The following is a 61,928-nucleotide window of genomic DNA, read 5'->3' on the forward strand; positions in this document are numbered from 1 at the left end:
TCCAGGCTGCTCCACTTTGTTTTTTTTTGTTGTTGCATGACTTTTACTGTTTGGCCTCGCCAGGGGCCAGTTACAGTTTATTTTGTGAATGAGATCGGTTCCGAGGCCCAAGAAGAAAATAGAGGGAAAGAGATAGATAGAAGTAAAAGATTATAGATTTGAGAATAGGAAAGAGAAGTTTACAAAAATTTTTAGCAAAATAATGATGCTATATATACTTAATGAATACTGTTGAGATGAGCTTCTATTTGACAATTTAAAAGAACCCTAGGGCGGAGGGCCCTGTGTGATATTGATCGTTTGGTGTGTCGATTTCTATTGTTTTCCCAGTGCGGACGGGTGCTATAGTATGAATGTGAATGTTTTTTCCGGTTTATGTTAATATGAGTGCTGCTAGAGGCCTGATTTCTAAGTGATTTTTTAATTTCTAGCTCGCGGTTTTGAGCTTATCATCTTTGAGTTATATCATCGTCGGGGTCTGTGTCTTATTAGATCGTTGGTGTGTGTTTCTGCTTTTTCAACATAACGATGACTTAATATTTTGAAATGCTGTGCCACTGTTGCTAGTTGAAAATCTTTATGTAAATCCTTATTAGTGACTTACCAACGTGCCCCTGATATTTTTCTTAAAAATTTATTTTGAAGTACTTGTAGACTATATAATGGTTTTTTGAAGATTGGGTGAACGCTACAGATGCGTAGGAAAAGACTGTGCGTATAGCTATTTTGTAAATGTGCGTTTTATTTGAATTTGACATACAGCTTCTTTTTGTTAGTAGTGAGTGGAGGCGGCTAAGGTAAAAAGTGGCGCGGTTTTTAACAGTTTTTATATGTTTCTGGAAGTTTAGTCTTTTATCTAGAATAATTCCTAAGTATGTCGCCTCATTTTTCCAAGGGATGGCTTGGTCACAGAGGGTAATGTTGGGAGTGGTGGCTAAGGCCGGGGTCGTTTTCACCCGCCGCCCGCGGCCGACAGCGTCCCGCCGCCCGCGGCTTCTGAATGTTATGTTCGGGAATGCTCGGGAGTGGTCGTTTTCGCCCGCCGCGTGCGGCGTCCCCCCGAAACTTCAGGTCCTCGAGGAGGAGCTCTTTACCGGGAGATAAGTAGGCTGATACTATTGTGATTTGCTGGTGGCCGTGAGGGGAGATTTTACAAATTGAGGCTTCTATGTTTTGGAGGGGGGGGGGGGGAGAGGGTCAAGGGACATTTTTTTTTTGGTATGGATGTTCTGAGTTGGGCAACTGGTACCCTTTACTCTTTTTTGGACTTGAGCGTCAAGTGCGCGGGAGGCGCACAGAGCTCTTAAAACTATATATACATTTTTCTTATAACTAAGGTCGATGCCCCCTTTGTATTCCCGAGCCTTAGGGGCTCATAGCAAAGAATTCAAAGGGGTCATCGAGCGGAATTTGAACAATATTTATGATGTAAGTGACGTTTATAGTAGATGATCGTGCCGCCAAGGTTGCGGTCCGTTCTGTCGTTGCGGGACAATACGTACCCTGGAAGCACGAATGATCTAATTGCGGGTTTGAGAAAAGATTCTTGTATTAGGATAAGGTCGACGTCATGTTTAGCGAGGAAGGTTTTAATTTCGTCCTTCTTGCCCTTAATGCCGTTTGCGTTAAAAGTAGTTATGCAGATCGATATGGGCTTTATTTTTAAGTTTGCGCTGTCCATTAAGGACAAGAGGTACGTTGGCCGTTGAAGGTTGCCAAGTGGATCTACTGGATCTACTCACCCTCAGGGCAGTTCCCTTTAGGAAAGCCACGTTAAGGACATCAGGTCGGTGTTGGAGGTTGTGAGGGAAGTGAGTTGGCTCAAGCGGGGCTAGCATGTCTATATTGGGAGTGGATGGTAGGTATTTATGTAGGCTTCTACCATTAGAGTTAGTAGAGTTGCAGTTCCACTGGCTATGTTTGGCGTTGAGGTCACCTGCCAGTATGACAGCTTCATCAACACCAAACACCGCCTCAAGGTCAGATTTTAATATTGTTTTGTCAGGTGGCAGGTAAGCGGAAATTATTGTGATTGGAATGTGGCCATTGAGGGAAATCCGGCAAGCTGTTGCCTCTAGGTTGGTGAAGGATGGGAGATCTATCGAACAGCAATGTGAGACACGTCGATAGTATATGAGGGTGCCTCCTCCTCTAAAGCCTAATCTGTCAATTCTAGTAGATGAGTATGTGGCTATTTTAGGGGTTCTTCGACTAGCTTTGAGGAATGTTTCTTGGATCAGTAGTAGATCCAACTTGTTTTCATTTAATAGGCAAGATATTTCTTCTTTTTTACCTTTAATACCATTGATATTTAAGAAACTTAAGTTTAACGATTTGGGTTTTAGTCTTTGATTGGGTATACTATACATTATGGGGTGATCGGGGAACATAACCTTCTTACTGTTCTTATTATGTTAGCATGTTGTGCCATTATTAGCAATTGTTGGCCAGGAGAGGCCGCGCTTCTTAGTCTTGATGCCAACAGGCAGACTTCATCAATATTTAGAGCATTTGCTAGACCCATAACTAATTGGAAGTCAGCTGTGGGGTCGCCTATAGGGGTTTTTAGGATAAGGCGTAGCATTTGGTGTTGCTATGTGATGGTTGTGGTTCATTCTGAGAGCATCTGAGCGGCTTTGTTTTTTTTTCCGAATCAGGAGTCGAATCTCCTCAGGAAGACGCCAGCGATGGTCATCCAACGCTGGAACCTCCCTCGAGCAGTCGGCCATTATGGAATGAAGTCCACTGGTAAGGGTGGTAATCGCCTCATCAGTATCCTCCCGAGAGGAGAGAGTCTGAGGAAGCTCCGAGAGAAGGGGAAGGTCCTCAGAGTAAGGGACCTTTCCCAGCTTGACCCAGTCGACTACTGACTTGGTCTGCGTTTTGGAAGGGGTGGAGGAACCAAACCAAGGGACATTAACAATGGCCTATGGTCGGAATGGAGCTCATGATGCACCCGTATGCTAGTGAGTTTTAGGCGAACGTTTTTGAGTATGGCTATATCGAGTATGTCAGGTTGAAAGTCAGTATTTGCATGAAAATGTGTGGGTTCAAGCGGAGCTATTATGTCGAGGTTGTTTTTGGTCAAATATGAGCACAGGATGCGCCCATTCTTAGTTGTTACCCTGCAGTTGAACTGGGCGTGTTTGGAATTGAAGTCCCCAGCCAGAATGACTGAGTCATCCAACCCCAGCAACGCATCCAAGTCCGACTGCAGGATATCCTTGGTGGGCGGCTGGTAGATAGAAGCTATTGTGATTGGAGGGTTCCCAGTCATCGCAAGGCGACAGACTGAGGCCTTCATGTTTATGATGTTTGGAGTGTCAAGTGGTGTGCAATGAAGTGCACGCCTGTAATATATTAGGGTGCCCCCTCCCTGAGTGAGGCGATCGTTTCTAACTGTAGTAAAGTTAGCTATCCTTGGGCTACCTGAGGAGGCCTTTAAGGTCTCTTACACCAGGAATAAATCTACGCTATGTTCTTTAAGGAACACAGCCACCTCGTCCTTCTGTGGTCTCAGGCCATTGGCGTTAAAGAACCCAATGACCAGAGACCTGGGTTTGTCTCTGGAGGTGGTGTGAGACATTATGGCTTTGGAGTATTTAGCGAGAAGTTTCGAATGGACCTTAAGAGGTTCGCGTGCTCAAATAGAACACACAGCCTGTCATTTTCTGATTGAGCTAACCTGAACTTTGTGGCCAGTTCACAAACCTTCATCAATGTCGAAGACAGCAGCAAGGTTCATTGCCAGCCGCAAGTCAGCCAGCGCATTTGAATGGTTTTTGGGCAGCGCCTGCTTAGGGCGTCTAGAGGGTTTGGGGGGTAACCTGAGAGGCTGAGAGAGAACTTGGGTGGATTGAGGTGGAGAGGATTGCGAGTGTTGGGATGGCTGAGAGAGCAGCATGGGGTGGGAAGAGTTTTCCAGCTCCAGGGGCTGAGGCTGAGCGTGAGTCGGGGGGGGGGGGGGGGGAGGGGGAAGAGGATAGGGAGGGTGAGCTTTAGAGACTGTCTTTTTTATCATGATCAGCTGGGGGCAGCGAAGGAGCTTCCTCCCAGCGATGGGTCCCTGCACACTTGACACACACAGGGTCAAGTATGCAGTTCCTTGCTGAGTGGCCACAAAGGAGGCAGTTTTTACACTGTACTATGTAATTCGACTTGATGGGCCATTCGAGTTTAGAAACCGACATTCCTAGAATAGTTTTTAACTATATTGAAAATTTTCTGGGCTTTCGGAGTGTTTAAGAGTTTAACATCCTCGATGTCATACGGAGTTTTTGGTTTAGCAAAAGGCTTGAATTTGTACCTCTGTGACAGATGATTTTATGATTTTGTTGTAGTTAGAGGACCTGTAAAATAGGATGCCTACGCTCTTTTCAGGATTAATTTCGACCCGCCAGTCTACACCAGTGACCTAGGGCATCTGATGCTTCCTGCAGCAGTCGAAATATCCTGTCGGGGCGAGGAGAAGTGGCATATATGGCGGTGTCATCCGCAAATAGGGCATAGTTGGTTTTAGGTCGTTTGGGTATGTCATTGATATATATGGAAAAAAGGGTCGGAGAGAGACAGGAGCCCTGAGGGGCGCCTGCTCTTATATGATGAGGGTTTGATTTTGTTTTTCTATTTTAACTTTAAAATTTCTACTTTAAAGAAAGTTTTCGAGTTGATCTTCCAGGCTCCTGGCCAGGCACTCAGCCTTTTCGGTGACGGTGAAGGCTGGTGAGGGTGAATCAGGTCTGACAAGTGGAGGCATTGACACTACCGTGTCTGCTTTAAGAGATCTGGCCAGGCGCCAATAGGCTTGGTGTCCTGGCCTGATCTCCTCCAGCAGATTATTCCACCTGTCCTCCCTGAAAACCTTTAGTTTTTCCTTGATCTGTCTTTGGAACCTGTTTACTTTATTTTTGTTCTCCCGGGAGGGAAAAGGGTCATATTCTTTGAGAGCGATGTTTTTGGTGTTAATGAGGTTCCTTATCTCGTGGGGAAGTTGCCAGCGTTTGTCGTCATCAGCTAGGACCTTCCTAGAGCACTTTTTCATGATCTCCTGAAGGCCTTTTTTTAGTACCATAATTTCTTTATCTATCAAATCTTTCGTTGGTGTGGGTGAGTTAGCTATCTTTAAGAGAGGACAGTCATCCTTCGCCAGCTCCTCCCCCACGTTTACCCAGTTTACCACTTTTTTTGTGGTATCTGGATCCGTCGGAGGTGGGCCGAGTCTAAGGATGACTGGTCTATGGTCGGAGTCCAGTAGATGTGCCACCTCTACCGAGCGCATCCTGAGGGATACGCCCTTCAGAAGTGCCACATCCAGGACATCAGGGTGGTAATCATCTTGTACAGGGTAGTGGGTGGGTTCTAGAGGTGAAATGAAAATGATGTCAATAGGAGGATCAGAGTTTTGTAGGTATTGATGTAGCAGTCTGCCGTTGCCGTTGTTCAGTCTGCAGTTCCATTGGACGTGCTTGGCATTTAAGTCGCCGGCCACTATGACCGACTCATCCATGCCAAACACGGCCTCTAAGTCCTGCAATCTTGGATCCAGGCTGATATGCTGAAACTATTGTAACGGGGGTGTGGCTTGTAAGGTGAGGGCTATTTTACAAGCCGAAACTTCCATAGTTGTTAGAGGGGGAGAAGCGATTGAGGAGCAGTGTAGTTCTTCCTTGTAATAGATCAGGGTGCCGCCCTTCATATTGTCTATTCGGTCGTTCCTGATTATTTTATAATTAGCGATACTAGGGTTCCTGTGGTTTGGCTTAAGAAAGGTCTCCTGTACGAGCGGAATGTCTAATTGGAACGCTCTCATGGCCCTAACCCCTCTTTTTTGCCTTGGATCCCGTTTATATTGTAAAAACCAATATTTAATGATCTGGGTTTAACTCTACTAGTAGGCGTATAGTCCATTATTGTTTGAACACAGGTTTTTGATATTGGACAGAAGGTTGGCGTGTTGGGCCATTGATACTAATTGTTGGGCTGTGGAACATGCATTTCTTATTTTGGAGGCTAGTAGGCAGACTTCATCGATGTCAAGCGTGTTGGCAATGTCCATTACTAGTTGAAGATCTGCCTCAGGATTTCCACGAGGCTCAGGGATGTGTCAGGGGTGTAAATGGTGTGAGGACTGTCGGGTTGATTGACTTCTAGGAATGATGGAGTTCTGATTCAGTCCACTCTGTCGTGATGGAAGGGGCAGAGGTGTTTTAGGTCTTTGGTGTTGAGTAGGTAGGTGGTGATGAGGAGGTTTGAAGGACTGAAAGGGTGGGTGCTCGTAGTTTGGAGTGGATTTAATTTGATGGTGGCTGTAAGTTCCTTCCCCAAGGGGTTCCTTGTTGAGGGTCCTTTTCTGGTGGTTTTTGTTGCTGAGATTGGGTCAGAGGCTGAGCCTGGAAGGGAGGAGGGTTGTGGTGTCTTGGTAGGGCTGGAAAGATGTTTCTTACTCCTTCTGACTCAGGTTGTGTGAGTTCGAAGGCGGGCTGGTTGGTGGATGAGATTGGGTTAGGGCGGGGGGATTGGTTCTGGTATTACCTCTTCTACGGCGAGGATTTAAGTTTTTGAGGGGGGGGGGGGGCAGCTGGGCAAATCGACGCGTTCGCAGAGTGATCGCCACCGCACAAAACACTTGTTATGAACCAACTCTATCTCTTGGGTGTTCTGAGGTTGGGTTTATTGTGAAGTTCGAGAGCGATCTTTCGATTCGGTAGCGGAATTGGCCGTTCGACAGAAAGTCTCCCACGAGATGTAGGAGACTGAGGCCCCCCAACCGAGAAAAGCCGTCCAGGATATGCTCAACAATCCTGTGGACCTGGTGTACGCAGGAGTACTTGGATCGGAACCCAAACTGCTCCTGTATGAGGATATTCTCATGACACCAGGTCTGGATTCGAGCCAGGACGACTTTCTCGAAGAGCTTCCCCAGGGTGCTCAGCAGGCTGATAGGTCTGTAGGAGGATGGTTCGGTCCTAGTTTTCCCCGGTTTGGGGATGCCTATGACCGTTGCGATTTTCCATGGCCCCGGGAAGCGGCTGTTTATAAGGGCTGAGTTGAAAATGTCAGGTATTACTTCGATGTGAGACCCAGGAAGCATTTTTAAGAGTCTATTTGGGATGCTTTGTGCTATCTTGGCTTCTATGTTTTGGAGAGGGGGAGGGTCAAGGGGGATACAATGTAGCTGGCGTTTATAGTAAATCATTGCGCCGCCAAGGTTGCGGTCTGTCCTGTCGTTGCGGGACAGTGCGAACCCTGGGAGCACGAATGATCTTGTTGCTGGCTTGAGGAAGGATTCTTGTATGAGTATGAGATCAACGTTGTGTTTTGAGAGGAATGTTTTGATCTCGTCCTTCTTGCCCTTAATGCCATTTGCGGTGAAGGTAGGCATATCGATTTAGGCTTTATTTTAAGGTTTGTGCTGTCCATTAAGGGCAAGAGGGACGTTGGCCGTTAAAAGTTGCCATTTCTCTCTCATACTCATCAAGAATGAGAAGTGTCTGCCGACCGTCGGTGACTGCGAGTGCGAGCCTGGCCTCGATCTCGAGTAAGCGCGCGCGGAATGCGCGCGCTCTGTCGAGCATCGGGCTGCTGCTGTCACTCCCGACCGGCAATTGTTGGTGGGTTTTTGGGGTCATGGGGCTCGGTGAGGATACCCAGGCTGGTTGGTACCGGGGCGTTGGGCAGGGGCGGGTCGTAGGGGTTGGCAGGAGTGCGGTCCTTGCTGCCGCCTGTGAGTAAGAGCCGGCTTTGGATTGGTATTGAGGGGGGAGGGGAGGAGGGTGAAGTAGGGGGGGTTGGCTTCTTGAGGTGGCAGGATGAGTCTTGGAAGTTTTGTTTTGTGAGGGTCTTTAGGCATTTGGGCAACCTCTAAAGCTGGCAGGGTGGGTACCTACAGTGCCGCAGAGCGAGCACCCCACCGGGTCACCTTCCTGTCTCACACACTCCCAAGACAGGTGGTGCCCGGGGCACTTGACACATCTGGGAGGCGCAGTGCACACCCTCTGGGTGTGGCCTCTGCCTTGGTACCTAAAGCACTGCATCTCCCAGTCGTGGATCCTGGGGTACTCGGCTCTGACGCCCTGCAGGAAGCAGACCTCGTTAATTTTGAAAATATCCTCCTGGTTCTCGTTCTTAACTATTTTAACCAGGACCATATCAAATTGGCCCTTTTTCTTGTTGTGTAGTCGATGGACTTCCGCGGCCTCGATTCCCTTTTCCCGGAGGTCCCTCTTTATGTCATCCGAAGGGAATTGGGTAGGTAAAGTTTTTTGAAGATAGGCAAATTATATTTTTTCCCGATAGTATTCATTATAGCGATCACGGAAATGCAGCTCTTTTATTTTTATATCATTTTATTGATTAAATATAATTTTTTAAATGATCGATATGACGTTTGTGAGGTGAAATGGCAGATTCGAGTAATTAATTCCTTTGCGAGCAGTAAATGGGACGAGATAGAAAAAAATCGATGTCAACTGTCAGTGTCATTCTTGAAAAATAACTTGCAAATAATTGGAAAATAATGGTCGGACGAAACATTTGTGTTTTCTTGTAATTGGATGTCGGTGTGATTTCTAGAATAAGTATTTTTAACGTCCCTAGCACGATCAACACGGATATTTTGATAATGATAACGATTGCTTTCGACTACTTGGCACTGCTTCTTGGAGAACATTTTCATTAACGCCTTCACCACGACTCTTGGACTGCTACACGAGTCATTTTGGATCTCAGTATCAACACAATAGATGGAGACGATCCCGGAAACGTTCGAATGGAAATAGAATATTACAGAGATGAACTCAAAGTGCGTCGTACCGTCTTGTAGGAAGTACAGACGTTACTTTCCAAATTCAGCGTATTTGAGCACACCAAAGTCTTTAACAGCGATTCGGTGCCAAGCTTTGAAGATATATTGGCCAAAATGGTAACTTATACATTTGTGAGGACTATATAAACGTGATTGTTGTATTATACATACATAATGATTAAGATTGTAATAGTCTTATAACTAGGTCGTTATTGGCTATTATATATGGGCTCGGCAAGGTGTTCACAATATCTGAACACGCACGCCCTGATAATAGAGGCGTGTTCAGATATTTATGAGCACCCTAGCTGCACCAATATATCTGATGGCGACTGTACTTTAGAAAACTTATAATATAAATCCAAAATAATATAATATAAATCCAGTAAATTTCGTTTCGTTTTATTTTATAAATCCACAAATTATTATCCTTAAGCATTAACATTACAACAGTATATAGGATCACGCTGTGTGGCGTGCCCTTGAAGAGAGTTGAGAGGTTCAAATATGGTCAATATGGATAAGTATGTCTGTAGGGTAAATGTGCTTCAAGTTGGGGCCTGTTTACATATTGATTAGTGTTGATTGCGGGTTTAATACATTATACAAGTGTATCAACTCGCAAAAATACTACATTTTTGCTTCCATTGAGGTATACCTATTAAGCACTATTCTCAAATTATGTGAGGAAATAAAACAAATTCAATTTAGTAAAGCGTATTTAATAGGGGTAAAGTGTGGCGAATACAATTAAAAAAAACAACGCATATTCTTAGTTTATATTAAATGTAGATGGCTTTTTAGTTTTCACTTGGTCACAGAAATACGCTAAAAACCACTTTCAGAGTACGATAAGTGTTTCTTGCGTTTTGGCTGTCCTTCTTGTGTCCTTCCACAGCATGAGCATGTCGTAAGTTCTGTTGTATTTGTCCCTGGACTTAGCAGGAAGCTAGTTATTCATTATTAAGTTTGCTTCTGCTTTCAAATGAGGCGGTGTGCCGTCTATTCCAGGTCGTTTTCGTCACTTGAACTCATTTTGTTTATTACGAGTATTAAAATAACAAGCGGTAACTTATTGAGTATTGCACAACGAATAAACTTTGCCGCCTTTTATTTGCATATTTTTTTAAATTATATTACCATAGATACTAAGCATACGGTACGCGCATGCGTCAATCCGCGCGCACCGCGCAGCGCCCTTTCGCGGTGCTAAAGCGGTATCCAGACGGGACTGATCAAATCGGTCGATTTGATCAGAAATGAAATTGGCGTCAGTCTCCAATTTTAGATTTATGGTGATGTTAGAGCCATTTAAATTGAAAAAATGCCCCATAACGAAAATACTAGCCTCACAAATTGGTGTTCTTGTGTCCGCACCTCATTTTATCGGTCATTATCGGAGGTTGAATTCGGCGAGCCAAATTGGCGTTTGCGTCCGTACGTCCCGATTCGATCGGGCAATTTAATCAGATTGGCGAAAAATTGACTAATCTGGATACGCCTTAAGCAACATCGAGTTCACGATAATTTGACATATAATAATAATAGATTTTTAGCATAAGTTGCATTTCATAAAACTTAACCCAAATCATTTGTACATTTTCAAGTCAAAGATAAAGACATGTTGGTTTTAAAATTTTAATAAGTATAATATTGTCATGATCTTGTAACATTGTTAAATTAAGAGAGTCTACCATTTTTATTTTATTGCATTTTTTATAAAATGTCTTTAGTTTCTCGGGATATCTTGGTCCTAATTCGATTGCTCTTTTTTATGGAAATAATTATATCCTTCACATTCACAGGATGCCCTAGGCTTAGCCCAATAATACTGCACGGAAGAATGTGATGGCTCAGTGGTTCTAATTAGCCATCAGTATAATACCGCCAATGAATGTTTACATCCACCTGAAAATAAGAACAACATTCATAAAATGAGGATAACCACAAAACTAAGCTCAGATGGCTGAAATTGTTAGAAAAAAATAGACCGATTTCTTGTTTACGAACTTAACAGCTCATGGCAATCTAATAATAAAAATCAAAACACAAGTGAAGAAAGTTTTATGTACCTATGTATTTCACGGATACGTACTCCTGTACGGCCATTGCTCCTCTAATTCGGCGGCATTGTGCTTATCAAGTTATCACTGTTATGATAATAATTTCAAATTTGTAGAATCTGCTCGCAATCTCGCATGAACTCGCTTATTTTTCTTGCAAAACTCAGTCCAAGGGTCAGCGCAGGGGTCATCGTGTAGGGGTGGGGAAGAAAACGTTGTCCAATATGCAGTGGTAAGTTGTCGAAAGTAAATTCAATCTTTGTCCAAATACGCGCAGATTTCGTGGGGAATCAGAAGTCCGTGGGTCGTGCTGAGGTCGTCGAAAATCTCAATGATAACATTAATAGCAATTCGCAAGGTAACAGAAAATGAGGCTTGTCCGTTATTTTTCGGCAATGACAGCTAAGTCACACTGACAGTTGACATCGTTTTTTTTTTCTATCTCGTCCTATTTACCACTCGCAAAGGAATTACTCTGATCTGCCATTCCACCTCACAAACGTCATATCGATCATTTAAAAAATTATATTTAATCAATAAAATGAAATAAAAATAAAAGAGCTGCATTTCCGTGATCGCTATAATGAATACTATCGGAAAAAAATATAATTTGCCTATCTTCAAAAAACTTTACCTACCCAATTCCGAAGGATGACCCGAAAGAAGCATTCCTCCGGGAAACGGTCGCGGACTTTTAAAATTTCCATGTCATCCAGGAGGCGGATGACGGCCCTGTAGTCATCCGTGCCTCTAACTGATATCTTAATTCCCTCTGCCACATTCGTCCCCGTAATGTGGATGCCCCTTTGGGCTAGTATTGACCTGATAGTGTGATATTTAGATTTATCCTGTATGATAACGTTGTCTGTTTTAATTTTGTCTGCTGGGGCCTGGGAGGGGGGATGAGCGTGGGTACGGTCCTGGGATGGGAGGGGGGTAGGGGGGTCTTATGTGACGGAGGTTGTTGCGGTATCGGGGCTTATTTTGTGGGGTTAGATGGCCTTTGGGGGTTACGTGCGGCAAGTTTGGCGGTCATGGGGGTGGGCGGGGGGGAGTTACCCTCTGAGTCAAGCTTTTCGAAAGCTCTCTTGGGTTTTCGGTGCTTTTTTCTCTTAGGGAGTCAGTGGATTCCCACGTTCCACCGTCCGTCTCCATGTCTGCGTCGTTGTTAACGTCTCTTTTGGTGTCATTTGTTTTGTTAGCGTCCCTGTCGCTGTCACTGTTTGATCTTATTGGAGATCGGGAGAAACTTCTCTCCCTTGCAATTCTAACTTTGTTCCTACGTGGGCCAATAGACCCCGGGTTCCCCTCCGCGGGCGGGCCTACTCGCGCCACCGCGCCCTCCGCCAATGCTGTCTCAGGCAAGATGTCGGCGGGCGCGGGCACGCCCACTGTGGGCGGGGCTGGGCGAGCCACCATCTTGGCGGGGCTAACGCGGCGGCCGCCGAGCCTCGTCCGCTATTCCCGGAATCGACCGGGCTATTGTTAGACTTGTCCTTCATGTCTTTCTGTGCTTGTGGTTTGAGTTCGATGCCTAACTTATTGCAACTATTTTTGAAGAAGGCATCGAACTTCTCCACGTGAGTTTCGTCGATCTGTCGCAGATATTCCCCGAACAGCTCCATCAAAATGATGCCATCGAACTTACGGGGGCCATCCGCGGCAATGTCATTGTCAGTCTTGTCCATTATGGGCAGCAGCAGGATCATCTCACACTCCCCTTGGGGGGGTGTGGGGAGGCCATGTCAGGGCGAGGCCCTTTTTGGCGGTATCTGTCGCGGGCTGTAGCGACAGCCCGGTCTGTTGTGCCGACGTTTAGGTTGTCGGGTTTTCTCTCTCTTGTTTCATCTTCTGTTGGCCATCATGGCTTAGTGGTCAGGTTGGCCAATCTGCGGCTTTGTGGTTCCTAGGGGTCTGGTGTTGGTGGCGCGAGCTCGCGCGGTTGGGCTCGTGCGCGGCGGGCATCTGGAGGGCGGGCGTGGAGGGGGGCAATCCCCTGCAGCAATGGGTGTTGCGACGAGTCGGCACGATCGAACATCCTGCGCGCAAGTTGTCCGATGAATTCGTCCAGGCTCGGGTGCTTCAAATCCCTGTAGAGCGTTGCGTTTCGCACTCCGCGTGGGGCTCTAACGATCGCTCTGAGGCTGAGCGTCTCCTGCGCTCTGAGTCTCCGCCTGTTTGACTCCGCCGTCCTGGCATACCAGGCAGGAGCCGCGTACGTCAGCCTCGATCGGATGTACGTCTTGTAGATCCCCAGCTTCGTGCGAATGGGGAGGCTGCTGTGGAGCACTGGACGAAGTAGGGTGCGCGCAGTCTTCGCTCGCCTCACTACCTCCTCGGTGTGCTGCTTCATAGTGAGGGCCCTATCTATGGTGACCCCTAGGTACTTCACTGTATGCTGCCACTGGATCTCCTCGCCTAGGAGCTTCAGTGGTGGCGGGTGATGTGCTGCTCCCGTGAGGAGCGCTTGGGTCCTGCCGACGTTCACTGAGAGCCTCCAATTGGTCAGCCACTCAGGTAGGGCGTCAAGCTGGCGCTGGATTATTTCTTCTATTGGGGTGTCGGACGGGATTCCACGCAGTGCCACCTTCATGCGCTTCTCCTTGTCCAACTGATAGACGTGCCACTCCAGCGGCACGCCTTCTTTCTCCAGCTTCTCTAGGTGGTTGTAAACACACCGGTATTCCTCTTCTGACTGGGGTTCGAAGCGAACTCCTCTCCCCATGTTTTTGGAGTTCGCTGTTCTGCCCAATTCCTTGGCAATGTCTTCGCAGACCTTGTACCATTGGGGGAGCACCGCCGCCTCGATGTTCGGGTACCTGACCTTGCGCGGTTGCTGTGGTTGGGGTTGCTGCTGCGTCTTCTTCTGCTTATTTGCCGCCTTGGGTGTGCCTGCCTCGGCGGTTTTGGTAGCGTAGGAGGTCTGCGGGTCTGCTTGTGGCGGGGGCCCCAAGCTGGTATGGGGCTCTTGGCTGGGTCCGGCTACTGGCGGTGGCAGCTCCGCAGAGATAGGCTTCTTTGTTGAGGGGTCCTTTGCGGGGGGGCACGGCTTGGTAGCTGGCCCTTCCGGTGGGGGGCATGGTTGCGGCTGAGGTTCTGGTAGTGGCTCCGGTGGCTTGGGGCCCTGCCTCTGCTGCCTTTTTGAGGTAAGGCGCTGCTGCTGAGGCTCCTTTGGTGGAGGGCCTTGGCTGGGCTGTGTGGGCTCCTTGGCTGGGGGGCCCGGCGTCTGGGGTGGCTCCTCTGGAGGGGGCCTGGGTTGGGGCTGCTGTGCCTCGCTGGTGGGGGCTTTCTCTGGTCGAGCCTCTGAGGTTGCGGGGGCTGGTGGCTCCTCCGGTTGTAGCGGGAAGACTTCCAGCCTCCTCTGGACCACTCCCTTCAGACCGCATCTCGCCAGGATTGAAGTGGGAGACGGGGCCTTCCAGGGGGCGATCGTTGGTGACGGCTGGTAGGGTTCCCGTGGCGCGTCTCCTCCTGCCGACCTGGATCGGCGGCGCAATCTGGGGTCCCTCGGTGGCGTAGGTTTGATGCAATGCCTCTTTTCGTGCTGCCCCTGCTCGGGGCTCTCGACTGGTCTCTTGGGCGGCCTCAGGACGGCCGGGTTGGCCCTCAGGAATTCCAAGAACGGAAGGTCCTCGGGCTGGAGCTCAGTGTGCATCCCCATCATATGTGAGGAGATGCGGATGTAGGCGGCCATCCACGCCTTCAGGCCCGCCGATGCCAGTTCAGTCCCCATCATATGGGCTACTACAATCTTGTCAGATTGTAGTAGGTCCATCGGGGACTCGGGGGGGCCGGCGGGCGGCACGGGCGAGAAGGGCCGCGTTGTCGGTTCCGGAAGTAGCTGGTCCGCTGTTTCCGTGGTAGCTACGTGCTCAGGCCCCGCGGACGCGGGGGTAGCAGGTCGGGATGCGGGGGCGTCGCCGGCGGTGAATTCGGCGAAGTCGAAATCCACGCTGCCCTCCAGTGAGCCGGGGTCAAATCCGGGGGGTAGTGGAAAAAATCCCGCTCCCAGACTACCCTCCATGTCCACCGGCGGCAGCCAGCTAAGCTCCTAAGCCAGTCTCCGCATTCCCTAGCCCCGCCCTATGCCCCGCATCCGTTTTAGCGGGACCGGGATCGGGAGATGCGGCGAGGGCACACCGACGACGATGGTTCTTGATTAGGAGTAGTCCCTTCCGGCGGCTGCCGGGCCGAATGATTCAAAGCCTTATTTCCAATAAATAGGGTTTGAATCTCGAAGTTGTAGTAGACGTCCGAACGGTGCTGTTTCCAAACGCTTTTTATCCACCTCCATTATGGGATTTTCGTGTAGCGTTTATATAAGCGCGCGCCCCACCATAGGTACTTAGGCCACGCCTACTGAAGCCGTGCAGAGTCAGTATCGCTTTATTGAACCAATCCGCTTACTCTATTACAAATTTTACAATATGAGGGAACAGGTAAGGTTATTTATTAGGAACAATTGATTGACTTAAAATTAGTTAATACAATGATAGAAATTAAGTAGTAGTAGTAGTAGTAAAACACTTTATTGTACAAAAATCAAAACAAAACAGGAAAAATAACATTCGTCATTAGTACAAAGGCCAACTTATCCCTTTGAGGGATAAGAGAGAGAGAGAGAGAGGGAGAGATTAATTAAATATATACACAAAATACACGATGGAAATTATAATTATTTATGTACCTACACGTCCTTTATAGTTTGCTTAGCCACTCACTTGCTTTTGGTAACTGTAGCTACCAGCTGTCACCCTTATTTTATTATAATAATAGAGGTCACTGAAAAATATCAAGCAAGTGAGTGGTTAGACCTATTCGCGACAACACCTCTATTTTGAAAACATTTCTTTATATTATCAATGTATCAATCATTTTTGATAATTATACTGTTTATTGATTGAGATAAGAGTTTATTAATTCAAATAAAATAAAAATTGTTGAAATCGGCTCACATGATAAAGAATTATCCCTGAAAAACCAACATCCATACAGGTCGCGCAAATTAGTTAGCCAATTTTCCGATAGATGGCGCTGTACACAATTATGCTTAGTATACGTCTGGTCAAGCCTATCGTGAATTCGTGATCCTAAAATTGAAAGTTTGTACGGAACTCTCGGTGCGCGAGCTAAACGACCGCACTTGACCGGGTTTTTATATTGTTACACATGTTAAGCCGCTATTAAGTTTTGATTTTGTTTTCATATTTTGTAGTAAAATACGATGGTTATTTTGTCTCAGATATTTTGTATTTGTACATTTAAAAGTTAGCATTTAGATTTGTTACCTAGTCAGCACTATCTTATGAGCAAACCTAGTTGTATCTTCCTACTTTTACGAATCTATAAGTATAATATGAATATATGTCCATTTCCTGGACTTAAAAAATTATGTCAAAACTAATCTACTGCATAAGGCATATTACACAGTTGAAGATTATGTTAATGATAAACACGCATGGCCGTCTATTAATAAATGAATTGATTATTATGAAATAAGTAGTAAATTGTAATTGTTGAACTTTGTATTTTGTAAGCTGTTATTTATTTTTTAATTTATTATAATGTACTTTGACGATGCAAAAGCGGTTGTAAAATCCTACTTGTTTAAATGATATTCTATTCTATTCTATAAAATATATAAGTAATTGTAAAGTAATAATGTAAGATAATGACAAGACCGTGAAAAATGGACATCTTTGGAAGAGGCCTTCACCTAACGGGTTCCTACAAATTAAATCAACAAAAATATATTAACAAACTTATGTATAACAAAAGGAAATAAAAGGCTTTTTATTTATTATTTTATTATTATTTATAATGTAAGAAAATAATAGTGTGTTTCTTATGGTGAATTAAATCTGTTTTAATCAATTATTTGTTTTATTATTTTACCCAAACGTCAATAGGGTCGACAATCAAAGGATATAAGGGTACTTATTTAGTAGAACGCAATACAATACGCAAGCATTTACTTATACAGGGTGTTGCTTATAACAGGAACAAACAACAAATTAATATGTAGGCAAAAGTATAGATCTGCTTATGCATACTACCACCTTTGCTACTAGAATAGGGAATATTACGCGAAACTACGCGTAGGAGGCGCCACTACCAGGGACCGGCCCGCTATCCCTTATAGAGGGTTTTGTATGGGTTTTGCATAAGGCTTAACTCACCGTACCCTTTGCCAGACGAAACCCTTTCATTTTGCTTCTAAAGCCCTTATATAGTGCTAGCCCATTTGAGTAATTGGTAGCCCAATACCCTTACAAAACCCTTATCATCCGCTCCGCATATGGCTTATAAGGGAAGGGTTACCCTTATACCCTTATATAAAGGCTTCCCTTTTAGTGTATATGCATGCTAATTTAAATCGTCTGTCTTCTTCATAAAGCACACATTACTTCGAGTCCGAGCTATCGTCGGCGGCGGCGTTCGTTTCATGTTTGCGCGCTTCCAACTTACAAATGATCGAATTTACTAATCCTGTCTCTTTCACGCAAGGCTGAACTACGACAATACTAAATGGAAAGCTTTATAAAAAGCGCTTAATGATAAGGGTAACCCTTAATAAAGGATTGCATGGCGTATAGACTAGCAGTAAGCAATTGCAAAAGGCTAGCTTTATGTTCGGCTAAGCTTTTCGGTAAGGGCTAGTCAAATGAATGGGCTTGCAGTTCAAATGGGAAAGTTTTTACAATGTGTTAGGCTTGTTTAAGGGACGCCCATTGAAAGGCTTTTATCGCGGAAAGGGTTGTCTGGCCACTACCACTATCTGTCACAATCTGGGGGTCTACCGCGAAACACGAAAATCGGAATTAGTTATCTAACCTCTCTGTCACTCTTGCTTATTCGAGTGATAAAGAGGCAGATAACTAAGTTGAGAAATACTAAAGTTGGGGGAAAAAAGGCTGATTTAATACAAACATAATCACTTAATATACCTATTTGAAGTTATCTTGTGTATTTTACCGTTTATTCAAATTTTCTAAGGCTCTTTGCAGTTTTTCCTCCAATATTACAAGTGTTCGATCGAAGACAAAGCTTTGGTATATACCTGGATCACCTGGATGTACAAGAAGGCGTTTCATATACGCCCGCCCTACGACACATCAGATAGGTACACAACGTCGTGATGCGTATGGAGTATACAGCATGTGTGGCCAAGCCATTATTTTACTTAGCTTACCTGTGTATAATAATTACTCTTTCCCAAATATTTTATCTTCCAATATACAGCCTATAAAAACGGTCTTTGTCATTTGCCTTTTTGATACTCAAAGCTTTTTCTCACCGATTTATGCATATCGGGTCCTTGGGAAACAAGGGAGATCCTATATTTCCACAATTTGTCGCACAATATTGGAGTATTTTGAAGAAAAAGGAGAATGTTTACAATTTATTCGAAAAAATGTATATGATTTGACAGTGACAGATCAACATGCTCTTCTACACTATTTAAGTCGACTGTTTCGGGCTTCAACTTTTTTACGAAAAAAGTAGTCGTTTTTTCTGAGTTTACAGTTATAGAAATAGTCGTACCGTACAGTGGAATAAATTGTTATACAAAAAATAAAATAACAATTAGGTACCGTAAGTACAGTGAATATTTATGAAATTAAGTTCGTAATATCTTAAATAGCTCTCGGCAAAAAATAAAAAAAATACCGAGCTACCGAAATGTCATTAATGTCATTATCTCGCTTACAGTTTACAGAGGTTATGGAATATTACTGATATTATCGAGACATGTTATGGACACCACTCAATAAAATAGTACAATTTCAGTCGTTACTTGTTCGTCACTCACAAAATCGTAGTATTAGCGTGTCTAAGTCAAAATGTCAGTGGAAAAATTCTGTGTTTGGTGCCCATAAATCTGACCCGATGTCGTCCTATAAATTAAGATTTATTTTACGCGAATTTACCGTAACGAGGCTGTGGAATGCCTACTTCAGGACACAGGTAACACCCTTATCAACACCAGTACGCAAACTGCCTTGTCCAAAAATCGTACTAAGCTTAATTTGGATGCCTCTTCAATGTGTGTATTTGGACTGTTATGTGATCAAGTCTCTTCGCACTATATTTATGTAGACGACTGAAGGCGTGACATCGTCATTACTATGTTAATTTGATTGCTATGCTGCAGTGGACTTATGATAATTTATATCAATCTAAAATTGTTGTAAACCCATTGATTCAAGTGACTGTAATTTTTTTCTTATATGATAAGCTGCTATAAGGATAAAGGTAAAAATAAGATACATAACTATTTAATTTTATAATTTCAGCTACTAAACTCTGTAGTGAGGCGATGCCGCCGTGACCATTTGCGGCTGTGGGTGTGTCTGCGGCAAACTTTGCTCCGTCCCCACCGGACCCTGGCCTTTACTGTGGCTGCCTACAACCAAGATGATGATGATGAAGACGGGGAACCCTGCAGCCAGGACATCACTGATGAGGACCTCGAGGTACATAGATTAATTGTTTTATTCTTTGTATTTTTTTCAGTTTTTATGGTGATTATACATGGTGGCCGGCCAAAAAATAAGTGCATTTCCGTTGCCAGGGAACTCAGGGAAGTCTTGGGATTATACTGAGCAACTTTTACTATGGGACCAACCACAAAATCACTAAAAACCTACACTACAACTAAGTCACCTTATAAAATGAAGTCCCCCACCGCATCTGTCTGTCTGTATGTTCGCGATAAACTCAAAAACTACTGAACGGCTTTTCATGTGGGTTTCACCTATCAATAGAGTCATTCTTGTCCTCAAGAAATCGGTTCGCAAATTATACACCTAAACCTTCCTAGGTTCCTTCCTAGGTAGGTGTATAATTTGCGAACCCGTAATAATAAAAATAACCCGTGCGAAGCCGCGGCGGTTACACTAGTTACTCTAATTTGAAGGCTATTTTAAAAAACTCTAATATAGCAGACAGTGGCTGTGACTAAAAATGGTCAGAAGATTATCATCACATTTATAATTTCCTTTTTTTTTATTGGACAATTTTACACACATCAACCTAGTCCCACATTAGGCTCAATAAGGCTTGTGTTGTGGGTACTAGACGACAATATATATAATATACAAATATATATAAATACTTATATACATATTCATAACTCAGGAACAAATATTTGTGATAAACAAATAAATGCCTTTACCAGGATTCGAACCCGGGACCTCCAGCTTTTTAGGCAGGGTCACTACCGACTAGGCTAGGAGGCCCTCACATTTATAATTTTTTTTCTTATTTTTTAACTTCCATCTGCCATCGGCTTAGCCATAATCAGATTGTATGTATATACAGGGCGTCCCACGGCGATGCCACATGGAGGGAAAGTACCTTAAATATCATAGATAGCATATTTTGCTGAAAGAAGACTTCATTTTATTTTTAAAACTTAGTAAAGTTGCATTCATACTTTTTTAATTTTTTTTGAAAAAAAAATGTATGGAAAAAAATTATCGCGTCATTGGAGGAAAAGTACCTTAATTATTGTACATGAACATCTTACTGAAAGAAGACATTATTTCGATTAAAAAAAACAAGTTGAATTGCATTTTAAATAATTTCATGGTTAAACCGGGAATCGAACCCGCTACACGAGAAAAAAAAATACCTTGTACCAAAAAAATAATTTTCACATTGAAGCCTTTCGATCGGTATGACAAAGCTACAAGGTATTTTTTTTTCTCGTGTAGCGGGTTCGATTCCCGGTTTAAGGTGGTTCGCCTAGGTTACTCAAAACTTAACTCTCGCTAGATGGCACCACTTTTGCAAAATTTCAGGTTTTATTTTTTTGTGAAATGGTCATGGTATTTGTATACTTAAAAGTATGTTTCGCGCACTCTTTAAATAAATATTGAACAATTAAAGTAAACATTGAATACTTCATTGTGCAAAAACCACCTTTTTAATTCGACGGAGTGTTGCTGTCACGCTTTTTCCTAGTATTACTCACACATGCAAACAGTGTTTCCGTGATCCTTGTAGTAGACAATTTCACACAACGTAAGTATGTTGCATTGCAATAGCGTAACGGTATGTTCGTGGAAATAACTACGTGCAAGAGGATTGGGGTTCAAGACTGGTGCGAGTAGGTAATTTCTTTTTGTTTCTCCTTTGTGTTATCTTACCTTTAAACGAGCAATTATTATATATATGTTACTGTAAAAGCCCGAAGTACGGCAAAACCTAGGATTTACCGGTAAAACCTAGGTTTTACCGATGCCGATCGGTAAAAGCCCGAAATGTTAAATCTTACTATTAGTTTACTTCGGGCTTTTACCAACACCGATATGGTAAATCCTAGGTCTTACCACGGCAACCGGTAAAGTTTGAATCATGCACTGATTCTTGAGATTATTAGATGAAAAGTAGGTAGGTTTGGATCTCCCGGTTCTGCTGAAGGTGAAAGAGAACTCTACTAGCCTGCATCGTGGCTAGGCACCCAGGTTTAGGTATAGTTAACTTTAAAACCGAATCTGCAGCTGGCCACTTTATTGAGTAATAGAAACGCGTTCCGTATGTGTTTCGCTTTCCAGATGACCAGGGTGCCTAGCCAAGGTGCCAATGGTTTACGCTCCGTAGCGACTGAAGCGCAGCCGTGTCTGTCGCATTAATATGGCAGAGTGATAGAGAGAGGTATTACCCTAACGTTCGCTACGGAGCGAACGACTGGCATCATGGCTAGGCACCCAGATTTAGGTATAGTTAAGATTACCGCCGAATCTGCAGCTGGCCACTGTATTGAGTAATAGAAACGCGTTCCGTATGTGTTTCGCTTTCCAGATGACCAGGGTGCCTAGCCAAGGTGCCAATGGTTTACGCTCCGTAGCGACCGAAGCGCAGCCGTGTCTGTCGCATTAATATGGCAGAGTGATAGAGACAGGTATTACCCTAACGTTCGCTACGGAGCGAACGACTGGCATCTTGGCTAGGCACACAGATTTAAACGCTTTTTAAAAATCAAAAAACTATTACTTATGAAAGCAGAAGAATATAAATGATCGTATTTGATTTATAATTGTTACATATTTGCCGTAACTTATTTTTAAAATGTGTTTTTCAATTAAAAGACACGTCAAGATTGTTTACCTTATTTCTAATGCTAAAAAAAACAAACTATAGTAATAATTGTGTTTTTCATTCATAGACAAAATCCATTATTTTATCCACAGGAAATTTTATATATCTCTTTTTTATTGCAGTGAGGATGTCCTGATTGTAAAAATAAGAGAGATTAGGTAGAGTATAATTTCTAATTTTCTTTGTCAAAAATAAACGAATACGTGTAGCCCATACCATACTTAATCAATCGATTTATGATAATAAGAAAAATTAAATAAAAATAAAAAAACAATACGAAATTTAGATGTAACAAAAATACAAAAAGTTATGTTCCAGCATACAATTGACTGGGGATCGAACCGGGAATCTTCCGTTTGTAAGCAAAAAAGCGACTGTTTGCATAACACGCCATGATAGTTCTTAGCTAAGCTGACGAACTTCGGGTACTTATTCTCGCTTAGGTCAATTAAGTACCTGTCAAACGTCAGTGTCAACAAAATTGCACTAAACATGACGGCACTCCAAATTCGAGCCGTGGTCAGCCCGGCAACGTCGGAAATGGAATGGCAACGTCGCAAATGTATCTGTACACGACATTTGTGACACACACATACGTAAAATTGATGAAAAGTTAACTATGATTTTTGCATGATTTCTGTATGAAACATTGTTTTCCTGTTAATTTCGCGCAAACGAATATTCGAAAGAAGATAAATGCGAAAATATTTGTGTACTAATAGTGTGTAGTTACTTAATGAGCTTTGATTGAATTTTGTATGAAAAGCGAACCACCTTAACCATGAAATTGTTTAAAATGCAATTCAACTTGTTTTTTTTTATCGAAATAATGTCTTCTTTCAGTAAGATGTTCATTTACAATAATTAAGGTACTTTTCCTCCAATGACGCGATAATTTTTTCCATACATTTTTTTTCAAAAAAAATTAAAAAAGTATGAATGCAATTTAACTAAGTTTTAAAAATAAAATGAAGTCTTCTTTCAGCAAAATATGCTATCTATGATATTTAAGGTACTTTCCCTCCATGTGGCATCGCCGTGGGACGCCCTGTATACATTTCTTTTTCATGGTGGTGGTCCATTAACCACCCTTCCTTTTATGTGAAGAGAGAGGGTGGATTATTCTTACTGGTCTAGTTCCAAGATCTGCCACCTTGTGGGTCTTGTGATGTTATTTTTGTCGTTTAATAGGTTTATTTATAAATATAATCATTTGCAGGCCCTGGTACATGACTTCGAGTCGGTGGACGAGCTGTCCCGAACGACTCTGTTCTGCCCTGGCTGTCAGCGGCGGCTCGTCATCGATAAGAAGCAGCCAGGCGTAGTCTACTGCACGTAAGTCTTTTAAGAGGGTGTTAACAACTATAGTTGGTTTTTTTTGCATTAGAAAGAAGGTAAGCGATCTTGAATTGTCTTTTAATAGAATAATGCTTTAAATCAGTAACTATTACTTGTGAAAGCAGAAAAATATAAATGATCGTATTAGGTACTACATAATTGTTACATATTTGCCGAAACTTATTTTAAAAATGTATTTTTCAATTAAAAGATACATCAAGATTGTTTACCTTATTTCTAATGCTAAAAAAAACGAACTATAAGAAGAATGATGAATAAAGAGAATAATAAATATTATATTATTTCAGCTGTTCTAACGCAGTGCCTCCGCCCCCATCCGAGGACGGCTGGGTGCCTTACATGGAGGCTGATGACGTCATCATCTGGCGGAAAGAGTACAAGCCAGGGGGACTCTTCGCTTACAAAGGTACTGTCGTCCATACATTAGTTAACTTTCAGTTAAGCTGTCAATCTGTCCATCCATCCGTCCGTATGTCAAAGCTATTTTAATCGAAAACTAAAATTACAATTTTAAACATATGTATATTTTGTGAGCCGCTACTTAGTTTAGAAATTAAAACTAAAAAAAGTATTTATAGGTGAGCAATACAAATATATATATATCTAAAATAATAAAAATTAATAAATATTATAAGACATTCTTACACAGATTGACTAAGTCCCACAGTAAGCTCAAAAAGGCTTGAGTTGTGGGTACTCAGACAACGTATTTGATATATCTTTGAAAACAACTTTATGGTTTCTAAATAGTGTTTTAATTAAGTGAAAACATTTGAAAACAGATGTTAATAATACACTACAGATATAGTGCATTATTATTTTCCATCGTATTGTCACGGAAACGTACGAACGTGTCTTGATATTTCAGTCAGTCTAGGTACAAAAAGTACTGAGGTTGACTGAAGTAGCATGACAAATACGAACGTTTCCGAGAAGATACGACGGCAAACAATTATGCACTACATCTCCATTAATCGTGCTCCTATGTTATTGTTATCTTACCTATAAGTGCCTTGATTACACTTATTGACACTGAGCGGCTGTGATTAGGTAACAGGCTAGATAAGATAATAGGTATATCAACATAGTTACATTGTTAGCGTGTCAAGGGCGCGCGCATTTAAAATTCGCATGTAAATTGTTACAAACTTACAAATATGGAATGGTGTGATCAGTTTCTGACATAATTTATTTCTTACATTTATTTTAAATTTTTCTGCGGGCTCTTACTTTGAAAACCCCTGACTTGACTGCGAGTGTCACTTTGACAAAAAGTGTCACGTTATTGACGGATCTCCATGGTAACGTTGTTGACGGATCTATGTTAACGTTACGGCAATTTCATCAATGTTTTCTTATGACGTTATCACACAAAATTATCGTACGTAAACCGACTTTACAGACAACCATATTTTACAAGCTTTTTATTTAGTTTCACCTGACCGTTGTCTGTCTGTCGGTCTGTCAAATCTTGCAAGTTAAATTTGATCATTTTCCCGGTTTCCGATTGAGCTGAATATTATGATACACAACGCAACCTAATTGTGTTAGGGATTTTTAGAATGGTCTCGATGAGTATTAGTTGTCTGTCGTAAGAAATGTACAGTCAGCGATAAAAACTTGTACCAAAAATGAAATTTTAAAACTTATTTTTGTTAATAACGTTTTTATCCTTACAGTATACGGGCGCTACAAAGACCTTACCGCCCGTGATTTCGCGATGATCCAAGTGGACGGCGCGTACCGGCGCTCGTGGGACGACGCCGTCGCCGCGCTGTCCGTCGTGGAGCCCGGGGCGAACGGGGTGCGCTCCCAGACCGTCATACACTGGGAAGTTCTCTGGCCAGTGAGTAAACGTTGTACTAAAGCACAGAATAAATAATAGTACTAGTTACAGAAGACTCACTCTCTCACAAAACGCGTCTGTTACGATCAGGACAGATGGCCGCTGGGTGGCGACAGCGCCACGCGCGGCTTATGGCAAACCCCAAAATTGGGGTCGAACGGATGTACTTTTAGCGACCTGTAGCAAAGCGACGAAATCGCGGAGTGAGACACGACTGCCTAAAGCCGGAAGTACATTAAAAAAAATATTTCGAGTAACAAGGACTATTATTAAGGCAAGACTTATAATACAATTAAATTAAAATTACATTAATCTGCGACGAGTCGCAGAGTGCTTAACAGTAGCAATAGTATCCTTAACAGAGTGCTTAACAGTAGCAATAGTATCCTTAACAGAGTGCTTAACAGTAGCAATTGTATCCTTAACAGAGTGCTTAACAGTAGCAATAGTATCCTTAACAGAGTGCTTAACAGTAGCAATAGTATCCTTAACAGAGTGCTTAACAGTAGCAATTGTATCCTTAACAGAGTGCTTAACAGTAGCAATAGTATCCTTAACAGAGTGCTTAACAGTAGCAATAGTATCCTTAACAGAGTGCTTAACAGTAGCAATAGTATCCTTAATCCTTTATGAGACTACCCTCGATAAGTCGATAGTCCACCATTTTTTAGCTCCTTATGAAATGTAGTAGATATCTAATAAGTACTAACATAGTTTTAGTTACAAGTGCCTTCATGTACATCTTCGATTAACCTGTTATGGATTTCTGTGGTCCTAAATAGATGATTTTTATTTTATTTTATTTATTTATTTATATTCTAAATACAACACATAACACAACAATAGTTATTTGTTTTACAAGGGGGCAAAGTTGTTGTTTAACCGCTCGTGCTAATATTGATACCCGAGCAAGCGAAAGATTCCAAAATTGAACCACGAGCGTAGCGAGTGGTTCGAAAAATGGAATCTTGAGCGTTGTGAGGGTTTCAAAGCACGAAGGTTAAACAATATTTGCCCCCGAGTGAAACACAACATTTTTCACCACGCCAGCCTGAAGCAAAATATTAAATGTAAAATATCAAACAAAATCAAACCTAATCAAATCCAAATGAATGGTTGAGTTGTTTTCTTATGTTTGCTGGTAATTAATATTTTGCTTCAGGCTGGCGTGGTGAAGAATGTTGTGTTTCACTCGGGGGCAAATATTGTTTAACCTTCGTGCTTTGAAACCCTCGCAACGCTCAAGATTCCATTTTTCGAACCACTCGCTACGCTCGTGGTTCAATTTTGGAATCTTTCGCTTGCTCGGGTATCAATATTAGCACGAGCGGTTAAACAACAACTTTGCTCCCTTGTAAAACAAATAACTATTCAAACATGCCCGTCGCAGTAATGCCGCATGTAGGGACAGTCGACTCTGTCGGCAATCATGGCTAGGGCGGCATTGGGGCTAGCTCGCACCCTACGAAACAAGGCGGCCCTGCGCTTGAAACAAAGTCTGTCACTTAATTTTTAGGGTTCCGTACCCAAAGGGTAAAACGGGACCCTATTACTAAGACTTCGCTGTCCGTCCGTCCGTCCGTCCGTCCGTCTGTCACCAGGCTGTATCTCACGAACCGTGATAGCTAGACAGTTGAAATTTTCACAGATGATGTATTTCTGTTGCCGCTATAACAACAAATACTAAAAACAGAATAAAATAAAGATTTAAATGGGGCCCCCATACAACAAACGTGATTTTTGACCAAAGTTAAGCAACGTCGGGACTGGTCAGTATTTGGATGGGTGACCGTTTTTGTTTTTGCTTTTTTTTTTTTGCATTATGGTACGGAACCCTTCGTGCGCGAGTCCGACTCGCACTTGCCCGGTTTTTTTAAATATATAACATAAATATCTTATTTTACCTTTATTAAGAGCCCATCAACGTGCACACTAGCGCCACTGTTAAATAATCGTGATTATTTAGACTTAACAAAAGATATTTTAAAAAGTGGCCGCTACGTACTGTACTTAAATACAAGTATTTAAGTACCTTTTTAATACATCAAACTAGTTTTTATGTTGCTGGATTCGTCATCTATAGTTCGTTTTTTTTAGCATTAGAAAAAAGGTAAACAATCTTGATGTGTCTTTTAATTGAAAAACACATTTTAAAAATAAGTTACGGCGAATATGTAACAATTATGAATCTAATACGATCATTTATATTCTTCTGCTTTCATAAGTAATCGTTTTTGATTTTTAAAAAGCGTTTTTCAATTAAAAGAAATGTCAAGATCGCGCAAGACCTTCTTGCAAGTTCTTTCTTCTTCTTCTTCTGGTGCCATGCCCAGTCTAATGGGCGTCGGCGGTCAGCATGGCATTCAGCTCTCTGGTCTTTGCCAAACTCTTGAGGGTGGCTGCGTCTTTTGTATGCGTCCAGTCTTTAATGTTATCTATCCATTTATTTCTAGGTCTACCTCTCCCTCTCTTTCCCTCATACTTTCCCTCGATGATTGTCTGCAATAAGTCGTATTTTTCATTTCCCATGTGACCCAGATAGGCTGTTTTTCTTTTCTTGATGATATTAAGTATTTCTGGTTTCTTCCTCATTCTACGTAGTACTTCTTCATTCGTAATGTGATTGGTCCATGAGATTTTTAACATTCTGCGGTAGAGCCACATCTCGAAGGCAGAAAGTCTGTCTGTTGTGTATTTATCCAGCGTCCATGCCTCCATACCATATAGCAGGATGGATATTATGTAGCAAGTTTTTTCTAATGCTAAAAAAAACGAACTATATGCGTCCAAAGTTAAAACGGCCGTTTTTGTTTTGAGTTCTTAACATAACATTTATCTACCCCAGAGGCTATTCGCGAACCGCGACTACGTCTACCTCCGCCGGCACAAAGAGTTCAACGTGAAGAGCAAATGCCTCGCCCACAAGGACGCCATCTTCGCGACGCCCGAGCTGCAGCCCTGCGCGCCGCCGCCGGAGCGTCCGAGCGTGCACTCGCGGGCGAAGCTTAAGGCGCAGCAGATGGAGCGAAGCGAGAGGAAGCTAGGAAGCGAAAGCAGAGGAGAGATCGTCAATAAGGTTAGTGCTTTGTTAGTTAGTGAGACAGACAGAACCCCGGCACAGATTATATAGAGTTAGACCAAGGAGCTGGAGCCCTGCGCGCCGCCGCCGGAGCGCCCGAGCGTGCACTCGCGGGCGAAGCTTAAGGCGCAGCAGATGGAGCGAAGCGAGAGGAAGTTAGGAAGCGAAAGCAGAGGAGAGATCGTCAATAAGGTTAGTGCTTTGTTAGTTAGTGAGACAGACATAGAGCCCCGGTACAGATTATATAGAGTTAGACCAAGGAGCTGGAGCCCTGCGCGCCGCCGCCGGAGCGCCCGAGCGTGCACTCGCGGGCGAAGCTTAAGGCGCAGCAGATGGAGCGAACCGAGAGGAAGCTAGGAAGCGAGAGCAGAGAAGAGAAAGTCAATAAGGTCAGTGCTTTGTTAGTTAGAGTGCAACTGGAATGTAGCGCATTGGTCCCATACAGGGCAAAACATCTCGGATCCCCGAGAGACCTCCCTGAGGTCCTACCCAACATCAAAGGTTTGATAGGATTCTTAGAGGAGCTGGGCTGGCAGGACTAGTCCACCCCCTATCAAGCAAAATAGGCGCAAGACGTCTAGTCCGAACTACAACAGGTACAATACATCACAGACATAGAGCCCCGGCACAGATTATATAGCGTTAGACCAAGAAAAGCTGCAGCGATTTTGATAGACGCAGTGCAAGTGTTATTTTAAACGTCAACCGTCTATGAAATTATGACGTATAAATAACACTTGAACTGCGTGGGTTTTCTTGGTCTAACTCTAAAGGCCTGTGCACACCGGCTTGCGTGTGCGTGACGTGCACGTGCGCGTGCGCTAAAATGTTGGAGCCGCACACGCACACGTCACGCAAGCGGTGTGCCGTCTCTCATAAGAATCTGTTCACTACAACGCCGCACGTGCACGTCACGCACACGCAGCCGGTGTGCACAGGCCTTAATAGTTCTCACGAACAGATACTTATTACTCAAAGAAACCGCAAATACCTACCGTTTTGATACCTACACAAATATACAATGGAGTGACCTTCAGCGCGCCGCTCCCCGCACCGCGCGCACCGGCACAACGCTAGGGTTGCCGACGCCCCTTTCAAATAATTAGGAGTCAATTATTTTAGATTTTTTGATTATTGTATAAATTAGGAGCGAAAAACAGATATTTCATACAAATTTTTAAATGCTCCTAACTCTTGTAACTTTAAAAAAATTAAATATAAATCATACGTATGGGCCTAGCTATGGTTGATATACAACAAATTGTGTCATAATATTTTCAATTATGTCAGTATCCAGAGAGGAAATTGAGGACTACCTTTGTATGAAAAGGCGCAGCATGAAATTTCGCGCGTCTTAAAAATATGTCTGTGGCATAGACTAGCAATCCTCTAGACCGAGTTTAGAAATGCAACCGATGATGCCAAAAATGCGGGGGTGCGCGGGACGAGGTGAACGAAGTCCCGTGCCGTGATTGGTCCGTTTAAAGACACGGACGTCACACAGAGACACTTTCGACTCGAACATGGAGTAAAATTACCGTATGTGTGGCAGAGGGGGTAGCGCGACTATGCACAGTCTGGAGGATGTTTTGTCTGTGGTCTGTGGTAAAAATATCATAGTGTATTGAAGACATGTTTTTGCAGGTGTACGTGATATTGAGCCGCTCCTGCTCTCACCCCGACGCTCCGGAGACCAAACACGCCATTAGGGTCCAAGAATACTGGAGCCACATGGTGGTACGGACCATCGACGGACCCGACACTGTGAGTACTTTTACGTAAAAGCACAGAAGAAATAATAGTACTACCGTACAGAAAGGACACTTCCTACAAACCCGAAGTTTGACAGCGGTTCAGGGTCGAATCATGCTATCCCTTTTTAATATATGGCAGTATCCCTTTCGGCTATTTAGGGTTGTCAAAATTCAAGTAATCATCTTATCTGTGGTCGTGCACGCAAAAGGAAGTCAAGTGGTGCCAACCCTAATAATTGCTCGGAGCAATGCTGAGCCGAACGGAGCCGAGTTTGACCGAAGTCAGGAGTGTCTCCCCACTGGTAAAAGGTTCCCTACGGCTCTTCAAGGTTGGGTTAACATCTCTTTTTGGCCCAGTGGTCAGTACCGTCCTTACCGTGCACACGGGGCCCGTGCCCAGGGCCCCCATCCTCAGGGGGCCCCGAAGGACAGACAGTAACAGTATATTTGATTACCCATAATAAATAGAAGATCATAGTAGAAGAAATGTTTGTTCGATTTGCTTTCTTTACTTTCCAAAAGGGCCCCAAGTTCTTATGAGCCCAAGGGCTCTAGCATAGTTTAAGATGGACCTGCCAGTGGTTGACTGGTAGAGTATGCCTTAAGGCATTATGTCACAGAATAAATAATAGCACTACCGTACAGAAAGGAAACTTCCTACAAAACCGAACTTTGACAGCGGTTCAGGCTGGAATCATATTATATCACCTTTCTAATATATGGCACTGTCGCTTTCGGCTATTTTGGTTGTCAAAATTCAATATCTTATCTTTAGTCGTGCACGAAAAAGGAAGTCAAGTTGTGTCAACCCTAATAATTGCTCGGAGCAATGCCAGGCGTGGATCACTCCGCGATTTCGTCGTTTTGCTACAGATAGCTACAAGTACATCCGTTCCACACCAAGTTTGGTGGCTAGCCATAAGCCGCGCGTGGCGCTGTCGCCACCTAGCGGCCATATCTGTCCTGATCGTGACAGACTCGTTTTGTTAGAGAGTGTGTTCTGTACCTATAGTTCGTTTTTTTAGCATTAGAAATAAGGTAAACAATCTTGATGCGTCTTTTAATTGAAAAACACTTTTTTAAAATAAGTTACGGCAAATATGCAACAATTATGAATCTAATACGATCATTTATATTCTTCTGCTTTCATAAGTAATAGTTATTGATTTTTAAAAAGCGTTTTTCAATTAAAAGACATGTCAAGATCGCTTACCTTCTTTCAAGTTCTTTCTAATGCTAAAAAAACGGACTATAGTACTATTATTTATTCTGTGGCAATGCTAAGCCGAACGGAGCCGAGTTTGTCCGAAGTCAGGAGTTAACAATAATACAATTTTGATATGTATATACAGGTGGGTATGGAGTTCGTGCTAACGTACTACGACGAGCCATCCGTCGGCGGTCTGCCGTCCGGGGTCTCCGCCTGGGCCACGGGCCGCGCGGCGCCGTCCTACCTCGCGCGCATGCACCGCGCCGCGCTGCACTACCGCAAGTGGCGCGCCATGCACACGGTACGTAGCGGCAGCTGCCATAGACGAAACGTCAGTAGATTGTCTACCGACAGGCGTGTCGGCCTGAACCTGACAAAAAGACTACGCGATCTTGACATGTCTTTTAACTGAAAAACTCTGTTTTAATATCAGTATCTATTACTTATCAAAGCAAGCGAATGTAAATAATCGTATATGATTCATTATTGTTACATATTTGCCGTGACTTATTTCTCAAAAGTGTTTTTCAATAAAAAGACACGTCAAGATTGTTTTCACCCCAGCAGCTCGAACAAGGGTACTTTGCTTCTTAAAAACAGTGAGCAAAATGCGATTTTACTCACGGAGTCATTTTGTCTCACTCAGTGAGCAAAATCGCATTTTGCTCACTGAGTGAGACAAAATGACATTCAAGTGATCTTTATAGTCAAATGTCATTTCAACATGCGGGGTCTAATACAAGTCCCTCTAGTATGTTCTCACTGCTTAGGGTGAAAAATTTTGTGTACTACACGAGATCAAAGTTATTTACATCTCGTGCGCTTTTGAATCCCTTAATACGCTCAAGATTCTAAATTAGATTCACGAGCGTAGCGAGTGAATCTATTATAGAATCTTTCGCTTGCACGGGACTCAAAATAAGCACTCGAAGAAATATCAAACTTTGATCTCTTGTTGTACAAATAACTATTTCACCACACCAACTGGTAAAGGCTCTCTTGATTGTTCAAAAACCTGTAGCAAAATTGCATTTTGTTCACATGTGAGGCAAAGTAATATAATGCAAATTTTGAGTTGTTTTCTTATGTTTGCTGGTTGAATTGACTTTTAAATGATGATTTTGAATGATAAATATTTGATAACATTAATTTGGATTTGATTTGGTTTGTTTTTCTTTGATATCTTACAGTTCATATTTTCTTCGAGTTGGTGTGGTGAAAAACTTAGTGTTTCACTCGGGGACAAAGATCCACGTACTTTGAAAGCCTCGCAACGCTCAAGATTACATTTTTCGATTTTGGAATCTTCCGCTTGCTCGGGTATCAATATTAGCACGAGCGGTTAAACAACAACTTTGCTCCTTTGTAAAACAAATAACTATTGCCTTTTTTCTAATGCTAAAATAATGGTAGCTCTGTTTTACTATGTACTTAGAGACTACTTAATAAACATGATGTTAAAATATTTTCATTAAGGAAACTGTAAGTCTAGTTTTAAGAAAAGTTCCAGTGTTATATGGATGGTGTTTAGCAAAAGTGTGTCATCCTGCATCTATATTGCAATAAAATGTCAACTTTAAGCGTCAATTTTTTGAGTTGAAATCTTATTGAAAAATTAATGTGGGTTGACACATTATTGCTTATCGGCATCCAATATAACTATAAAAGACTGTTTGTTTCTTAAATAAATAAACTAAATTAAATATATCCCAGGACCCGCCAGACTTCGAGCCGTTCGACGCGGAGCAACCCACGCCTCGGCCCGTGGGCCACAAGCCACGCGCGCCGCACATACCACGCATCGTCAACGAACTAGAATTAGAGGCTAGTATATACGCTTACTGTAATATCACAGGACAGGAAAAAAAGGCGCTGGTGGCCTAGCGGTAACTAGAGTTGAGCGTGCGACTTTCAATCCGGAGGTCGCGGGTTCAAACCCCGACTCGTGCCTGTGTATAGAGAAATGAGTAAGGATAGAGTGCTATTCAAAATTTCAAATTCAAATTCAAAATTATTTATTTCATGTGATTTACGTACACACATAGCAATACACAACAATAAACAATAAACTTACAAGAATTACACATAAACACAACATATACACATTAAAATTGACACTAATTTTTGCTACCACTGTATCACACTTGTAGGGGAATGTAGTCCCTCACAGTGGAGCATTATGGGACAGTCTGGCTTTTCCGCTATCATTCTCAAGATGGTGTTGGGACTGTCCCGCACCCGGCGCACCAGGGATGCGGCGCGCACACGCAAGGTCGCCTGAAAACAATCGACGCCCGCCTCAGCAAACATCCCTGATGCACTACAGAAGCGAGGCAGTCCCATCATCACCCGGAACGCGTTATTATATTGGACTCGAAGGGCCCTATAAGCCCGTTGCGAATACTGAACCCAAAGGCTGCAGGTACACAGGGAAGTACAGAACGCTCTAAAGAGAGTGATCTTTACCCCCCTGGAGCAACCCGCAAACCTTCGTGCTATCATATTTGCCCGCACCGACAAGGCCCTTCGTTCCCTTTCAATATCTATATCGTCCTTGAGGTCGGCCGCAACAACATGACCTAGATATTTAAATTGGGTTACTCGGTCCATTGGACTGCCATTAAGATATATTGCGGGAAACTCTGAAGACCTGTTGCGGCCGCTCTCAAAGACTACATATTGGCTCTTCTTCTCATTATATTTGAGACCGTGACTCACCGCATAGTCCTCACATATCTTGAGCAGCCTACGCATGCCACAGACCGAGGCGCTCAGCAGCACCATGTCGTCCGCGTAACTGATGTTGTTTACACAGACTCCGTCTATATGGCATCCGACATGGATGCTGCTGAGCTCCTCGATGAGTTCGTTCACATACAGGTTGAAGAGCGTTGGTGAGCTCAAACCCCCCTGCCTCACCCCGCATTCCAACCTGTATTCGTCCGACAGCGCATTTGACCATCTAACGCAGTTGACCTGGTTTCCATACCAGTACCTAAACATACGTACTGTTTCCGGTGGTATACTGGTTTTCCTTAATTTTTCCCATAGTATGTCATAGGAAACCAGGTCAAATGCCCTAGAAAGGTCCAGGAAACATGCAATCACTGGGGTCTTGCTCTTGGTGTAATACTTGACAGTATGCTTCAGACACAGTATTGCAGATTCTGTAGACAAACGCGGTCGAAAGCCAAATTGGTTGTCATGCAGTTTTATATGCTTACTTAGCTGTGAATTAAGCACACTGTCAAATACTTTGGCTATAATCGTTGCCAGTGATATCGGTCTGTAATTGTTTTTTGCTATACTGTATGCAATATTATTTGCGTTATTTGACACATTGTGACTGACGTATATAGAGATGTAACTAACCCAAATCGATTGTCACAGCAAGCGATTACGATTGGATGGCACGTAGACTGAGGTATCGAATTGTGACGTATAATTAATTTTTATTAGAGATTTAAATAAAGCTAGAATTATATGGTTTTCCCGCAAGGTAAATGCATTTAATACACCGACCGAGTAGGTCGCACCCATCGTCAAAATCTAAACTAACTGGGGATCTATTTTAAAGTTTATTTATGTTATTTCTGTGTCAAATTTGTTGTCTGTTAGGTGACGATAAATATATCCATATTTACAGTTAATTATCCACCTTTTCCTTACTTTTATTAAAAGAAAAATGAAAAATTCATATCGATTTACTTAGACTACTACCGATTCATAAAGGTGGTGTCCGGCCAACCCTAAAATAAAAAAAAAAGACGTAGAACGTAAACGTTCGCAGTGCATTTGTTTTCCTTTGTGATTTCGATGTGCAAGACATTTTACGTTGTATTGCTGTTGTGAGTGACAGATGTCAAATAACGCAAATAACGATGAACACAGTATAACATACATCAGTTTTCTTGCCGAAACGCGTGTTACTTTCGTGGTCGACATCTAGCGTCAAGTTTGGTAAGAAAATGTATGGAGTTAGCGCTCTATCCTTACTTATGTCTCTGTGGTCCTGTGATATTACTTTTTATTCTTCCTCGTGTTGTTCCGGCATGTTACCACGGCTCATGGCAGCCTGGGGTCCGCTTGACAACTAATCCCGAGAATTGGCGTGATACTATTTTTTACGAAAGGACTGTCATCTGACCTTCCAAGTTCCAACCCAGAGGGTAAACTAGGATTAGTCCGGTTTCCTCACGATGTTTTCCTTCACTGAAAAGCGACTGGCAAATATCAAATGATATTTCGTACATAAGTTTCGAAAAACTCATTGGTACGAGCCAGGGTTCGAACCCGCGACCTCCAGATTGAAAGTTGCACGCTCTTACCGCTAGGCCACCAGCGCTCCACTTGTATCGTAATACATATATTATTAAATACAGTCAACATCCCTATGCACACGTCACGCGACACATCGTTCGCTATTGTTAGGCGTGGCTCACTCCGCGATTTCGTCGCTTTGCTACAGGTAGGTGGCAATTTTGGTGGCTAGCCATAAGCCGCGCGTGGCGCTGTCGCCACCTAGCGGCCAAATCTGTGCTGATCGTTTTGTTAGCGAGTGAGTCTTCTGTACCTAGTACTATTATTACATTTTTACATTTTGTGTGCACAGTCATCGAAGCACGGCCCTACTCTGGACGAGTTGTACGCGCCGCGGGACCAGAGCACGCAGACAGACGCACACACACAGGACAGACATCAGGTATACAACTCCTTAAAGCTGGCCATACACACTAGGGTATGCCTGCGCAGTTTTACCTGTGCAGTTAAACTGCACAGGTAACACACACGGCAGCGGTAAACCTGCACAAACTCTCAGTTGTGTAGCCATGGCACCGTCGTCAGCTGTGCTTGATGTTGACGGAGCACTTTGAAAGGAATTAAAAATATATCCTGAATATTACTGAATCTATCTAAGAATAAACTGAAATAATATAATTTGTTCTTATACTGTCTAAGGATGTTAAATAAACTCTATATTAAAAAGCAGGACACTATTATGAGAACCGCTATAACTCCAAATGAGAAATTAACAGTACCATTGCGATTCCTTGCTACTGGAAGGTCATACGGATGTCTTATGAGACATTTTTATGCAATCGCAATCTACGAGTATTTGCGGACTACAATCTCCGCGATCAACTGAGACCTGCGCAGGCGAACGCCACACACGCTCAGTTTTACCTGAGTTCAAGAGCGCACGGGTAAAAAATATGTATTTTCATATTTGCACAGGTCAACTGTGCAGTCGTAGAAAACTGCACAGTCGAATGCCACAGGCGCTCCGTTTTAACTGCGCAGTTGAACTGTACAGGTAAAACCCTAGTGTGTATGGCCAGCTTAATAGGGAGTATTACTGCAATGTTCTGCCGCCAGAGTGCAGCACTAATTTGTTTAGAGTTCATTTTTTTAGCATTAGAAAGAAGGTAAGCAATCTTGACGTGTCTTTTAATCGAAAAACGCTTTTTAAAAATCAGTAACTATTACTTATGAAAGCAAAAGAATATAAATAATCGTATAATGATTCATAATTGTTACATATTTTGCCTTGACTTATTTTTGAATAGTGTTTTTCAATAAAAAGGGACGTCAAGATTGTTTACCTTTTTTCTAATGCTAAAAAAACGAACTATAGTAAACCACAGAGTACCTTAAACAGTTTTTTGACAAGTTTTCACTATTACATTGATGCATCAAGACGGTTTACAGGTGGCCTACCGCGAAACGCGAAAATCGAAATTTCTTTATCTCCCTCTCTATCGATCGAAGGCAAGAATGATAGAGAAGCAGACCGAACTTCCGACTGTCGTGTTTCACGGTAGGCCATGTGATTGGCCTAGTGACGCCCTCTACGCAGAGTTTGCGTAATATTCCCTATTAAGTTAGTACGAGGGTCGCACTGAAATATTCGGGAATGGGACACTTAGAAATAACATAATAGAAAGAGGCATATAATTTATAAAAATGTAACTCTTTATAAAACTTTTAAGGTATATTCCATTTGGTTGTCATTTGTATTTAAGAATTACTGGCAATTTGAAAATTGTATGTCGAACATTATTTGAATTTTTGACCAAGTGATTTTTCGGATCATATTTTTAAACGGTTTTCAATATGCCCTCAGCGAACAAATAAAAGTTACAAAGGGCTTCTCTTATTTTTTTATGAACTAGAGTTCATCGTACGCTCGTTTGCAGTTAAAATTAAATATGAAAGTCACTTTCATTTTATCCCATGGGTGATCTTAAAGAAGCATGTCATTCCAAAGCGACGTCAAAAATTAAAATCGCATTTGTGCTGTTAATTAAAAAGACTGCCAAAAAAGTTGCATGTCGGCAGATTTCGACATTCCTAAATATTCATATGACAACAGTAAAAAAATCTTTTATATACATATATATGTAAAAAAAACTTCAATTCCGTTGGCTACTCCACGAATTTCATACAAAACCACTAAGGCCCCAAAATCGCCATACAAAAAGGACTTTGGGATTATGAGCCGTGTGCATTACAGAATGATTACTTTCAAAAGAAAATTTATATGCGTGGTCAGTTTGAGTTTAAGTATGCATTAAAATAAAGATTGACTGTCTAGATGCGACAGTTTTCTCTATTCCCGACATTTTCAGTGCAACCCTCGTATGAACCAGGTTTAACCTTTAGGGCCAGCCCAACCTAGCGTCTCCCGCGCGTCGGAAGCTATGAATAGATCCTTTGTTAAATGAGACCTACTAAAGTTCGTTTTTTTTAGCATTAGAAAGAACTTGCAAGAAGGTAAGCGATCTTGACATGTCTTTTAATTGAAAAACGCTTTTTAAAAATCGGAAACTATTACTTATGAAAGCAGAAGAATATAAATGACCGTATTAGATTCATAATTGTTACATATTTGACTTAATTTATTTTTAAAATGTGTTTTTTAATTAAAAGACACATCAAGATTGTTTACCTTATTTCTAATGCTAAAAAAAAAACGAACTATAGTGATGTACCGACTATTGATTTGGCCGACTAGCCGACTAATCGGCGCTCGGATAGCCGATTAGTCGGTCGGCTAATCGGCCAGATCATTAGTTTGTCCAAGTTCGGTTCAAATGCACTTAAAAACAACCGTTTTACCCCTTTCGTCACGCTATTCATCACATTCTATCGCTACTAAGGCCATCATCAGGGTATGGGTTTCATACGATAACCGGTCAATCGGATATGAGAAAGCAACCACACGGTCAATACTTTAACAACAGTTTTCGTAAGCACTATACGAATTAACTATCTGGGAGTTATATTATATAAATGATAATCAGGAATACTTAATTAGTACTTACTTAGTACACAGCCGGGGGACAACTAAGGAGCAAGCCGCGCGGTGGGCATTCCGTATAGCGCGGGGAATGCTGACCACGTAATCTGTCCCTATAAGCACCCTAGATAGGACTTTGGGTGAATAATGTAGGTGAAAAGCTTATGGTAAATATTTGCAGTTTATTTATTTTTGCCCCGTTTTTCTGTTACAAGTGACAAGTGCCGACTAATCGGCCATTTTTGCCGACTAATCGCCGACTACAAATGAGGCCGGATAGTCGGCTATCCCGACTAGTCGGTGACTAGTCGGTACATCCCTAATACCTACATATTATTTTCCATTTTGGTCCAGGTGCACGGCTGTCCAGTGCTTTAGGATCTTATTGTTCGGATTGACAGTAAACAGCGCCATACGTTTGCCCAGACCGAAGCTATACGACACAAATTCAGGTACTTTTACTTTAGTCCGCAACTTACAACTATGGTCCAAATCAAAGACATATGTAACTTCATATAAGATGAATAAAGTCTAAGGAAAAAAACGTCGGACATCAAGAAAAAGTCATTCTCGGATAGATGCCGCACCTTTGGCATATGCTCGGCTAGATGGCGTGACGACACCGTTTCATATTTATCAATTTTAACACATAGATATCAGTGAATGAACATGGATCAAAATGATATAAAAATAATAAAATCATTTATCCATATATATACATTTCCTTGATAATTTAATACGTTTTCATTTTGAGTTTTAGTCGTGTGTCGATAGATGACAGTAAATTTACTGTGATTACAAAATTTACTATGACAGGACCCCTCTATACTATCCTTTTTGGTCCAAATTCAAACAGTAAAATTGTATAAGTGTAGTACCCAAACTCGTCAAGAGATGGCGCCACCTCCGAGATAGAACTCGCTAACGATGTGTCGACGTAGAATCATGACCTCGGAGAGTCAAAATTTTTTTTATATACGATGCACACGTCAGCTGATGCTGTCAGTCGCTTCCACTGCGGCCCCTAAACCTGGCTCCGCTCAAATGGTAACAAAGCCAGTGGGAGGTAACGGCCGGTAGCGATAAAGCTGACCCGTGCCCAGTCGTCCGCACAATGACGACGGATGATCCCCACGAGAATGGGGGGTCTAATAGAAGACAGTCTCCGAAGCAGGAATGCTGAGAGACTCCTCACACCCTCCCAAAAGAGGGTGTCGAAATAAACAAAACGACGGAGCGGATTAGTGCTAGCAAAGACATGTATCTTCGGATAAGATGAATAAAGTCTAAGGAAAAAACCATTCTCGGATAGATGGCGCACACACCTTTGGCCTATGCTCGGCTAGATGGCGTTGACGACACCGTTTGATTTTTAACACATATCAGTGAATGAACATGGGTCAGTATGGAACAATAAAAATTAAAAATCATTTATCCGTAAACATATTTTGATTAATTTATACATTTTCAATTTTATTTTAAGTTTTAATCGTTTATCGATAGATGGCAGTAAATGTACCGTGACTACAAAATTTACTTTGGCAATAGCCCTCTACCTATACTATCTATTGTCTTTGGTGCTAGGTTGGCTGCATTCAAGCTATTCAACACCTATCAAACCTCAAAAAACCCAAGTCAATTTTTGCGCTTTTGAATTTGGAACTGTCTTTTATTTCTATAAGGGCCACTTGCACCATTCACTAACCCGGGGTTAACCGGTTAAACCTGGAGTTATCATGGTTGTCAGTACAATTTCACAGTGGGTTAACGGTTTAACCGCTGAACCCCGGGTTAGTAGGATGGTGCAAGAGGCGCTCAGAGTTCAAAACTCGAATTTAATTTGTACTTGTACAAGAATGCGGGGACTTACGGTTAATCATGCGAACTATTATGTCTGTAAGGAATGCAAATCGGTTATTTTTCGTATGGAAATAACCGCGGTTTCGGTTAAAAACCGATTATTTCCATACAAAAAATAACCGATTTGCATTCCCTTTGTCAACGGTGCGGTGTCTCTGTCGAGACGCCTGCTGAGGTCACAGTAGTTTTAGACACAAATATCTTTGGCCTTTCCCCGACTATAGTTCGTTTTTTTTAGCATTAGAAAGAACTTCGCAGAAGTAAGCTTGTGGTTCCAAATCCGGCACTTTTAGCGGTAATAATTTGAAGTAAATTATATGTATTGACCATGCTACATTAGATAATTCAATAATTATTAACAATTAAAGAGCCTGATAAAAACTGCACGCTTGCTTCTGTGGAGTTCTTTCTAATGCTAATAAAAACGAACTATAGATGGCAATACTTTTTGTCATTTAACACATATCAATGAAAAATAAGTTTACAGTACAGTCAGCAGCAGATATACCTGAGCGGGCAAGGTGTCCAAGAAAACATATACACTTCAATCGTCACAAAAATAAGGACATCTAAGATGTCATTTTCATGTAGGCTTTCAGTTCGTCACAAATACCTTAACTTCGGAGTTTTTCTTTAACACATACACCCTTATTTAATCACAATGACAATAACGGTTAAAAAGTCAGTGGTAACTAAGCAATCAAATTCAAGCTGCTGTCATTAATACCTATACGCACTGCCAATCACGTACGTCAGCAGCCAGGGTGCCACCAGTTGCTAAGCAGTTGTTATTTTAATGGTAACTAAGCATCAAAATTTTATCTGTTTAACTTTAAAATAAATACTCTAGCACTACGACTTGACACCTCCTTTCTTAAAGAAGTATTTTATCATTAAGTGTCAAACTTATACAATAAATAAGTAGGTTCTACTAGAATGATCGGTTTTTTTTATTTTAACTGTCATATGCGGCTGTTCTTCCAAACCGTTGATCATATTATATACCTATGTTAATATATTTATTTAGCCCACTTATTGTAGTAAAATATACTATACAGGGTGGCCCATTTAGATCGGCCAGTATGGGAAAATCTGATACTATAAGATATACACCGATCTCTTCTTAGGAATCATGTCATCGATTTTAGTAACACGAAAAACTGCATACATACATTAAAAAAAATGTGTACTCAGCTCGGGAATCGAACCCCGAACGTTTTGAAAAATAAAACTAAGACTATTTCTATTTAGATATCGATTGTGTAGGTCTTAAACAATAAATGTTACTATGAAACATGAATAACATGATGTCTGAAATTAATAAAATGCATTGTTTTCATATCCTTTAATTTAATTTAGTCAGTTTTCGAAGAGACCAGCATTTTTAGGGTTCCGTACCCAAAGGGTAAAACGGGACCCTATTACTAAGACTCTGCTGTCCGTCCGTCTGTCCATCCATCCGTCCGTCCGTCCGTCCGTCTGTGACCAGGCTGTATCTCAGGAACCGTGATAGCTAGACAGTTGAAATTTTCACAAATGATGTATTTCTGTTGCCGCTATTATAAGTAACAAGAAATACTAAAAACAGAATAAAATAAAGATTTAATTGGGGCTCCCATACAACAAACGTGATTTTTTAGTAGTAAATATCAAATGGCATTCCGCACAGGAGTAATCTAAGTAACGTCCACTGCGGGTTCAAACCTACAACGTCCTGATAGAAAGTCGTACATACGCTACATGTGACATTATCTTCAAAAATTATATAAACTAATGCGAAATTAACATAAAACCAGAAGACACAAATTAATAATAGAAATGAAACCCAAAAAAAAAAACAAAAAGCTGTAATCTCTAGGTGCGTACGACTGAGATTTGAACCCGCGGTCTTTGCTTTGAAAAGCAAACGCCTGTTACTGAGACCACGACGTGCCTTGACAATTGGCTCTAAATTCGGCTTCAGTTAGCTTTTGCTATGTGTCATTCGTCTTGACGATTCTGTTAAAAGAAATAGTTTGCAGTAAGTTGACCGAAAGGCTCCTGTCAAATGGTTGAAGGGCAAAACGTGAGATAGATGTATGTGATGACAAGACTGTACTGCTTTCGATGATTGTCAAAACGCTTTACCTGAAATTAGCATGGCTATCTTTCATTCAATATTCGACCATACTTGTATGTTTTAAAGTTTATTTTTCCATATTGTTCAGATATATTTGGCACGTTGACCGCTTAGATACCATTGGTTTTTTGACAGCTAAGGTATCAATGACTTGTTGTAAGTGTAGAAATTAATGAATTGAGCGCTCACAAGTAAATACTACCATGACAGTCAACAACTTTTTGACAGTTTAAACGTTTACCTCTCTTTGAGCACCTGGAGTGTATAGCGACTTCTGCTGCTGACTGTACATATGGTCCTATTTTCCCGCACTAGTGCGTAAAATAGCACTTTTCGTGCGATTTCAAAAGTTTAAAGGGCCATATGTACTGTAAAACGTTGTACGATACACTTGCGAATAGGTAATTCGCAACTCGTGTCGATTTAAAACACTCCCTTCGGTCGTGTTTTAATTTATCGCCACTCGTTTCGAATTTCCTCTTTTTCGCACTTGTATCGTAAATAACTATTTTGTAGTTTTACATGTATGTAAAATGTATAATTATTGGTGCAATAAAGAATATTTACTTAATTAAATGTACGGACTCCATAATTTACTTTGACAATATTCCTCTATTTCAAATTCTCTTTGTTTACGTAATTACGTATGTACCTAGTTAGTGTTGCAATAAATAAGCGGACTGAGATCATTATTAATTACGTTGTTTTCGTCTGTGCAGAGTAAACCTACATAAGATTTTCTCAAATTATGTTGAGTATATACACCGTGTTTTTATTGAATTCCGTTAACTTCGGGGTATGGTTAAGTACGTTTAAGAGAACTAAATGGCATAGTTAATTTAAAAAAAAAAATTTTTTGCTGTTTAATTTTAAAAATTAAGTTTAAAAAGTAATTAAATGTAGCATGTAGCGTTGTTGTAAGACGGGCATTACATTTAACACAACCAAACAATTGAAATCTGTGACATATCAATGTCATTTCGAACATCGATCGACCGAGATTGTACTTAAGTTTAGTAGCAAATGTATGAACTCATTCTAAACACTTATCAATATGTAAACCGGCCCTAAGGCAAGTGTACACGCTTGTAGAGGCCTTATAGGAAAAAAATAAAATATTGATTATCTCCGAAATGGAGTTAATTAGAATATCGGTGTCTTTGAGAAAGTTGCTTGATTTAAGCTCAGGAATGCACCCTTGAAATTAACGGAAATAAAAACAAAACAAAAGAAATAGCATTAGTATATCAAAGCTCCAAAATAAATGTAACGGATACAAATCATAAAGTCCCGTTAAGAATCAAACGTTAATAACTGGACCATAGTTGTAGTATAGGACTATAGTTACCTGAGTTTACGGTATCTATGGTTCGTTTATTAGCGTTAGAATGAAGGTAAGCGATCTTGACATGTCTTTTTATTAAAAATCACCATCGAAAACGAAATCGCAGCAAATATATTAGAATTTATTCCTTTATAAAACATAGTTTTACATGTCAATTACAGTATTTCATATTTACATCATTTAATCATCATCATCTATTTATTTAACCATAAATCATATACGATCTATTACATTCTTTTGCTTTCATAAGTGCCACTTGCACCATTCCACTAACCCGTGGTTAAGCAGTTAAACCATTAACTTAATGTCAAATTGTACTGGTAACCATGGTAACTCCAGGTTTAACCGATTAACCCCGGGTTGGTGGAATGGTGCAAGTGGGCCTAACCCCCTTATTCATAAACGTTTACTAAAGTTGACAAGCCGATAATAATCGTTTGTCCCTTTCCGACGTATTGGTATGATGGAAAGGGACAAACGATTATTATCGGCTTGTCAACTTTAGTAAACGTTTATGAATAGGTAATTTTTTAAAGCGTTTTTCAATATGTTTTAATAAAAAGACACGTCAAGATTGGTTACCTTCTTTCTAATGCTAAAGAAAACGAACTATACCATCGAGCTGATCTTATGATGGACACCGGAGGTGGTCATAGGAACTCCACCCCACACAAACTGAACACAAATACAACAACAACACAACACACAACAGCAACAACAGTTCCTATGAACTCTATGATAAAATAAAATAACCTCATTGTGTTTCGGTTTATTAGAATAGGGGTGTTTCCTCTACTTAAAATAAATTATTTCACACCTTGTACGAAATAAAGCACCATATAATTATTAGAAAAACATTCATAGCAATTATTTTTAAACACAATTTCTATTTAATAAATCGGATTGAAATATAAAAAGTAGGTGAGTTGACCGTGACGTCACTATACTCATTCCATATTAGCAAATCGTTTTGACAGTTCTGAAAAAGAAGCCGATTGGACTAGTAGGAAAGTAGCCTGTGTCGATGTAGTTAACTCTTGAAATAAAAGTACGTTCGGCGATAAAAATTGTATCAGCTGGGCTAGCACATGATTACCGCGACAGTATCTCGCCTCGAGATCTACCCATCCTTCTTTAATTAATACAGTCATAGTTCGTTTTTTTTTAGCATTATAAAGAACTTACAAGAAGGTAAGCGATCATGACATGTCTTTTAATTGAAAAACGCTTTTTAAAAATAATAAACTATTACTTATGAAAGCAGAAGAATATAAATTATCGTATTAGATTCATAATTGTTACATATTTGCCGTAACTTAATTTTAAAGTGTGTTTTTCAATTAAAAGACACATCAAGATTGTTTACCTTATTTCTAATGCTAAAAAAACTAACTACAGAAAAAGACGGGTAGTCTATCTCTCGGCGAGATACTGTCGCGCCAATCCTATGCTTGGCCTACAGAAATGAAATTTACGTCAATAAAACTTATACAACGTGTATATTTATCAACTGCCATTATATTTTTTCAGACAAACTCCGATGTTGGTGACAAATTGATTGACAAGGTGACAGCGAAGGACGTCGCACCAGAACAGGCGAGAACGGGCGACACAGTCAAAGTTACTGAGAAAATCAAGTCCAGTGATAAGGTAAGTTTTGTGTTGTTATGTTTGTGTGATCATTTGTTTTTCCCCGAATGTATAACAATATAAATAACTAAAATACGTAGATTTTTTATCGAATGAATGTTGCGCTAAGTTAAGTTTAGCAAGTTTTTTTAAAACTGTATTTTGGAAAGTACATATTAACACTGTATATACACCGTACAAGGCACAGCGTAAATTTTGTCCTGTGTTCGAATCCTGGTAGGGATATTTATTTGTATATTTATCACAGATCTTTGTTACTGAGTTGTGGATTTTTTCTACGTATACAGGCTGCTTCCTGCAACAGGAGCAATAAATTAAACTAAACATCAACATCAACATCAACATCAACATTTATTCAGCAAATAGGCCACAAGGGCACTTTTACACGTCAACATTGAATTTACATAAAAGCAAAAATAATAACATCAACAATTTTATAAAATAAAACTAACAATTCAATCTAACGTATTACAATTACTAAGAGATGTATATGGTCTCTTAATGTCGAATTACATACAAAATACAGATAAAAAAACACACACAAAAAAAATCTATAATATTTAGAGGTGTAAATGTCTCTAGGTGTCAGAACTATAAGATTATATAGTTTATCAAGTTATCCTTAGAGATGTATAAGGTCTCCAAGAGTCAATATCCTGTATAATTAATACATTCATTAAAAGAAAAGAAACATACGAGAACAGAATGAGGCGTCTCACTGTAATTAATTAATAAAAGTTACTAAGTATAATAAGCTCGTGTTAGCTTAACAGACCAGTCTCCACAAACAGCACCCGTTCACGAGTATGACGCGTATCTCAGCCATCGCCTCCCTCAACCTTCATTCGGGAAAGTGGCGACCCGATCAACAACGCCACCGTAAGCAAAGACTTTTAAGCGAGCATGACATGTTCAAGCTACCGGCCTATATTAATATTAAAATAGTAATAACATGTAGCTGTAAGACACGGCATTTTGTGCTCATATGTTACATAAAAAGACAGTAATATAGCTTCACATAATTACTAGCCTAAGTTGACTTAGAGATGTAAAGGTCTCTAAGTGTCAGAAACATTAAAAATATAGGTAAGTATGTACAATCAAAAATAAAAATCAAATAAATAAATATGTACTTAGAGATGTATAAGGTCTCCAAGTGTCCAAAACTAAAATTAAATTAAACAATATAATCAAGCGAGAACATCATTGTCTCATGTGTCAATTCTACTGTGTCAACACTAGCATATTTAATTCACAATGTAAAAAAAAACAATATTTATTTAATTCTTATTATACTAATGAAATCAAGCTACCGGCTTAAAAGCATCTCTATCGTTTATAAAATCATTTACAGTGTAGTACGCCTTACGTAACAAGGAGTGCTTAATGTGCGACTTAAATTTATGAAGTGGTAAATCCACTACATCAGTGGGGACTTTGTTATAAAAACGTGTACAGTTCCCGACGAAAGACGTACTAACCTTACGGAGGCGGTGGGCGGGCACAGCAAGTTTATGTTTGTTTCTAGTGTTATAGTTATGGATATCACTGTTAACCTTGAATTCGTGGATGTTTTTCCGAACATACATAATATTCTCTAGTATGTATTGAGATGCAACGGTAAGAATGTTAACTTCTTTGAATTTCTCTCTTAGGGATACTCGAGCGCCCAGTCCATAGATGGAACGTACAGCTCGTTTTTGCAGCACAAATATTGTCTGAATATCTGCCGCTTTTCCCCACAACAGAATTCCATAAGACATAACACTATGGAAGTAACTAAAGTATACCAGCCTGGCCGTCTCTACGTTTGTCAGCTGTTTGATTCTCCTCACTGCATAGGCTGCTGAACTAAGTTTTCCGGCTAGAGTGCCTATATGTGCATGCCATTGCAGTTTGGAGTCTAGAGTGACTCCCAGGAAAACAGTTCGGTCCTCAAATTCCAGCGTATCACCTTTTATTTTAATCTTGCTGTTATTTACCTGCTTGACGTTAGGTAGCGTAAACTTGATGCATTTGGTTTTCTTGGCGTTCAAAAGCAAATTGTTTGCCGTAAACCAGTTTACAATGGTAGATAGCGCGTCATTAATGCTCTCGAAGCTATTTTCCTTTCTGTCCACTTTAAATATAAGGGAAGTGTCATCTGCAAATAACACTATATCATGTCTATCTTGCACAACTTTTGGTAAGTCATTAATGTATACCAAGAACAGGAAGGGACCAAGAATTGAACCTTGAGGCACTCCGAGGGCTAAAGGTTGTACTCCTCAAACTGACCAACATTTGTTCAGCAACTTTAAAAAAATATGAATCCTTTAGACTTCCTCTTTTTCATACAAAATAAATATTGCCTTCAATGTACGCTGACATCAGTGTGTTTGACGTTACTTGTCACGCTTTTAACATAACAAAATTTGCAATACATTGCGTGTTAGAATAAACTTAAAAGTGTAATAAAAATCGAACCATGAGTTATTTTCAAAAGTTGCTGAACAAATGTTGGTCAGTTTGAGGAGTACAGCCTACAGTTTAATATATTGCTCCTGTTACAGAAAACACACTGTATTAAGTATTTATCTATATCTATTATGAATCTCGGCGGCGCTTAGAGCTTGACGCCAAGCGCGATAGAATAAAAGCCAGACCACCTGCGGCAATACCGTATAACTAGGTATGTTAACGGTGTGCTCACATGCCCGCAATGTTCGCGAACTTTTACTAACAAGATCGGCTACATCAGCCACTTGCGAGCACACCAGCGACAGCAACGGAGTTGACAGCAGTCGCCGTGGCCGAAGTCGGCCGTGGAGTTATTATTATTATTATATCTATTATACAGTAACCATACAGCACAAGCCTTATCAAGCTTACTGCAGGGACTAGGTAAACTTAATGTGTAAGATTTACCCCTATTATTTAATTGAATTATATTACGTAATTTCGGAAATCAGGTAATCCCGAAAATCGCTTATATTCCGTCGTGATAAGTGCCGCTTTCCGGAATTATGCGCCACTTTTTTCGTATGTTTCCTTTCGTAATTGGCCGAGTACACCTTATTTATTTATCTCCTAAATGGGTCACATAGATTTTACAGTTTTCAATAACTTGTACGCAGAGGCTATACATACGAATAAGTTTTTTGACATAATATTTGTATGTAAAAAGGATGAGGAACCCAAAGTAACGGAAAAAGTCGAATCGGACGAGTCGAGTAAAGAGTCAGAGTCACAAGAGGCTGCCGAGAGCGAACCGGCGAAGGAGGTACGGATAACCCTCGTAAACACTAACCCCCTTATTCATAAAACTTTACGGGCCTGTTTTAGTTAAACTATGTTTTCACCACACCAGCTCGGTAAGGCTTACTTTGCACTTCAAAAACTGATAGCAAAGTTGCATTTTATTCACATGTGAGGCAAAGTAATCAAATGCCATTTTTGAGTTGTTTTCTTATGTTTGCTGGTAGAATTGACGTTTAAATGATGATCTTGGATGATAAATATTTAATAACATTCATTTGGATTTGATTTGGTTTGATTTTGTTGATATTTGAATGTAAAAGTTTATTGACAAGGTAGATATTTTACATTTAACATTTGCTTTAGGTTGGAGTGGTGAAAAATTTTGTGTTTCACTCGGGGGCAAATTTTGTTTAACCCTCGTGCTTTGAAACCCTCGCAACGCTCAAGATTCCGTTTTTCGAACCGCTCACTACGCTCGTGGTTCAATTTTGGAATCTTTCGCTTGCTCGGGTATCAATATTAGCATCAGCGGTTAAACAACAACTTTGCCCCCTTGTACAACAAATAACTATTTATCCCTTTTCTACAAATGCATAAGTCAAAATGGCAGATAAGGACAAACGATTATTAGCTAATTGAGGCTTGTAGCGCGTTTATGAATAAAGGGAAAAGTCTATTTACAGGTATACTATAGGTATACATACATATAACTTTCATTAATCACTTCTAATTAAATACAATAAATTGATCAATAAAGGGGCCCACTGATTAACAGTCCGCCAGACGGTAATGGCCTGTCAGTTGGAACAAAATTTTGACAGTTCCGAACGACTGACAGGCCGATACCGTCCGGCGGACTGTTAATCAGTGGGCCCCTTTATAGGAAATCGTCGGGTGACAAGCAAAAGTCACTAAGTACATACTATCAAAAAATTAAAGTAACAATGCACTTTATTACACTTGTAACACGGTTCATTGTCCAATAATTTCGATGGTGTTAGTTAGTGACTTTTGCTTGTCACCCGACGAAATATCAAAAAATAGATAAGAAGTTTTAGAAAGAAACACGAATTCACATACATTAAGTACATGCTGCTCGGGCGCTTTCGCCCACACACACATACCATACATTGAGGCTTGCCTCAAGCGCCGCAAATAAGTCGCTCTGGGAAGCGGCTACATATTTGCGGCGTTTGGTGTCGAAACTTTGGGGCCGTGGTGGCCAAGTGCGCGTCGACTGTACAAAGACTTGTCGGCGCACCTAATAGAGGCTTCTGGTGACCAGTGGGCTGGCCACTATTTCGCCCAGCGTATTAGTATCGCCATACAGCAAGGAAATACGGCCAGGCTTCTGGGGACCTTGCCCGTTGACGGCGATCTGGGCCAAACTTTTTATCTGTAGGTTTTTTTTTGTACTTAAATAGTTACGTTTTTATTATGTTTGCCTATTTCTTTATGTTTATGAATAAATAATGAGCATTAGGTAATATCCTGGAGGTTGTTTCAGGGCATTCGGAAATTTCATTACGTGCATGACTTCCCCATATTCTAACAGCTAACATATGCAATATAACAAGGTGCGCATGCATTAGTTTTATTTTTGAGTAGCTGATTTAAATTAATATAGTTTTCCGCCAAAGTCTGCACCAACTTGGTCTGCAAAACTGTTAGAACATCATTTGACTTTGATTCTTATTATTTCACTGATGTGTTAACTTATTATATATTAATATTAACGCCGTCTACTCGACTATAGGTTAAAAGTATGGTGCAATCTTTACGAGCGAGGGCGCGCCATAACCTTCAGCCTCCTCTCGAGTAGATGTTCTAACAGTTTTAATCGTCTGTCGAAAGATGGCAGTAAATGTACTGTAGTTACATAATTTACCATGACAGTAACTCTCTATTTCATATTCTCTTTGGTCATATAAACAGATTAGGGCTCATCCATTAATTACATCACACGTTTAGGGGGAGGGAGGGGGTCAAGAAAATGTGACATATTGTGACATGGGGGAGGGGGGAGACACAAACTTTGTGACGTCACTTTAACTTCATCAGTAACCGAAAATTTATTTAAATTATTTTATTCGCTGTACATTTAAATAACAAGTTTTTAAAACGATAATCGTTTTTATTCGTTTAATTTTCTTTCCTAAGCAGTTTTGCGTTATAAAATTACAAAAATTACATCGTCATAAATATTTTGATAAAATATTAATAATACTTAGGTACTTACTTAATTCGATTTGGCGATTTCGTAGAAAAAATGTGACGTTACACTAGGGGGGGAGGGGTTTGCCAAATGTGACCAAGTGTGACAAAGGGGGGGGGGGGTCAAAAAACCTAGAAATTCGTGTGACGTAATTAATGGATGACCCCTTAGTAGGAAACTCATCGTTTTAGTACGAGTATGTTGGCATCTAAGTAGCTATTTCTATTTACTTAACAATAGACAATAGGATTAGCCGTCGGGCTCTATTAGAAACCTACAAACTATACTTACTAATATCACTGCAGTTTACTCTTGTCTAATTAGAACATTTATTTAGTTAAAAATTTCTCTGTAATACTTTACCATACATAAGTAAGTACAGTCAGCAGCAAAAGTTACTAAGCGGGCGAGGTGTTCAAAATTACCTTGACACGCTCTTATTCTCTTAACAATAAAGTGTCGATCTCATTTTGAACACCTCGCCCGCTTAGCAACTTCTGCTGCCGACTATAATGTGTCTTCGGTTACCGCGACATATAGGTAAATAGTTATTACAGTACATATGGTCCTACATTCCCGCACTAGTGTGGGAAACAGCACTTTCCGTGCGTATGTCAAAAGTTTAAAGGGCTATATTTACTGTGAAACGTTGTACGGTACACGTGCGAATAGGTATTTCGCAACTCCTGTCGATTTAAAACACTCCCTTCGGTCGTGTTTTAATTTATCACCGCTCGTTACGTTTTTCCTACTTTTCGCACTTGTATCGTAAATAACTAATTCATTTATCTAAAGTGATTAGGCATACCGAGTATGATAAATGTATTTTTAATTTATTATACTCGATATAATCCGTTAAAATTTTACCTAATGTAGTTAATTAATTTCTGTTTTTAAAATTTAATTTAATTTCATTTGCTATACCTTTCTCTCTCCCACAGGAACAAACAGAAGAGTCAGAGGGAGAAGAAACATCGAAAAGCAGATGGTGGCGCTACCTGTATCCGTTCTACTACTTCGTTTGAGCGTCAATTATATCTATACAGTGCAATTTTATACATAGTTCCGGTTTGTATGACGATATCCTGCCTATAGCGAATATTTAATGAATTTTTCCAATCAAGAGTAAAATGAAAATGTTGTTTGAAAATATTACTAGCAGTGATCGGACAAATCATCGTAAAACCATCAAGAATCATTTATATCTCAAAATAGGACAAGATTTATTAAAAACTCATATTATGTATAGCCTGACAAGTTCTTTTTTAGCCCTGATATAATGTCGCTACAAACAGCTTACATATAGCAACAATACGTGTACGTCATGAATAGTCGGGACAGTGTGTATTGGCATCGTGCAAGAGCGAGTGAGGTATACAATTATGTACATGTGAGTTGTAGAAGTATGTTTCCCAATCGAAACCCAATCGAAAGAGCATGTTTAGTTGATAATTAAGTATGAATAATTTACCTATCCGCCATAATTTGATTCTAAATATTCGACCTCCGTATATATATTTACCAGATTCAGTCACTCGTGGTGGTAATGGCTCATTCTTATTATAAATATTTTTGATTATAGCACTAAAGACGCCTTAAATGAGAAAAATAATAATTTAATAATTAATATTCATATTTAGTACAAAACTAACCAGTTTATTACAAACTCACTATGAAAATCAGTACCCGTCATGTCAACAAATAATTTCACAACATTGTTTAATGGAATGCTACTGAATCCCGTATCCTTTTTCTGTCGCAAGTATTTTAATGTATTTAAAATTATTTGTTTAGCATCGGTGTGAATTTTTTTGGGCATTTTGATTGCAAAATCTATTATTATCCTGAAATATTTACAATCATTTTCGATTTGTTTACATCGGTGACATTCAATGACTTTCAATGTCGGATGTCAAACAAAATAATTGCCATTAAAATAAATTAGTTCCATCGAAAATCCGCAACGTGGCGAGGGCTAAAAAGGAACTTGTTAGGCTTTACACAGTATCTTTATAAAAAATTTCCAGACTATACTCAAAACATGCAGATCAAAATTGTATCATGTTCCATACTATACCGGGTGTGGCCTGTAACATGAGCAAATAATTAAAACATAAATTGTACTCCTCAAACGGTGACACTTTTGTTCTACAACTTTTAAAAATTTTGAATTATTTAGACTCCCTATTTTTCGCTCGCTCGCTCGCCTAGACTCGCCATCGCCACGCCATATCATTATGATTGACGTTGCTTGTCACGCCTTAAACAAAACAAAATTTGCAATACATTGCGTCTTAGAATAAACTTTAACACTTTGACTACCGAGAACCCGCCTGGTAGGTACTCGTAATGTTTGCTCAGATGCCGGACAACCCGCCCAGCGGGTTGTTTTGTACGCGGATATAGACGACCGGTTTCTGGGGTAGTGCGCCGTTTTTTGCCCGGTTGCGAAAGTGTGAAAGTGTATTAAAAATCAAACCACAAGTTATTTTTGAAAGTCGCTGAACAAATGTTAGTCAGTATGAGGAGTACAGCCTACAGTTTAATTTTTTGCTCATATTACAGGCCACACCCGGTATTTATTATTGCGATAAATTGTCCGAACTCTGATTATTAGTAATGATTATTACTTAAAATGTTATTGTATACTTAAAGAAACTTACAAAATATTGAAATCAACCCAATAACCAATGAAAAATATAATTTCTAATAAGATTTTCATCAATAATCGCAGTAACGAACGGATCACCTCAAAAACATCTGACATTACGATATACAGGGTGTTACTGACCATCGGGCTTTAAATCCAGGGCTCGATTCTACTCGCTAAAATGAGCTACTTTTATTATGGCACCAACCCCGAAATCCCGAATTTTTGTTACATTTTCATACATTTTGGCTGATCAGATGTCGACGTTTTCTCTGGAAAAGCCAAAAAAATTTCCCCGTGTTTAGGGTTGGTCCCATATTAAAAGTAGCTCAGTTTAGCGAGTAAAATCAAGCCCTGGAATTAAAGCCCCATGGTCAGACACATACTGTATAGATTCTCTATGAATCGTATTGTTGGAATGACACTTTGACGTCACGTTTGTTTACATGATAAGACACGTAAGGATGAATACTTTAGTTGAAAATGAAATTATACATGTGTAGTATAGAAAATGTCCAGACTACGAAAATTATACACAATAGCTCCGTGACTTCGTTTGCGAAGAAATTAGGTATAGTTAAACCAAGTCTGCAGCGATTTCGATAGCCCACGCAGTGCAAGTGTTATTTATACGTAATGTGTATATTTCACAGAAGTTTGTTCGTTTAAAATAACACTTGCACTGCGTGGGCAGTCAAAATCGCTGCAGACTTTTCTTGGTCTAACTCTAGTATTTATAATAATTTCATATAAATCGGTTCAGCGTACTGATGTGCCGTTGGGAAGTTTCCAAAAAAACCAACAAACGTCTCTTTTCGGCCCAGTGGTTGACTGGTAGAGAATGCTTCAACCTTAAGTAATTAAGCCCACAATTTATACCTATTATTGTATGTGCAATAAAGTATACATAAATCAAAAATTGCGAAATTTCAACACGGGAAAAATATCGAAACCTTCTTACATACGGGAATCGAACTTTTCCTGAATTTCACGACATCATTTCCAACTTTTTGGAAACTTTGCAAATTGTACATGTAGTTCAGAGATATAAGCGTCAAGAGGCACAGACAGACAGACAGAGTTAACTACTTTCGTAGATATTGTTTGCATAATAAGAAAAAATGTGTATAATTTTCGTGGCCTTTCGGTTTTGTGTAAGACCTAGTGAGTATAAGAAGGTTTTAATGAATTTTAGTAAATTTTTAACCAAATTTTCTATAGCCATTCGTCGCCAAAGATTTTCATCAGTAACTAAAATATAAAAAAAAAATCGTTATAAGCTCATGCTTTTTTTTCGAATCGTCATCTATTGGCGGATAATGCCTATAGGCTTATAACTACGCTATTTTTGCTTTTATTTTTCGTGCAATAAAGTTATGGCTTAATTGAAAAATCATTGAGTTCCACAGACGTTGTCTTAAAAACTGTTACAACTAAATGAAAACCAAAAGAAATAAAATATGCATACAAAACTAGATTATATCTCATTTTTTAAAATATTTTTATAGCCGCCCATACTTCAAACCTTGCCAAGCAAAATGAAATTTTATTTTGTCAACATAAAGTTCAAATTAGAATGGAACAGTAGACCTTTTTATAGGTCTAGGGGCGGCTAGAGGTTAAATAACTAAACTGAATACATCTAAATTAACTATATTGAATGAACTACCCCGTCACATGCACACTTTTACACTACCTCAGACCACAAACCCTCAGGAATGGAGTACATTACAATACATATGTATTACTCTTGGAGCATTTAACAACTGGAGTCGCCTTTAATAGCTTACCCCTCTGCCGTAAACCTTGCACAATTGTGCAAACTTTTGTATAGACTGACATGGCTATTTGTGCGTTACGTACAAATCATGTAGAAATAGCAATACAGTTTTGTACTGAAAATGACAGCCATGACGTTTCCAGTTACTAGGTGCTCTAAGGCAGCGGTCGGCAACCTGCGGCCCGCGGGCCGCATGAGGCTCGTGAACCTGTCACTTGCGGCCCGAGTGCCGCCTTGGCTATTTTGTATGTAATAGTGACAAACGACCATGTGTCATAAAGTCATAAATATTAACAAAGTACGGCCCGCGTCACCTCCGTTAACTACTATTTGGCCCTTGGCTGCTAAAAGGTTGCTGACCGCTGCTCTAAGGTATTACTATAAAGTATATATTTGCTAGTTATATAAATTATAAAGCCATGCTATGAGAATAAACGTGTAGCAATACTGCTTTCAACGTAGTCAAGCAATACAATGCAAGTAGAAAAAATAGTTTAAGTAGATTAATAACTGCTTCACAGATTAGCAGAAAATGTCAATGTTATTGCAGAGACAAGCAAGCAACAACAAATATAATATTATCATTAAGTTGGAGGTGGCGCAACGCCATCTAGTAAGAATGTCGAGAATTAACATAATCATAATAAGCGCCACTAGCATTTTGCCACTTTGCCATTAAACCGGGATTATGCCCCTCTACCTCTTCCGCACTAGCGCTTTTTCAACGCGAGTTAAAATAGCGCTTGAAGTCGCCCGCACGCTAAATTCGATTTAACTACCAACGCTTAAAGTCGAAAATCTAACAACGCTTCCAAAAAGCGCCACCGCCATCGTGTGAATAAATACACTAATATCCATTTGTGTCATTCAAACGCGCGTTGAAAAAGCGCTCGTGCGAATGAGGCCTAACCGGTTAAACTGGTAACCCAGTGTCAAATTGTACCGGTAACCATGCATGCATGTTATTTGCGCGGCTACTGTAAAGTAAAGTAAAGTACACAGTACAAAGTACACATTCGTAAAGAGCCTCTCGCCGCCGGTACCGCTCCGATTCAATGCAAAACTAGACAAGGAAGAGCGAGACGAGAAGACGCGTCAAACATATGCATTGGCAAGCCGGGGCTAATTTGGCTTACATATTTCCTTTACAACTCTGCTTAAACGTCCGAAAACAGGCAAGCCGGTGGGAATCGGCTTTTATGGACGCGCCGCCACTGGTAGGTTACACACTAGTTCTCGGCCTGTTTCGGAGTCTCTCGACGAGTGTATACACTGTCCTCCTAAGCCGAATAGCGGTATCTCAAAAAGCAATGTATTTTCAGATAAAGAATGTGAGGTATGTGTTTGCATTATTTTTTTATTTGAAATACCGCGAATTGTTTGTAACAGCCCCCATTATATATAAGAAAACTAACAAACAAACGCACAAATATTAACAGAATAGACTTTCCACTACTGGACAACTCTCCCGTGTACAAGATAGTGACACCCTTTCAATTATTTTATAGTTTTATCCTAAGCAACTTTAGCATTTTATATTGTATTTAATTTTTGACCACTATAAACTATGAGCGAGCTATGGCAGATAATTAAAAAAACACAATAAATAATACCATTTTAGGTACACAATAAAATAAGCAAAATTAAACCTTTAGAATGGCCAAAGTCACGAGAAAGGAGGCATACTTGAAATACTGCATAGTTTTTTTTCCAACGTATTTTCATGGAAACTTACGAACGTGTCTTGCTATTTCATTCAGTCTCGGTACAAAAAGTACTGAGGTAGACAGAATTAGCATGATAAATACGAACGTTTCTAAGAGAATACGATGGAAAACAATTATGCACTAAATCTGTATATAGTCGCGGAAGCACATAAATATGAATTTTCATCGTCTAATGTCTAAAACGGACGTTTTACAGCGGAATCATGGTGTCCCTCTTTAACCTGACACGCTCTCTTTCTCTCGCTAGTATGCTTTAATTACTGCTTGAAGCAGTCGAACCGCTGACAGAAGGTTATGCGCCTTTCTAGTGACGAAAATAGTTAACAAAAAGTCAAACTAGATTTTAATGTTACATAGGTTTTGGTCATTAAATTTCAAATCGTGAAACTGTTATGTACATGAGAGCAAAGGTATTTTATGCTAGTTAAGTCTCAAGTAAGCGAAAGATAATCACAAGCGTAGCGAGTGATTCTTATCTGGAATCTTAAGCTTAGCGAGAAACTCTAAAGTATGGAGCAATATCTTTGGTCTCGTGTGACAGTTAATTATTGTTAACATTTATGTGAAGCTTTTTTGTCAATCTATACAAAAAAAAATTGAATGGCAATTATAAATTTATGTAATTTCCCTTTCACCGCCATACAGTATGCTAAGTGTCACTTACAGATAACTTATAAATAAGTTACTTTGACACCACCATGACTATTATAAGAGTATACTAAACGTCTGAAGACGTTTTTAGCGTTGAAAGGGTTAAAATGAATGCCTGCTATATTACTTTGTGCAAAAGTTTGTATACTATTTACAATACAATTGACAGTTATTTAGATGTAAATAATAATTGTTATTATTACAAATTAAGTATTATAGAGGCAATACATTATGCATGTTATTTGGATTAGGACGCGTCGTTGTGAAGAACTTGAAATGCATTTCATCATACAAAGTGACTTGTAATTCAATGAAATATTTTGCATTAGGTAGGTACCTATATTATTTATATCTGCTTGTATTTGCATTACACAAATGTATTATACGTATTTAGTTAGGTGCTATTAAATTGAACTAATTCATAAATAATTCAATTTAGGCTTGCCCGAAAAAAAAAATCACAAACTTATCTAGGTAGTTATAATTTGGTTTTGCTTATCTATTTATATATTTTTTCAATAAAGTAAAAAAAAAGTTGCATAGAATTAGACCAAGAAAAGTCTGCAGCGATTTTGATAGCCCACGCAGTGCAAGTTTTATTTATAATAATTTCATAGCTGCGTGGGCTATCGAAATCGCTGCAGACTTTTCTTGGCCTAACTCTAACAGTTGTGTTATAAAACTATCGACATGTTACCTACGTTAAGAACCAATAAATGGTGATGTCATTTATCTTGGCTTTAGCATTCAGAGTTTCGTGTTCAAAGCATTGAAATTATTTTAGGGTCGATTGCACAAATCTGTCTGTCACCGTTAAAGCGTTCGCTAAATTTTATTGTATGAGAGGTTTCATAGTTCACGGCCGACTGCCGTTGATCGGTCTGTCAAGTGTGGATTCTGCAACTGGCCCTTAGGCTAGGCACACAGTCAATTAAAAATCGGTTACGGTTTAACTACATTTAAGTGCAATAAATGCTTTAATTTTTTGAGGCAGCGAAGTTGTTACAAAACTATACGACGTACTTTGTGCCTAAGACGGTTCTTATTCTAGCCTACTTTCAAAATGTCATACTTTTATAAGTGTGTAAGTTCTATGCGTCCGTTTTCGCTAAAGCCGGGTCCAGACGGATGTAACGTGTAATGTAAGATTGCGTGTAATATAGCGCCGTCGACGTGTGGACGCACGTTAAGAATCGACAGGCGATGGATCCGGCACGAGTGCTGTAGTATGAAATGCTCGTAGTACCGTCCACACGCAGTATTCATGCATGTTACATTACACCAGGCGTGGCTCACTCCGCGATTTCGTCGCTTTGCTACAGGTAGCTAAAAGTACATCCGTTCCACACCAATTTTGGTGGCTAGCCATAAGTCGCGCGTGGCACTGTCGCCACCTAGCGACCATATCTGTGCTGATCGTAACAGACGCGTTTTGTTAGAGAGTGAGTTTTCTGTACCTATTACTGTTATTTATTCAGTGATTACACGATGGATTACACGTTACAGCTGTCTGGACCCGGCTTAATAGACAAAACTGCAAGTTGATATTAAAAATAAGAAAAATTAAATGAAATGACGATGCTATCTTAGTCGCAATTAAGTACTTCAGTTCATTAGATACTCGTACTTTGGGAAGTCACGAAATGCATTTCATGGTCCATGTTAAAAATTGCAAACAACTAAACTAAATATAAGATTTGTTAATAAATTTTATTTTGAACAACTTTTTGTGTTTTTTAGAGTTCCGTACTAATATTTGTTCCTGAGTCATGGGTGTTTTCTATGTATATAAGTATGTATTTATCTATATAAGTATGTTTATCGTCGCCTATCACCCATAGTACAAGCTTTGCTTAGTTTGGGGTTAGGTTGATCTGTGTAAGACGTCCACCAATATTTATTATTATTATTTTATTATTAAAGGGTAAACCGGGACCCTATTACTAAGACTTCGCTGTCCGTCCGTCCGTCCGTCTGTCTGTCACCAGGCTGTATCTCACGAATCGTGATAGCTAGACAGTTGAAATTTTCACAGATGATGTATTTCTGTTGCCGCTATAACAACAAATACTAAAAACAATAAAATAAAGATTTAAGTGGGGCTCCCATTGCTTTATGGTATGGAACCCTTCTTGCGCGAGTCCGACTCGCACTTGCCCGGTTTTTATTAAAATCCAATTAAAAAGGGTTTATTTAGTCACCTGCAATAATTTACGGGGTTAAGCCTTTATAAGGGAGGGGGAATATATTTCCCATCTGGCTTTGAACTTTATTTCATAGTGATAGGATTCAATTTTGCATAATTCCTGACACCCTTATGCCTTATAAAGGGTTAATATATATACCGAGCAACATTTACTATGGAACCAACGACCAACCCCGAATCCGTGAAAATAAATTGGCTGTTTCATACATATTGGCTGGCTGACCTTAACATTTTTTATGGAAAAAATTTTTTTATGGTTTCGGGGTTGGTCCCATAGTAATGGCTCCTCTACACGATGGGCCAGTGCCGGCCACACCAAGGGATGCAGCCATGCGGTAGAATGAGACAGCAATATCACTTGCTTCTTCTAACGCATAAATGCGTCCCTTGGAGTGGCCGGCGTTGGCCCATTTTGTAGAGGAGCCATTACTATGTGTGCCGACACGGGTCCCGTGCTTCAGGGGGGCCCGAAGGACAGGCAGTAACAGTATATTTTCACCACACCAGCTCTGAAAGGCTTACTTTGCGCTTCAAACACTGATAGGAAAGATGCATTTTATTCACATGTGAGGCAAAGTAATCAAATGCAAGTTTTGAGTTGTTTACTTATCTTTGCTGGTAGAATTGACTTTTAAATGATGATTTTGGATGATAAATGTTTGGATATGATTTTGTTTGATATTTTTACATTTAATATTTGCTTCGGGTTGGTGTGGTGAAAAATTTTGTGTTTCACTTGGGGGCAAATTTAGTTTAACCCTCGTGCTTTGAACCCCTCGCAACGCTCAAGATTTCAATTTTGGAATCTTTCGCTTGCTCGGGCATCAATATTAGCACGAGCGGTTAAACAACAACTTTATTGCCCCCTTGTAAAACAAATAACGGGTCAAACAGATCACTGTGTTACGTTCTTTCCTGTGGACATACACAAAGTTAAGGTCTATAAAGATTAATTTTCTTATTTAACCCTTATCCACGTAAAAAGGTCCTCCTTTTATTTACAGAACTATGATAAAATCATTACTTACATGCCCACAAGCTGTTAACTATTGCCCACAGGAGAGAAAACTAGCGTGTTCGCGCGAACTGTACATTTTTCTCTAATACCTAGTCTGAATTAAAAAGTATTACTCGGAATTTCCGAGTTGGAAAGACTCTCTTTATGAAAATGAAATGAAATGAAAATGAAAAATTGTTTATTTGGTTTAAAACATTTCACAATTCACAATTAGTTATGCTTGGAATCTCCTAGTAAGTATTGTAAAATACTTGTGACAGAAGACCCCGCTACTAACTATTAAGGTTTTATAAAAATTGTAGTAACCGAACATATCATTACAAAATATTTAGGTGAAGGTATTAAGTATGAACTTAAGCTAAAGTAAAGTTTAACATACCATTTATATTATAATTAAAATTTAATTTAATAATTACGATATTATGTTGAAAGATTAGTGCACTCAAAACAATTAATTTACAAAATTTAGTTATGACGTGTGTGTGTGTGTGTGTGTGTGTATGTGTGTGTGTGTGTACGTGTATTTGGTATAAATATGTTTCTTTAAAGTTGAAAAAAGATATTGTTGCAACATTTAAGGTGCGTGATATATTAAGTTTTCAGTTTCCTTGTAACTTAGGTTAATTAACCATCCTAAGAGTATTTTCTTTAAATTATACGATTGCAGTGAATAAATCGAGATAATATTATTTATACTATTATACAAGTAGGCAGAATGGTAAACAAATTGCCTTTTGGCGAAAAGTGATTTTGTGTTAGAAGGGACAACTACTTTACCTTTTCTTCTTTGTGTTGATGTAGGTGGTTTATAAATTAGAGTCCTATGTAATTTTAGGGTCGTGTTCAAAATATATAATTTTCTTACGCTCAGCAGTTTACACTCATTGTATAGTTCAGCTGTTGGGTACCTATATGATTTAGAGAACATCACTTTAAGTAAACATCTT

General features: G+C 40.2%; 2 protein-coding genes and 2 long non-coding RNA genes across 5 annotated transcripts; 3 read left to right on the top strand and 1 right to left on the bottom strand.

Annotated features, from left to right (window-relative positions):
- The first annotated feature begins 18,509 nt into the window (after window positions 1-18,509).
- On the top strand, window positions 18,510-33,104 carry LOC134676658 (stAR-related lipid transfer protein 7, mitochondrial). Its single transcript, XM_063535057.1, has 9 exons — window positions 18,510-18,834; window positions 19,164-19,343; window positions 23,192-23,307; window positions 23,619-23,737; window positions 25,011-25,177; window positions 28,023-28,253; window positions 29,901-30,020; window positions 31,363-31,521; window positions 32,934-33,104. Exons 1-9 carry the CDS (start codon window positions 18,619-18,621, stop codon window positions 33,102-33,104), a joined length of 1,479 nt encoding a protein of 492 aa, XP_063391127.1. The 5' UTR covers window positions 18,510-18,618.
- Window positions 33,105-33,347: 243 nt separating this feature from the next.
- On the bottom strand, window positions 33,348-34,223 carry LOC134676659 (uncharacterized). The gene has a single exon (XM_063535058.1). It carries the CDS (start codon window positions 34,221-34,223, stop codon window positions 33,348-33,350), a length of 876 nt encoding a protein of 291 aa, XP_063391128.1.
- A 1,610-nt stretch (window positions 34,224-35,833) lies between these two features.
- On the top strand, window positions 35,834-55,104 carry LOC134676454 (uncharacterized). Of its 2 annotated transcripts, XR_010099922.1 has the most exons (5): window positions 35,834-35,922; window positions 45,375-45,494; window positions 48,661-48,756; window positions 50,242-50,311; window positions 51,891-55,104. It is a non-coding gene; the product is annotated as an uncharacterized LOC134676454 (long non-coding RNA). The 2 variants fall into 2 exon arrangements; XR_010099921.1 differs by lacking the exon at window positions 50,242-50,311.
- A 1,503-nt stretch (window positions 55,105-56,607) lies between these two features.
- On the top strand, window positions 56,608-59,480 carry LOC134676154 (uncharacterized). Its single transcript, XR_010099881.1, has 2 exons — window positions 56,608-58,476; window positions 58,511-59,480. It is a non-coding gene; the product is annotated as an uncharacterized LOC134676154 (long non-coding RNA).
- Window positions 59,481-61,928: the final 2,448 nt, after the last annotated feature.

The sequence above is a fragment of the Cydia fagiglandana genome, chromosome 24, assembly GCF_963556715.1.
Source record: "Cydia fagiglandana chromosome 24, ilCydFagi1.1, whole genome shotgun sequence".
Classification (NCBI taxonomy): Eukaryota; Metazoa; Arthropoda; class Insecta; order Lepidoptera; family Tortricidae; genus Cydia; species Cydia fagiglandana.

Excerpts from the sequence above, each read along its gene's own strand:
- LOC134676658 (XM_063535057.1), top strand. The coding sequence starts at position 18,619 with ATGTTATGGACACCACTCAATAAAATAGTACAATTTCAGTCGTTACTT. Across the intron at positions 30,021-31,362 it reads CCATCGACGGACCCGACACT|GTGGGTATGGAGTTCGTGCT; the intron begins GTGAGTACTTTT and ends ATGTATATACAG. Across the intron at positions 31,522-32,933 it reads AGTGGCGCGCCATGCACACG|GACCCGCCAGACTTCGAGCC; the intron begins GTACGTAGCGGC and ends AATATATCCCAG.
- LOC134676659 (XM_063535058.1), bottom strand. The coding sequence starts at position 34,223 with ATGTTTAGGTACTGGTATGGAAACCAGGTCAACTGCGTTAGATGGTCA.